This window comes from Nymphaea colorata, chromosome 14 (assembly GCF_008831285.2).
Source record: "Nymphaea colorata isolate Beijing-Zhang1983 chromosome 14, ASM883128v2, whole genome shotgun sequence".
In the NCBI taxonomy this organism is placed as follows: Eukaryota; Viridiplantae; Streptophyta; class Magnoliopsida; order Nymphaeales; family Nymphaeaceae; genus Nymphaea; species Nymphaea colorata.
Genome location: NC_045151.1, coordinates 11,186,457 through 11,247,404, shown reverse-complemented (window position 1 = coordinate 11,247,404; position 60,948 = coordinate 11,186,457). Strand labels below are relative to the sequence as shown.

General features: G+C 38.8%; 3 protein-coding genes across 5 annotated transcripts; 2 read left to right on the top strand and 1 right to left on the bottom strand.

Moving 5' to 3' along the window:
• The first annotated feature begins 415 nt into the window (after nucleotides 1-415).
• Nucleotides 416-4,232, top strand: LOC116267420 (APO protein 4, mitochondrial). Its single transcript, XM_031649123.2, has 2 exons — nucleotides 416-950; nucleotides 3,215-4,232. The coding sequence occupies exons 1-2, from the start codon at nucleotides 748-750 to the stop codon at nucleotides 3,915-3,917; spliced, it is 906 nt and encodes a 301-aa protein (XP_031504983.1). The 5' UTR covers nucleotides 416-747; the 3' UTR covers nucleotides 3,918-4,232.
• Nucleotides 4,233-7,551: 3,319 nt separating this feature from the next.
• On the top strand, nucleotides 7,552-33,572 carry LOC116267516 (rDNA transcriptional regulator pol5-like). The gene is made up of 8 exons (XM_031649275.2): nucleotides 7,552-8,266; nucleotides 9,568-9,693; nucleotides 11,008-11,205; nucleotides 19,327-19,554; nucleotides 19,967-21,082; nucleotides 22,292-22,561; nucleotides 23,055-23,508; nucleotides 32,483-33,572. The coding sequence occupies exons 1-8, from the start codon at nucleotides 7,706-7,708 to the stop codon at nucleotides 33,316-33,318; spliced, it is 3,789 nt and encodes a 1,262-aa protein (XP_031505135.1). The 5' UTR covers nucleotides 7,552-7,705; the 3' UTR covers nucleotides 33,319-33,572.
• A 2,010-nt stretch (nucleotides 33,573-35,582) lies between these two features.
• On the bottom strand, nucleotides 35,583-54,461 carry LOC116267730 (protein REBELOTE). Of its 3 annotated transcripts, none has more exons than XM_031649600.2 (13): nucleotides 54,269-54,461; nucleotides 52,281-52,419; nucleotides 49,968-50,025; nucleotides 43,362-43,482; nucleotides 43,226-43,274; nucleotides 42,808-42,902; nucleotides 42,210-42,278; nucleotides 40,306-40,779; nucleotides 39,501-39,803; nucleotides 38,114-38,440; nucleotides 37,803-38,009; nucleotides 36,263-36,352; nucleotides 35,583-36,173 (listed from the first exon to the last, which is right to left on the bottom strand). In XM_031649600.2, exons 2-13 carry the CDS (start codon nucleotides 52,414-52,416, stop codon nucleotides 36,102-36,104), a joined length of 2,001 nt encoding a protein of 666 aa, XP_031505460.1. In that variant the 5' UTR covers nucleotides 52,417-52,419; nucleotides 54,269-54,461; the 3' UTR covers nucleotides 35,583-36,101. The 3 variants fall into 3 exon arrangements, with proteins under 3 accessions (XP_031505460.1, XP_031505462.1, XP_031505461.1); XM_031649602.2 differs by having other exon boundaries at nucleotides 52,299-52,419; XM_031649601.2 differs by lacking the exon at nucleotides 54,269-54,461 and adding an exon at nucleotides 53,816-54,009.
• Nucleotides 54,462-60,948: the final 6,487 nt, after the last annotated feature.

The window sequence follows — 60,948 nt, the reverse complement described above, 5'->3', positions numbered from 1 at the left end:
TTGCATCCAAATATGAAAGGAACTACCAAAGATGTACAACACTACCTGACGATATGGTATGGTGTCTCGCTCGAATACAATAGCATAAGGGCTTTGGGCTCGGGTTACTCGAGCTCGTGCCCATGTTTCGAGCTCGGCTTGATTTAATTAAAAGACATTGAAAATATATAAATTTAATATATAAACACATGTCTAGATAAAAAAATATAATAAATAAATAAATAAATATATATATATATATATATATATATATATATATATATATATAATTGGCCCTGCACAACCCAAAAAGTTGTCGAGCCAACTCGAGGTTCGTCGACCCGACCCAATTACTGAAAGCCTGTCGGGTATCCGGCCGGACGCCCTCTTATTTGTAGGCAGTGGCCATTTTCCTTTGCGAATTGTTTATATTTTAGGAGGGGACCTTGTTCGGGAAGTCGGAAGCCTATGTTCAGGCGACAAGAACCTGATTTTCCGACGTACTCCGTCGATGGTCAGCGTTTGTATTATTTTTTCGGAATCGACAGGAACGGAAAGCAGTTTTTCGGTCATAGGCTTTGGAGAGGAGGGTTACTGTTTGGAAAGGCAGAAGCCTTGGATGTATCCCGTTGACATGGGCAGCCCCTGCTCCGCAAGATTTTTCAAAGATAATCGGAAAACGGCTTTTCATCGATAGGTCCTGTGGAGAAGGAGGACGCCATACAGAGAGGCAGAAGTTTTTTGGGTAGTAATTCATCTTTAGTTTGAATGGATTCCTTCCGCAGGACGTGGGGAGCCAGGGTGGACTGGAAGAAGCTTAGGCCCATGATCCTCAAGAGAATACGCGCCAGGAGCCGAGATTACCCAGTAAGGAGCATGGTCCCCGTCGCAGCCGATGTCCTTAAATCGAGGCTTCTTCTGATCGAAGGCGTCTCCTCTCTTCTCCACTTTGTTCCCATCAAGTCCTGCAGGTATGCTCCCTCATGAAGCAACTTTTCCATCGCCTATTCCTTTCTGTGGGTCAATATATATCCAATTAAGGATCGGACAGGAATGTACGGAACGTCCTTTTTGGCCGGGTGAGGTGCAAAAGAAATCTGCAACCTTTCCTTCTTATTCGAAGGCTTAGAATGTTTTGCTTGAGCATAGACCGCTCAAATTTCTTTTGGTTGCTCCTAGAACCATGAGTTCTTGTGAATAGGTCTTGAGTTGAAATCATGGATTGCTCTGGTTCTTTATGATAACATCCATCCTACATTGTTGTGCTTCTTACACGCTGAACCATGCTCCAATTTGAGGGCATCATGCTGCAGTTCAAATTTATGTATTAATCTAGATACCACTGTTGGATACTTAACTACCTCTCCTCGAAAAAAATAGTTACTGTTGATGGTTATATCTGCTGGTCTTAACCTTCCTGCTGGCCTCCACATTTTAGCCTTCCTATTCCATTTTGGTTAACCAACTGGAATTCCATGAGAGCATGGTCTCAATCGTGCTGTGTACTTGTAGTTTTTGAAGTCAAGGTTATTACTGAAGGATAGGGTCTTTGTGAAGCTGAAACCGAAGAAAAGGGACTTCAAAAGATCTAATCGCATAGAACATGGTCTCAATCAAGCTGTGTATCTGTAGTTTTTGAAGCCAATGGTCATTACTGAAGGATAGGGTCTTTGTGAAGCTGAAACTGAAGAAAAAGGGACTTCAAATGATCTAATCTCATTGGTGATGGTTATATCTGCTGGTCTTAACCTTCCTGCCAAATTTTTACTGGTCAAACTATAGTTTTGGAGAATTAAGATGAAATCTTCTTTGCTTCTCTAATTAACTAAATTATCCATGTAAAGCGTTAAAGTTCAAAGGCAGCAAAAAGACCAGGACAAAATCTGATTCAAAAAACTTTGAGAGGATGTAAAGGTGTTGTGTAACGCCTTAACAAGCTGTTTCATGTCTCTTTCATAGGCAGTAGGCAAACACAAAAACCACTTCCAAGTGAGCAGTAGACATCTTTCTATTTCTTTCTGATAGCTGGCGAGCTACAGTTACGGTGCTCTCTGGATATTGGTTCTATCTTTCTAGGAATTCAGAATCTTAAGATACTTCAATGAATCCTAGATTATATTTAAGCAAGAATATCATGTGGACAACAGGTTACAACTATAAATAAGCTCTGCAAAGGATCTTAAACCTTTTTCTACTTATTTTCTGCAAGTTTTCTTGTCATTTAAATTAACTGCTTCCTGGACCCTTTTATTATCAGTAACAAATTGAGGACCTTAGGATTGGCATCAAAAAGTTATGCAAAAGGTTTTTTGGAGCTTGATAAGTTCTGTAATGTTGTTATTTTTACTGTAAATCCAATTACTTGCATCTTAGTGAATTAATGATTGACCAAAGGGAGATCAAAGAAATGCTCTTGTGAACCAAAGAGAAGGGAAAGCTGAGTGAACCTGTAATCCACAGCAGATATGTAAGGGAAATTTAAAACTGTGTAAAAGGAAGGAATATGATGGTGAAGACTGAACGTAAAAGATGTGATACAGTTCAACAACGTATAATGATATTATACTGAACTGAAATCAGTGGAAAGAGGGTATAGATTTGGAATGGGTCAGAATATAGATTAGATATAAAGGTAATAATCTGAACAGAAACTAGATACCAACTTCTGGTCAGAAAGTATTACCTGACATGAATCAATTTCTGATCAGAAAAGGGAAATGCATCTGAAGAAAAAGGATCATTACTTTGTGCCCAAAATGAATCCATATGCATCCGACGGACAAACTAAATATGGCCAGGTTGAAGACTGGAGCATGATTTCCCAGCCTCTAAACCTTGGCATGGTGATTGCTATTAAAATTACATGTTTCATGGTGCTTGTTTTCATAATCAGTACTAAAAGAGTCACAAGCAATTCTTTTTGTTTGTAATCACCTATTTGTTTTCTCTAATTTCCACAAGAATTACTAGAAACGGAGGGCTAAGCAATTGCAAGCTTTTCTTTGTTGTTTCGCCTTTTTAAAGTTACTCACCTAGACAGCCAACATTCTGATCGTGTTAAAAGTTAGCCATGTAAAATGCTCCTCCATTTTAAGGCAGTTGTATTTTATTTTTGTGACCGTTGCTTGCCGTATCTTAGGTGACAAGAGATGCATGTGGTTGTGCTTTTCCTGCTTTTGATTACATAATAGTAATTTATTTTTGCCCTTTGATACCCCTTTTTTTTCAAATTCAGATTCTGTCCTGAAGTTTCTATTAGTCAATCTGGTCACCTAATCAAAAGCTGCCAAGGATACCGGCGCAGCGCAAAGGACCAACTCCACCAATGGATAGATGGTCAAGCGAGCGACATTCTTATTCCTGTTGAAACCTTTCACCTCCACAATATGTTCCAGGATGTCATAAGACATGACCAAAGATTTGATTTTGAACGGGTCCCTGCAATTGTTGAGCTTTGCACTCAAGCTGGAGTGGACACTTCTGGTGAAGGTAATGGCTTTTCTAACGATAGTCATGACAAACTTCCAAGTGATGTCCTGCCTGGAGAGCTGCGTTCCATAGCTCAGAGGACACTGGAGGCATGGGAAAACATGAGAATGGGAGTGAAGAGGTTGATGATGGTGTATCCTGTGAAGGTCTGTCAGTACTGTAAAGAAGTTCATGTTGGTCCGAGTGGCCACAAAGCAAGGATGTGTGGGCCCTTCAAATACGAAGGTTGGAGAGGTATGCATTTTTGGAAGGCGGCTAGTGTAGACGATCTGGTACCACCCAAACTGGTGTGGCACAAAAGGCCCCAGGATCCTGCTGTGCTTACAGAAGCTGGTAGAGGTTTTTATGGGCATGCACCAGCCGTGGTTGAACTGTGTGCTCAAGCAGGGGCAGCAGTCCCAAAAAAATACTTGTGCATGATGAAAGCAAATGGTTTGACTCGAACATAGATCAATTATTTATTAATGTTATGATCTTTAAAAAATCTGTGTGGATGTATATGCATTACTGGTTTCTGAGGGTGTTGGCACAACGGACGGGCAGGGGTTGGTGGACGGCCAGTTTCCATTTTGTGGTGGCACTTCAAAGCACCGAAAACAGGCTCTGTGCTCTAGGTCTCGCTGCTCACCCGAGTGTACATGCATTAATGAAATGGTTTCTTCATCCCTGACTAGCTGAATCACTTGATTAGTTCATTCATGTTTATTTGTGATTGATCAAAATTTTCGCTGTGCTCTTTTGACAAATCCTTCATTTTGTAACCTTACCTATGGTTTGCAGTTTAGCATGGTTAAGCAGCCAGCAAAGTGGGTTTATGCTTGAAATGCCATTTCACTTCCGTCACCCTTTCCTCTCCCTTTTGAATTTGATTAGAAAGAAAAAACTGCCTCTGCAGCAACTTTATCCTGGAGGAATAATCTGGAGTGGTTGGTGAGAAGTAGCTGTGGTTATGTCATTGGCTGTAAGGACAGGATGGATTATGTAAAGAGCATGTAACATAGGGACAAAGATTTTATACCCTTGCAAAATCTTAGTTCTCAAAGTCCGTACTTCTGCAAAGTGGGGATTCATCATCCCTGTTTTCCAGCGACAAATTTTTTCACTCGTTTCGTTTGCTTGCTGACAAGTTTTAGAGAATTCCCCCGCAACTAGTCAGGCTGGCCCGGCTACCTTTTTCCCGGGCCTAGGCCGGGTACCCGGCGGCCTGGCCCGGTGCCCAGCCTCACCCTTAACCCCGGCCCCCCTTTTCTTTTTTTGCTTAAGGTCCATCTGATTCAAGGCAAAAGGTTTTTCGAGGGAAATTTTTTCTTAGACAAACTTTTGAAATGTGAAAGTTTTACCATGCTAATGATCAGAAAAAAGAACAAGCAAAGCTGTTTTCTATCATAACAATGACACACACGAAACAAAAGAATGAGGTGGTTATATGTAACATTGGTTCGGTTATAACTTTGCTCCTCCTTCAGTAAGGGAAAAAGGGACTTCATTGGAAATGTGTTGCCTTAAGGGAAGAGAGCGAGACTCGCCACTTCCAGCAAAACTCTTGCCAAAAACAAGTCTTCTCTGTCAATCAAACAGGCTAAGAAAAGGAAGAGGACTAAAGTGAACTCAACAAGGCTGATTGTTCTGTACTTGTAGAGAATTGTGGTGCCAAGCTTTTGGGCAGGGTAAGGCAAGTTAATGGTGTATACAGTATCTGTTGTCAGTAAAGGCTCACTCCAGCTATTGTGGTTCAATCTTCATGGACATTTCCAATGGAAGGGGGCTGCTGGGAGTTAGGTTTCCTGCCTTTATTCACAAAGATAACTATTTAGATGAAATACACAGGATGCACCATTAGCCACAACCACAAAAACCAGAAAAGCTTTGGTCAAAGACAATTGTTAGGGAGGTGAATCCTACCCACGCACACATCGGTCTCGGTCCGCAGAATTAGCCCGTGTCCAGCCTTCCATCCATGTCCCCATATTTACTCGGCAGTTGTGCCTGCTTCTGGGTGGGAGCAGCATCCTGAGCCTATTCTTCAACAGAAGCATCTATACCCATCTTCTTTCCTGCCCTCGGGACAGCTAGAAAGTCTTCTCTTCCATCCTTTGTTATTGGAGACAGAGAAGCAGCCAATGATCCTGCTGTTCTGATTAGGCCCACTTAAGAAGGAGCTACATCTTCGCTGGCTTGACCTTGTGTGGCCTTCAAAATTTCATGGCTGATAGAGTTGGAAAGCTTGTCCTCCCACACCTTCCCTACAAAATGCTCTCATCTCACTTTCAAACTTACCAACCTATGCTTCTTCATATCTCAACTAGGCAGTTTAACTCATCTTTTAAGGGATGCGTACAAAGGAATGAACACTAGTGTTCCATTCTGAGTTATGAATTTGGGAATGATCAGCTCCTTTTCATCTGTCATGGGCTACCATGTTTCTCTAGTTCCACAGCTTTCAAAAAAAGACAATAGCAGCCGATGTAGCCAACTTGGTTTAATCATGGCCACAAATATTGTTTTTACTTTTTAGACGGTGAAGTTTTTCTCCGGTATAGTACAATGAGATTGAAAAAAATGATAAAAATATAAGGAAAAATATAATAAATTTTTATGAACTTTAAAAATTCTCAAATGTTAGGGGCAAATAAAATATGAGAAACTAAGAAGACAACATAAAAAATAAAAATGAGTAGATAAACAACAAATAAGTTATAATATGAGAAGCTTATGATATGAATCGACGGCTTAGCTAAGCAGTTAAGCCTGGCTTGTGGTCTTCCAGAAAAATAAACACGCCAAAGAGTTAGCGGAGGGTAAGCCGAATGAGTGAAGCTTGAAAGAAATCGGTTCTTTTTAAACGCAAAATTTAAGACAAACTTTTGGTTGATGTTGCCCGATAGTTTAAATAATTAAAATATGTTGCTAAAAATATCATAAATCACAGCTACACCATAACTTGTCGCTAAGTTCCTGTGGCTAAAGATTTTTATTTACGGGTTAGAGCTATTTAGCCATCTGTTAATATCTCGACAACTAGTTGATTTCATTATATATATATAACCCGGCTATTTCTTGTGTTCAATGTTTTTCATTTGATGTCGTTAAAAACTGTTCACAAGTTACATTGGCGACGCTGGTAGCTTGACCATCATTTTTATTGACAAAAAGCACATTTTACTAACAATATAAAATAAAAAAACCATCCCCACGTAAATAGTGTACGTAAATAGTGTCTCAACAGATTGGACTGTTTCTGTCTAGTCTATGTCTAGTCTAGCACACCATCATGACTTTTCTCTCTCTCTTTTACAACAAATAAATAAATATATATATATATATATATATATATATAATATGTGCAGCATTTTTAGAACTTTAATAGTGTTTTTATAATAACCAAAAAAAATATAACAATCTACATTTTTCATAAAAATAATTTGAATGAAAGCATGTCATCTATCAAAATTTGTTTTTTATATCAATTACTTATATATATACTCCTTTTCTCGTCTCAGACGTGCAATCATACAAGCCTAAGGTGACTAGCGACAAGCATGTTTTTTTTTTTTTCTTTTTCATTGCATTTTTTTTCCCCTTTTCTCCGTTTGCTCTCCTTTTTCATTTTCATTCACCAAGGATTTCAAATCACTATGATCTTAGATTTATAGATTTAAAATCGGACCTTCAATGCAACCTTCAATCTATAGTTTTTACATCTCCACCTCGGATCACTAAGATCTTAAATCCACAAAGTTAAGATCGGACTTCTAATTCAGCCTTACATATACATTTTTTTTTTTTATATGTAGGGTGTATTTATTTGACAAACACATCTTAAATCACTAGGATCTTTGATTCATAAATTTAAGATCGAACCTCATAAACTTATAGTTCTTTTAAGTGTAAGTAGATTTAAGATCCGTGTTAGTGTGATCATCAATTTGTTTTCGATCACACCTTTTAATACAGTCTCAGATCTTAAAATCCAAAATTATCAAACACTACATGTTTGATGCTTAGGAAAAATACTGTTCTAACTTGAAAAAATTTTCATGTTTTTTCCGCTGTGCAACAAACGCGGATACCGCGCAAAAAATCTTGAAAACGGGAAAAGATTTCTCGATTTTTTTTTTCTCCCGTTAGGGCTGGCTCTCGTCTCCCGCGTCCCCTCTCGCTTCTGGATTTAGCACCAGCATATCTTATAGTCTAGGTCTACCTCTGCCAGGGCGAGGAAGGGAGGAATTTTAGTGTGATGGGAAGCAGAGAGGAGAGTAATTCAAGCTCAGTTGAAGCAATGGAGGGAAAGAAAAACGTGTCTGAAGGCAAGAAACATTTGAAGAAACGGAGAAGGGAGGATGCAGAAGTGCTCGGAAGAGACAACGATGGGAAGGAAGGTGGTGACGGTATTGCTGTCGCTCAGAAAACGGATATGGAGAAGAAGAAGAAAAGAAAACAGATGGATAAGGAACGACATCGTATTAAGTCTGCTGAGACGAAGGAACTGGTGCCTAAGAAGGTAACTGGTCCATCCGATCAAGTGCCTACGTTGCTGCCATCAAAGAGTTTGCAGGGATTCCATATCGATATTTTCAGGGATCTTTCTTCGGTTGAAGTGTCGGCTAGAGAAGCTGCAGTGGAAGCATTGGTCAAGGAATTGCAGAAAGTACAGAAAGCTTATGAAAAATCAGGTGGGACGGTGTATGAGAGAAATTCCCAACTCGAAGCAGAAAAGGACGAAGGTCTGAAAAATTGTGCACCATCTTTGAGATATGCTCTTCGACGTCTTATTCGTGGAGTTTCATCTTCAAGGGAGGTAGATTTCGGTTTCTCAGAGTAGCTTCAGTTTCCTATTAAATTCTTGCAATTTTATCGGTGGTTGTTTGTATTTTTCACAACCGTAAGCTTCGCGGCCTTCTGTTTTCTTAAGTGTAGAACTAGTTATTTGAAACCGGGAGCCTAGGGATGAAGTTGGTTTCTGCTTTCTTAGTGTAGAATTAGTCATTTGAACCAGGTAGCTCAGCTGTGCTTTTTGCATGTTACGTGTGACAGAAGCATGCGTGTACAAGGATGTTTTACTTGCTCTTCTCATCTTGTTTTTCGTTATGCTGACGTTTGATTATCTTTATGTCGTGTATGAAAAATACTCGGCTTTTGAAACTTGCAACTGAATGGATTTTTAGAGAAAATACTGTTACTATTGGAAACTTGGATATTTTCATCTATTTATCGTTAATATTTTTTTTTTGAAATGCTAAAATTTAATTGAAAGAGGTTCGTTTTTTGCCCATGAATCACGGTTCGGGGGTCATACCCATTACAGCCTTGTGCTTCATTTTTCATTAGTTATATTAATGTGTATATCAATGAAATAGGGCTGACTAGGTTATTCACAAGTTGGAGATTGTAATTGAAGCTGCCACAACAAAAGAATCTATAAAGTTTATCTTGGGGCAAGATAATCAAGCTGATCAACCATCTGTCTAACTTTATGGAATTAATGAATGTCTTCTGATGCCATTTACTGAATTATCTGAAATTATCTACGAAATGGAAATTGGTATGCTCATGAGTTAATTTCTTAACCCTTTGTTGTCAGATATGACATTGATGAAGTTTTGTAAACGTCAAGGCTTTCACTAGTTCCTGATTTCCTTAATGTGGGCCCCACTGACAACTATCAAATGGGGCCTTGAGTTATACTATGTTATTTTGGAACACATGAAAACTTATACTTTCCAACATTGTCCTTTTGGGCAGCAAATGTGCTCCACTTTGCATAAAAGAAAGGACATCATGTCATTTGTTCAGCATAGCTGAGAGTGACGTGATGGGTCAATGGTAATGGTAGGCCCTTATTTGAGAGTTATCAACAAAATGGGATCCTTCTTAGGGAAATTAGAATCAGAAATACGAGGATTGTTCTTGAGATTATTGCAAGTAGGCCCACAAATGGACTTTCCCTTTCTTTTGCTTCAATATCTCTTCCTTCAAGATGTTATGGTTTTGGTTGAGCTTTTCATGGATTTAGATTATATCATTTGGTTAGTGTAACAAAGTAAAAATAGAGGCGATTGGTTGCTATCAGCACGATAATGTCTAGTGGTTCTTGTTCAGTGTGCTAGGCAAGGATTTGCACTAGGTTTGACAACTGTTTTGGGAACTATTCAAAGCATCAGCATTGATTCAACACTGGAGCTGGTAGACAATCTATTGGAGGTTTCTTCTTCAATGAAGGGACAGGTAGTTGATGGTTTCATATTTCTACGTTGCTAATGTATAGATAATCCTCTCCTTAATGAATGTTGTCTGTGTGTGTGAGCAAATGTATGGATAAATAGTTATATTCTGTGAATCAGTGAATGTTGTTTTCTGTTGCAAAATCTAATATGCTATGGAGAAATTTTAAATCTTATGCATTCTTAATTAAATTGATTTTTTTTCTTTGATCATTTCTTTCAATATACAATTGATATATGCTCATCTTGCTGTATTTATGATTTTGGCTGCCAAAGATGATGTCCATTAGGGAGTGCTATGCCAAGTTTGCTTTTGTCGTTTATCACTTTTCCTTGATTATATGATCTCATGGAAGGTTCCTTTCCATTTCCTTTGTATCTTCTCAAAAAACTCAAGAATTTTCTCTACATGAATCAACATGTCCTGCAGAGGTGTTGTCTGGTGCTACTTAAGTTCACTGGAAACATTAGTCCGACACTGGAAGCTGCAGATAAATGATTTCCTGAAACATGAATGCAACATTTCTGAGAGCACTATTTAAACACGAGGAACCAGTTACCAGTATGCACTTCTCACCAAATAGTAGTTTGTTTCTTGTTCACATTAAAAGGAAATGTGTTTCCAATTGTATTGATGCCTTAGGCTGCAAGCTTTGAAAAAAGTTCTAGTTCTCTGTACTTGTACTTGAGCAGCATAGACATTCCTGTCTGATAGCAATCAGTGTGTGAAATCAAATATTTTTTTATGAATGTTTGTGAATATTTTGGAGAACATTTTGCTTACATGGACATGATTGTCTAAGCTTGCAGTTGCATGTGCATATTATTCATATGCAATTTATATATACTTATGAAGATTTACTACCCCCTTCCCCTATCCAACACCTACATCCTCTCCAAAAGAACGTAAAAAGTCTGTTTAGCTTCGTAAAATTTTCTAGTGTTTCCAATACTTCCTATTCTGACTTTCCACTTCCTCTTTCGATTGCTTAGTGTACTAGCCCTTTAATTCCAAAAGTCAAGAATATCAAATTGGCACATGTGATCAAAACTCAAAAGTGCTAGGTGGGCCCAGGTGGTGGACCTTCAAAAAGGACTGGGTGGCGTATGTGATCAAAATTGGCATATGTGATCAAAAGTGCTGATGATTGCATCTTTTCATCTCCAAATGTTCATGCTTTGAGTATATTGCATGAACGTACTGCTCTACATGATTTTTTTCCTGTCTTACTTTCTGATGCTAAAGATCTTTGTATAGTGTTTGTGCTGTCATATATCTTCTGTTGCGCGTAAATCTCTTTTCTTTGTGTTAGTGCAGGAAGCTCGAGATTGTTTTTTGGGACTTTTATTCGCTTATGGAGCCCTTGCTAGATCAGGTCGGGTGGCTCACGAGTGGAGTTTGAATAACAAAACATTAATGATAAAAGAGTTTATTAGGGTTGTTGTTTCACTTGCTGATAAGAAAAGTTACTTACGCGAACCTGCTGTTTCAATTATTCTGGAGTTGGCAGATACGGTGGGTATCAGCTCAACTTAACATATATAGTTGTATTTTATTTTGATTGATTAATATACTTTCCATTGAAACATTGGACTGGAGCAACAGTTTGAATTTGTATGAATTTTAATCTCCTTATATTCCTTTAAGTTCAATGTTTTTCTATGGTCGATCAACTTACAGATACATGTTTCCATCCCATAAAGTGTTCTCTTCTACGTAGTTAAAAGTGCTAGATGGGGGATCTCGGCAGTGCACCGAGTCAGATGCAGTTGCCAAAACAGTGACCTCACCTAAGTCAACACAACTTGGTTGCCAGTTTGATGTGACAAGCGGCATTTTTTCCCCTTGAACTATTAATGCAATGATAGCCTGTTAGTTGTTAATTCTATTGTTTGTGACAATCCTTTCTGATATGTGTGTGTGTGTGTGTATATGTTATCATTGGCATTAATATTGTATCTTTTCATAAAAGACCCAACATTTACATTAGAAATTCGTGGTTAGATGTTAGAATCTAAGTTGTCAAAATTGAAAGGTAGATAAAGTGGTAAAGGTAATAAAAATATAAATGATAATCATAAGCCACATGTAACATTTCATGCTATAAGCTGTAACCTTCTGGGTATCTAATGATGCTTATATACATGCTATATATGTATTTGTCTATGTCTGTGTGTGGACTAAATAAATATAAATGACTATGTCTACTAATTATCTGTTGGCTGATCAACTTGATTGATTGTCCAAAGACAAATTATTAATTATCATACATGGTATGTTGTCAAGGCATCAAGGTGCTGCCTTGGTACGAGGCAGCATCTAGAGCCTAGGCGCGCTTAGGAGGGCCTAGGCAAAAAAGGTGACCAATTTTTTTTATTTTATTTTTAGTTATGTTAATATGTCAAGTTACATATTACAGTATAATATGTATTGCATATTATATAGAAGTACATAATAGTATACATATGATGATATGACAGTACATAAGAGTAACAATACATACTAACATATACATATAACAGGTATCACAATACTGAATAACAGGGTAACAGTATATACATATAACAGGTTAATGCAATACTATATAGTGGTATAGCAGACTGTACATAACAGGAATAACAACTTGTGTTACAATACATATAACAGGTATAACATCAGGTATTATATATAACAAAACAGAATAACAGTACATGACAGGTATAATAGCAGGTATTATAACTGTCACGGGCCGACTCCTTCAGACCGTGCGGCGCGGCAAACTCTCGCCAGTAAGCCGCAAGCTTTCTCCTCGTTCAAGTGGGCGCAGATCACTTGAACGCTTTTTGAAAACGCAGGACACAAAATGCACAAAGAATGTGGAAAAAAAACTCGCAATATATTCACGTAAACAGTTGAGTACATCACGAGGGAAAACAAGTAAACTTTTACACTTTACTTACAAAGGATGGCCGAAGCCGCTTACAGAATTCTCATGCTGACCATCCAAAACAAGAAATCCCAATCTTACACTTGGGGCCGTTTTGGGAGGGTGCTCCGACACAGGTTAACATTCGAGCTTACACCAAGACTCAACATAAACAAAGCAAATACAACAAAAGCAAATGACGACTATACAGACACGACACAAGGGAATAGGCTCCCCCATTCAAATCAAGCGTCGTCCTCGGCGCTAGCAGCTTCATGGTAGACCCTGACTTCTTCTGGATGACTTCGCTTCAAACGAAAGACATACTCCCATGTTGGCTGGTCTTCGTCTACCCACCTAACCAAGTATGGCTTTGGTTCACCAAGATTGTTGACTTTGTGTCGAAGGATATGGTCTAACTGTCGATCAGTGGCCCTCCGGGTCGAAGGAGCTCGTTGCAAGATTGGTTCTCGCCGCGGCTGGCTTCTCTCTGGATCTTCAGCGTCGGCATAGAAGGGCTTGAGGTTGCAGACGTGAAACACTGAATGCACCTTGAAGTCTGGCGGCATATCTAACATGTATGCCAGCTTTGCAATTCTCTTGACCACAGTAAATGGCCCTTCATACTTTCGGATCAGCGCTCGGTGTCGTCCACGGAAGATACCCGAGCGGTTTGGATAACGTTTGATGAGAACTTGGTCTCCCACTTGAAACTCGGCAGGTCTCCGATTCTTGTCAGCCCATTTCTTCATCTTCTTGGCGGCTTTGTGCAAGAACACCTTAGCTATCTCCGTTTGTTCTTGCCAGTCTTTGACGAACTAGTAGGCGAACTGGGTCTTCCATTCTCTTGGGCCTCAACAGTGTGAGGCATCAACGGCTGCTGCCCGGTGGCTACTTCGAAGGGGCTGTGGCCTGAAGACTCGCTCTTTTGCACGTTGTAACAGAATTGGGCCACATCGAGCAGTTTTACCCAGTTTTTTTGGTTGGCGCTGACAAAGTGACGCAGGTACTGTTCCAACAAGGCATTGATGCGTTTGGTCTGGCTATCAGTCTATAGGTGGAAACTTGTGGAAAACAAGTCTGAGCCAAGCAACCGAAACACTTCACGCCAAAACTTGCCCGTGAAGCGAGCATCGCGATCAGTCACAATACTCTTCGGCACGCCCCAGTACTTCACAATGTTTTTCACAAACATCTCCGTCGTTTTCTCTGCTGGGCTCTCCTTCGTAGTTGGGATGAACGTGACATACTTAGAAAACCTGTCCACAACAACAAAGATAGAGCTGTAGTCATCAACTCTGGGTAGACTCACAATGAAGTCCATGGAGATGCTCTCCCACGGATGCTCCGGAATAGGAAGAGGCTCAAGCAGGCCGGCAGGCTTCTGATTACTCCCTTTGTCCTGCTGGCAGATGAGACAAGTCTTTACATACGCCTCCACGTCGTCGCGCATCTGGGGCCAGTAGTACCCACGCTCGAGAAGGGCCAGAGTCCGCTCCTGGCCTGGATGGACAACCCAAAGCGTATCATGGCACTCCCTTGTTAGCTCCCGCCGGAGATTGCCCCACTTCGGCACGAAAACACGTCCGCCCTTGGTGAGGAGCAATCCATCTCGTAGCCAGAATCTTCGAGTCTTCCCCGCTTCAGCCAAGACAACCAAGTGTTGGGCCGCTGAGTCATGCTGCATTCCTTCATGAACCCGCTCGAGGAGTGCACCCTCCAATTGGGGTCCGGAGGTCCCCACTCGAGAGGCTGCAAGTTCTGCCTTTCTACTCAACGCATCCGCTACCACGTTGGTCTTACCAACCTTGTACTCCAAAGCGAAATCGAACTCCGCCAACAATTCCTACCACCGAGCCTGCTTCGGAGTTAACTTCTTCTGTGTCTTGAAGTAACTTGTGGCCACATTATCCGTCTTGACAACGAACTCTGCCCCCAGTAGGTAGTGCCTCCATATGCGCAAGCAATGTACAATGACGGTCATCTCCTGTTCATGCACTGTGTATCGCTTCATAGGGCCCTTCAACTTCCGGCTCTCATAGGCGATCGGATGACCGTCCTACATTAGTACCCCACCAATGGCAAAATCTGAGGCGTCTGTGTGTACTTCGAAGGGCTTTGAATGATCTGGCAATCTGAGAACGGGCTCTTGTACAAGGGCACGTTTGAGGCCTTCAAAGGCATCTTGGGCAGATTGAGTCCAAATCCAGAATCTATTCTTTTTGAGCAAGTCAGTGAGGGGCACCGCTATCAACGAATACCCCGTGATGAACCGCCGATAGTAATTAGCCAACCCACGAAAGGACAGCAATTCAGGCACATTTTATGGCGGCTTTCAATCTTGAACAACCTTCACTTTCTCCGGATCCATTCGCAGCTAGCCATCCCCTACAATATGGCCGAGGAAACTGATCTCTCTTTGTCCAAAGAGACACTTCTCTTTCTTCACATAGAGATCGTTTTCTTTGAGTACCTGGAACACCGTCCTCAAGTGACTGACGTGCTCCTCTAGGTCGCTGCCGAAGATCACAATGTCATCAAGGTAAACTACCACAAACTTGTCAAGGTAGTGGTAGAATATCTTGTTCATGAGAGTCGACAAAGTCGCAGGGGCGTTCGTCAACCCGAATGACATGACTAAGAACTCATACGCTCCATAGCGGGTGATGCAAGTGGTCTTTGGTTCATCACCTTCTACGATCCTGACCTGCCAGTAGCCGGAACTAATGTCCAACTTCGAAAAGATCCTCGCCTTGCCCAACTGGTCGAACAAGCAATCAAAGGCTGTGGATACCTGTTCTTCATCGTCACCTTGTTCAAAGCGCGGTAATTCACACAGAGTCTCTTGGAGCCATCATGCTTCGTTTGGAACAATACAGGGGCTCCGAATGGTGCCTTAGAGGGACGAATGATCCCTGACTCCAGCATGTCATCAAGCTGCTTCTGCAGCTCCTTCAGTTCAGCCGGTCTCATTCTGTAGGGGACCATTGCTGGTGGTTTGGCTCCGGAAACCAAGTCTATCTCATGATCAGCTTCACGTCTGGGAGGTAGGTGTTTGGGCAGCTTGGGGGGCATCACCCCCTCGAACCCCTTCAGGACAGGGGCTAGCCGTGGGGGAATGGCTCTCGGCTGAGGGCCATCTTCTTGTAGACGTACAACCATGAGGAATGTTTGTTCTCCATGACGCACGCGCCCTTATTCAATTGCATTGCCGACAACGTCAGCTGGGACTTGTTTCTGGCGGAGTGGCAGTGCACTGTATGAGACTGGTCCGCACCCATCAACGTCAATGTGTTGAATTTCGACAACATCATTGCATTTTGACCTCTAAGGAACTCCATCCCCAAAATCACCTTGAAGTCGTCCATTGGTACTACAGAGAAGTTGGTGACTCCCGTCCAGCCTTCAATTTGAACCGTTACACCATTCGCTTCTCATAGGATGGGCTTGACTTCAGAGTTCACCGTTTAGGGTCCTCTGCTGCGGCACAAGCTTCAATCCCACTCGCTCCGCCTCCTCTCTTGAGACGAAGTTATGCGTTGCCCCGGAGTCTACCATTGCAACAGTAGACGTTCCATTCAGAGTGACGTCTAGGTACATCAGCTCCTTGTTTACCATACCGCTAGACACTGCGCGACTTTGGACCGCATTGATCGTCTGGGCGGCACCCATCCGTGTTTGCCCTTCTTCGGTCTCGCCTTCGGTGGCCCTTGCGGCATTGGCCTGCCCGGTAGGTCTCACACGTTTCGGGCAGACACGCGCCTGATGCTTTCCTCCGCAAACTCAACAAGTCACTTCTCTTGGTGGCCCAGTGTAGTCCTTGCGAAAGAAGAGTTTTCTCTCGATTGGCTTCTGGTACGACGATTCATTTTTTGGTGTCTCGCCGTTCCTCCCTCTTATCATCGTGGTCGGACTTCTTTGTAGACTTGAAGGTATCGGTGTCGCTTTTGCGTTGGGTATCGGCCAAGCGCTCAACTGCCACATATGCTTGCTCCAAGGTCTCTAGATTCGATCTCTCCACGTCGGCTTGGGCCCAAGATTGGAGCCGTATGATGAACCAGTGAAGTTTGTCTTTTTCTGGCATCATAGGCACGTTCAACATGACCTTTTGGTATGCCTTGATGTAATCTCTCAAGGCACTTGTTTGCTTCAGATTCGCAACTAACCGATAAGCATGCCTTTCAGCATCCACAGACATGAAGTATCCCTTCAACTGTTTGCGGAAGTCGTTGAAGGTACGAATCGTGCAGTCCCCGTTCTCAATGTCTAACATTTTCCGCCTCCACCAAGCCACAGCATCTCCTTCTAACAACATCGCTGCGGTCTTGATCTTCAAGTCCTCCTCTACTACGTTCTGCAAGTCCAGGTAGTAGTCAACTTGGAACAAAAAGTTGTCGATCGCCCTCGCTTCCCGGCTACTACTGTACTTCGCCGGACGTTGAACGTCGATTCTACTGGTCCTCTCTTGACTACTACTGGCAGAATTAGTACGTAGCAGTCTCTGGTTTGAAGCCCGGAGTCCAGCAACTTCGTCCTATAGGGTCTTCACCAAGTCAGAAAGTGATCAGTTCATGGCCACTGACTCGGCCTTCTGTTCTCGCATCAACTTCATCTCCTCCTTGAATCCCTCAAAGGTCTCGGCATCAAAGCCGAGGGCTTCCTCATGGGTGGCCACATCTGCGACCAACCGGTTCACCGTCTCTTCCAGGTCTACCTGGTCATGGGCCGGGCCGGCTCATTGCCTTTGGCACATCGCAGATTGTATTGTGATGCCATGGCGTCCTCCTCAACAGCAGCAAGTCGGCGTGACGCTCTACACCGACTCTCCGATCGCTTCCCCAGATTGAGCAGAATCTGGGCTCTGATACCAGTTGTCACGGGCCGACTCCTTCGGACCGTACGGCGCGGCAAACTCTCGCCAGTAAGCTGCAAGCCTTCGCCTCGTTCAAGTGGGCGTAGATCACTTGAACGCTTTTTGAAAACACAGGACACAAAATGCACAAAAAGTGTGGAAAGAAAACTCGCAATATATTCACTTAAACAGTTGAGTACATCACGAGAGAAAGCAAGTAAGCTTTTACACTTTACGTACAAAGGATGGCCAAAGCCGCTTACAGAATTCCCATACCGACCATCCAAAATAAGGAATCTCAATCTTACACTTGGGGCCGTTTTGGGAGGGTGCTCCGACACAGGTGAACATTCGAGCTTACACCAAGACTCAACATAAACAAAGCAAATACAACAAAAGCAAAGGATGACTATACAGACACGACACAAAGGAACAATAACAGTATTATGCAAAAATCAACAATACATATATAAGGTATTACAATACATGTAACAGGTGGTATAACAACAGGTAATATAACATGGACTAGGCTTGCTGGTGCCTAGCCAGCCTAGCCACCAGCATGTATTCCATCGCCTAAGTGGTGGACTTAGGGGATGTGTGTGGACTCAGGCTTTGTCTTCGCCTAGACATTGCCTAAGCGATGCCTTGACAACATAGCATCCATGTTTTCAGAAAGGTAACTTTACACATGGAACCTTGTGAATTATCGATGAAGTTGATTAGACAACTGTCTGCCACTTTTTTTTGGTGTTTCTGTGTTTGTGCATGTAAAATTCTGAGTTTTAGACTTTTAGTTGATGTTTTCTATTGTTCATGCGGTTTGCCTATGGAGTCTCCAAATTTTGTGAATGAAGGACCTAACTGACTTTAATTTTTTTTTAACCTACAGTTTTATTTAACTATTGACTGTGTTATATGCACTGATGTGTTTGACATGAACATAATATCATTTATCTATTTTCTTAGATCGCTTTAAGCTTAATGATGTATATGCTCTCATGAGTCATGATGGCTTATATACTGCAAGTCTGCAACTGCACTCGTACTTGCACCTGCATCTAAACTCTCCATCATAGTCACAAATATCATTTACGGGTTTTTAAACGGCGAGATTTTTCTTGGGTATAATATGGGAAAGTTGTTTTTCTTGAGAAAATCTCGGCAACATTTTAAAAAATTAAAAAGAAAAATCCTAAAAAAATGAAAAATGCAGTAATAGAAAATATGAAAAAAGCAAAAAAAAAAAAGGAACACATTTTTTCACGTTTTGTTTTGGAGTTTGTTTTTTGTTTTTGTCATTTTTTCAAAAAAAAAAACGATGGGTCTTTTTGCAGTTTTATATGGCTGACCCATTTTTGACATATAAAACGGGTTTGTTTTTGAAAGAAATGTGCTTTCTGTGACTATGCAGTTTGCATCCATGTGGCATAGAATAAAGTATGCCAATCATCCGGTTATGACTTTCAATTTTTGTCTTGAGTTGCAAGTGTATCCAACTCCTGCTTTCTTCTAGTTTCATTTCTTATAACTTCAGGAGACATTGACCTGAACTAGGTTGGATTCTCTCTACTTGATCATGTTTTGATAAATTGGCTGTTCGTGAAGTACCTTGTTGGTGCTTTGTTGGCTGTTTATATGCGAGACCTCCTGTTCGCCTTTTATTTTAATTCTTTTTATTCCAAAATGAACATGTTAGCTGAAGTAGTCTTCTATTTGTCTTTAGACTCTTTACTCTTTAAAAATTCTGTTATTTATTCAGGTTTCATTTGCTTAAAGGCTCTTTTGGTTGGTCAATTACAATGTAGAAGTTAGGCACTTGCCTAACTGTTCACACTTCCACATGTGTTGGTTGAAGCTGAAGTTCTTAGTCTTGCAGTTACCTATAGATGCTGTTGCAGCCCATGTTCTAGAAGCTCCAGCACTGGCAGATTGGTTTGATAAAGCAATCAGTAATGAAAATCCAGATGCACTATATCTGGCCTTAAAATTAAGAGAGAAAGCATCTGCAGATAGCAAGATATTTTGCAAATTGTTGCCTTCACCCTTCACTCCTAGTAACTTGTTTACTCCAGATTGCTTATCTTCTCTAGTTCCATGCTTAAAGGTAATTCCTTCATTGAGTACTCCTTTTTCATAATTTTTTTTTATACCAGAAAACGTGTGGTAGCATCAATTATCCTGATTTTTTATGAGGTTTAGGCTAAGTCCATTTCTCTCTCCTTCTGGTTTTGTGTGGCCATCGTGGGCTTTAAGAGAGAAATTCTCCTTTTCCCCTACATACTTTGAGTCTCAGTCTCTTCAGTTATGTGTGCAGCTTCTTGTTCAGTCCGTCTGTTCTGAGTGTTTCACTTCAGTGAAAAATGGGAAGAAAGTACCATGTGCCTGTTGATAGTAAAAATCTTGTCTTCTACACTTTTTTTAACTTTTTTATTTCTTTTCTCCTTATAGGTGTATAATGTTATGAGGTCTTAAGGCATTTCCTGTTATGGCGTTTTACCATTTTTCTTGAATTGCAGGAAACAACCTTTTGTCAGCCTCGAATGCATAGTGTATGGCCTGTATTGGTGAACGTCCTTTTCTCGGACGTTTCTTTACAGAAAGATGGCGCTGCATTTAGTGATTCCACTCAGGCGCTTAAGAAATGTAGAAAACTTAGTTCCACAGAGAAAAACCTTGCCAAGCGTCTCAATTGTTTCTGTAGCCTTATAATTGATGGATCTCTTTTAATGTCATCTCATGATCGTAAGCATCTGGCATTTGACATTTTGCTCCTGCTGCTCCCAAGATTGCCAGCATCATGTAGCAAGGCTATCCTTTCATACAAGCTAGTTCAATGTTTGATGGATATATTATCCACCAAAGACTCCTGGCTTTATAAGGCAGCCCAATATTTTCTGCAGGAGCTGTCTAAGTGGGCTGAAAGAGATGTGGATCACCTTGTTGCTGTCATCATAGCCTTACAGCAACATAGCTTTGGGAGATTCGATTCCATCACACATACTCACGTGGTTAAGGACTTGGTTTCTAAGTTTAACTCTGCTTCAGGTTGTATGTTGTTTGTCCAAAGCTTGATGAGCTTATTTATTGATGACAATGGGTCACTGGATAAAGGATCAGCACAGGCGACTATTGAGTCTTCTGAAATGATTTCTTTGGATGGTAGCAGCTACACGGATTCCTCAGGCAATCCTGATATTCTGAGAAGTTGGATTGTGGACAGCCTTCCTCGTGTTTTCAAGTACTTGAAGCTGAAACTGGAAGAAAAATTGCATATACAAAGGGAGATATTGAAATTTTTAACCGTTGAAGGACTCTTTACCGCTTCTTTAGGCAGGGAGGTGACATCCTTTGAGTTGCAAGAGAAGCTGAAATGGCCAAAGACAGCTAGCTCTAGCAATGTACGCAAGATTTGTATTCAGCAGCTACAACTTTTACTAGCAGATGCAGAAAAAAGCATGGGGACAAAGAATGAGTCTGATATGTTCATTACAGATGATCTGGGGTCTTATTTTATGCATTTTCTGGACACTTTGTGCAACATTCCTTCAGTTTCACTCTTTCGGCCATTGAGCAAAGAGGATGAAGAGGCATTCAAGAAAATGCAGTCAATGGAAAGCCGATTCTTAAAGATGGTATTCTATTCAAACCCTAGACCTTCTGCACTACTCTGCCTGGGCCTCAATAGTTGTATATGGTATTCAACTTTAGATTGTGTCGCAAGCCATCTCCCTATCCATTTGTACATTGTAAAAGCAAAATTTCAGTCACTTTTAGGATTTTCGAAATGGAAAATCACACAAATGTTTCTAATTTTCTGTACAAGTTGTTGTTTGTGAATTATTTATCTTGCACTTCACGGGCCTTTGTTTTGTTATTCATTTTTTTTAACAAGTTATTTTCTGTATTATTCAGTATGCAGTCTATTTTCTACACGTTGTTTTGTATATGTATGCATCTTTGTCCGTGATTTCCCCATGTGCTACTAGTGAAAATATTTTCGTAATAATGGGGAAGTAAGTGTAACTGTCAACAATGTAGGAATTGCTGGGTTAGGGTTATGAACACCTTTTTTTTCAAGTTTTTTAATTGCTAATTGTTATGTATAACCCTTCTTTTTTTGCTTTAATATTTTCTACCTAGTTGTACCCCGTACCTATAATTTTATTTTTTTACAAGGGGCTTTATTTACCTTTAGTACTTGCACTGGCAATGTGACATAGGTTGCAAGCTGTAATGAGTATTCCATGGACATGTGCTGTGCAGCAAAGCTTTTAAAATGTGCTCATGAATGTCTTTTTAATGTGGATGATGTGCCATCTCATGACTGAAACATTTTCTGATAAATACACTGTTGAACACGATGGAGAAAGAGAGAGAGAGAGGGAAGGGGGGGGGGGGAGAGAGGCAATGTGACATAGGTTGCAAGCTGTAATGAGTATTCCATGGACATGTGCTGTGCAGCAAAGCTTTTAAAATGTGCTCATGAATGTCTTTTTAATGTGGATGATGTGCCATCTCATGACTGAAACATTTTGTGATAAATACACTGTTGAACACGATGGAGAAAGAGAGAGAGAGAGAGGGGGGGGAGAGAGAGAGAGGGAAGAAAAATTTCATGTCACATTAGTTAAGCCTAATCTCTAATTTAAGAGAGATTAAGGGTCGGCAGATCTCCTTACATACGAGAGACACACAATTATATGAAATGACCAAAGAAGACTAATTTTTTAAAAACTAGAAAGCTACCAAACTTGAACATAAACTTTCTAATTTCAACACACATACGTGCAGAACGTTATTGTTTTTCTCCAATTTACTTGCTCTTTATTGAAATTATACAGGAGGAACGGGAGATTGAGGTATATCCAATGCGTTTCTTGCTTGTCCAGTTGCTTTTGCAAGTTCTCCTAAAGCCAGGGGAATTCAGTGAGACTGCTTCTGAGCTTGTAATATGTTACAAGAAAGCTTTTGTCACTCTTACTGATCTTGATTCAACTGATGAAGAGCATGATGATGATACTGGGAGCCCTGCCTTCATGGATGTTCTTGTAGATACTTTGCTCTCGTTGCTGCCTCAGTCATCTGCTCCTTTGTTCTTCTCCATTGAGCAGGTACTTTCTTGATTATGATAGGAGGATGATTTGATGACATGTTATAGTTAAGGTGCTTTAGGTTGAAATCTATGCTAATGGGGAATATGTAGCCTGATGTCTGTAGTCCAGATTATGACCATTTTAGGCAAATATGATGTATTTGGACAGCTAGCTGCATGAGAGGAGAGGAACGTTGTTGCAGAGTGTTGGTTATATTAACTTTTATGACTTTCTAATTTCTTGATTGCTCATTTGGCCTTTTGTCATGCCTTTTCATTAGCGCATCATTACGATTCTGTGGGAAACGGTTGGATTTTTCTTATTCTATAAGACTATGTCTACATATAGGAGCACAAATAAGTCATTTGCGTTTGTTGAAGATTTTATTTAATTTGACCCAAGTGTAACATGTTTGCTCCTTATCTGGATAACTGAAATCATTGGACAGCTGTAATTATTTGCAACTTGGTGGGAACTAGCTTTCAAGTCTTTGTCCTTTTGAATGATGCAGGTTTTCAAGTTCTTTTCTGACCAGATCACAGAATCTGCGCTCATCAGTATGTTGCGTGTAGTAAAAAAAGATCTGAAGCCTTCTCGTCACCAGTCTGTGATTGATGAAGAGGAAGATGATGCTGAAGATGATTTCCTGGAAATTGAAGAATCTGAAGATGTGGATGAAGCAGGGGATTCAGATGGTGGTCAAAGTGATCACAGTTCTGAAGATGAAGATGCAGAAGGGTCAGCTGACCTAGAAGTTGCTGCCAATGTAAACGCCGCACCTTTGGGATCTGATGATTCTGACGGTGGGATGAGCGATGAGGAAATGTTCAGGATGGACTCATATCTTGCACAGATTTTCAAGGACCGGAAAAATGCTGCTGGTAGTGATACTGCCCAGTCTCAGCTCATGTTTTTCAAGCTGCGTGTTCTCTCACTCTTGGAGATTTTCCTACATAAGAATGCAGGCAAGCATGAAAGTCAAGTTCTTGATTATGCTACCTTTTTCTTTTGGTTTGAATCTTTAGATACTACCTGCTAGCTATGTCACACGGATACGGGTACGGGTACGGGGACACGGCATTTTCAAAATTTTAGGATACGCGGATACGGCGAATATTATATTCAAAAAAATTAAAAATGATAATAAAGGTCTCAAACAAAACATTGTTCATCACCAATCTCAAAAGTGATAACTGCTAAGACATAAGCAAGAAAGTCTCAAACAAAGTTACAAAACATTGTTCATCAATCATCACAAAACATTGTTCATCATCATTCTAGTCATCATCAATGTCCAAATCATCGTTCTCTTGAATCTCCTCTTCTTCCACAATAGAAGATGTTGATGGAATACAAGGTTCTTCTAATCTTGAATTAACAACTTCAAGTTCATTCTCTTGTTCTAAGTTAAAGTCCTCAACATTCACATCCCAATCTTTAGTTTCCCCTTCCCTACAAAACAAAAAAATTGTAATTATTATGATATTATTATCGAATAAGAAGAGAAACATCTAAATCAATAAATCATATACTTACTTTAGCTATATTCTGCTTTGTTCCTTGATAGAAGTCGAAGGTTAGAATGCACATAAACCAGATTTTCTGCACGTTTGCTTGTGAGATTATTTCGTTTTATAGTGTGGATTTGTGAATATGTATTTCAATTTCTTTCACAGCATGAAGATGTAGCAGGTTGAGCTAGCAATCTGAAAGCAAGGTATTGAAGAGTAGGATAAGCACATCCATGTTTAAACCACCAAGACATTGATGGCAAATCATCTTTGTCTGCAGTTGCACCTATATCTTCTCTAATTCCAGTACAAAACCTTTCAAACTCATCATTAGCTTGGCGATTTTGATGTGCATCAATGAAAATCCTATTAATACATGCCAATCTGTTTGTTGACAATTCTGGATCCAGATGTGGTGGGGTTCTTCCAAGACCCCCTGCAAGCCACTTTTTTCCATAATATTTAGGACTTAATGTATGTGCCATGCATTGAAGAGGATTGCTACTTTTATCCCATCTTGCAATCAATATTCTATGCACATGATCAAAAAATGCTGAATCTTCAAGTGCAATATTTTTTTTCTCATGCTTAAAAATAACCTCTTGGACTTTTTCAATCATAGTGTCCCACATCTCATACACATAGTGCAACGTTGAATTATCACAATCAAGAACTCTCAACATCTCCCAGATCGGCTCTTTGAATGCAAGAAAATAGAAGATTTGATCCCACCACTTGTCTTCAAGAATCAATCTTTTGATTGCTTGAGCTTTGTCATCATCATCAACAAGGTAGAAACTCCAATCATCATCCGTCAGCATACTGATCAATGCACTTTTCACCCTTTTTATCCTTTTGACCATAACAATTAGAGATGCAAAACGTGTCTCTGCAACTCTTAATAATTTTAGGTCAGAATGCTTGTTATAAATGGAGAGTGCATGTTGATGATTTACTATGAAATTTCTGATGTTCCTCACATCCTTTTCCAAGTCTTCAATCCACGAACATAATTCATAAGCATGAGGATCTTGCTCTTTACTTGGTGGATTGCATATACTCTTTAGAGCCAAATTTAAGCTATGAACTGCACAAGGAGTCCAAAAGATATGAGGGTACTCCTTTTCTATCGCAATACCAGCTGTTCTGCATACAGGTGCATTGTCTGTAATTAGTTCAACAACATTTTCTTTCCCCACTTCTTCAATTGTTTCCATAAACAATCCTTTCAAATACTCAGCACTTTTGTATTCACCAGATGCATCTATTGCTTTCAAGAAAATTGGTCCATTTGCTGAAGTTGCAATGAAATTAATAAGAGGGCGTCGTTGCAAATCTGTCCAGCCATCAGAAACAATAGACAATCCGTGTCGATCCCAAGTGAACTTTTGATACTCTAACAATTTGTTCGCTCAAGTCATCTGTTGTTCTAGTAGTACAGTGCGAAGCCTTTCAGAACTAGGGGGAACATACCCAGCCAAGTTAGAATTTGCAATAGATGTAACTAAGTCTCTCCAATATGGACTTCTAGCTACATTAAATGGTATGCAATTAGCATAAAAAAATGTCGTCACTTTTAGATCTTGTAGAAACACGCAATGGAAGAAGAAACGAAGAAGCAACACAAGATATACGTGGAAAACCTCAAGAAGAGGAAAAAAACCACGGAGAAGCTCTAACCTAGGGGCAAAACCGCAACCCTAGGAGAGAAAGTCTATTGTCACTTAATCAACTGATTACAATACTTGATCAGAAAATAAGAGGGAGAGGAAACCCGCCTAGGGCACCGAGCCATCCTCGGTTCCCACGCCCATGGGTGCCGGGTCCATATCCGGACCCGGTTCCCTATTACGTGATATTCTAACACTCCCCCTCAAGCTTGGCATACATGTCAAACATGCCAAGCTTGCTAACATTCTTTTCAAATTGTGATGTACATAAGGCTTTAGTTAGCACATCTGCAATTTGATCTTCAGACTTCATATAAGGAAGAATCAACTCCTTTGAATCTATACGCTCCCGTATGAAGTGACGATCTATCTCCACATATTTGGTTCTGTCATGCAGGACAAGATTATTTGCTAGGTTAATTGCAGACTTATTGTCACAATACATCTTCATCTTCTCTTTCATTTCAATTCCAATATCTACAAGAAGAATCTTCAGCCATAACATTTCTGTAACCCCCATAGCAACAGCCCTGTATTCAGGCTCAACACTGGACCTAGAGCAGACTTCCTCCCTTTTACTTCTCCATACCACCAGGTTTCCTCTCAGAAAGATGCAGTACCCTGTGGTAGACCTTCTAGTATCTGTGCACCCTGCCCAATCGGCGTCAGAGTATCCTTCAATATTAAGTTTGTCATGCTGTGTATAAAGAAGTCCTTTACCTGGGTCATTCTTCAGGTACCCCAACACTCTTTCTGCACTCTTCCAGTGACAATCAGTAGGAGCATGCATAAATTGATTCAACACATTTACAACATAAGTAATATCAGAGCGAGTAAGAGTAAGATAAATAAGCTTACCAACCAGCCTCTGATATCGTCCTTTTCCTTCCTCATCCAGGATGTTACCAGTTTTGATACTTATCTTTGTACCAGACTCCATTGGAGTTAGAAAGGGCCTGCATCCCAGTTTACTTGTTTCTTTTAGAAGATCCAGAGTATACTTTCTTTGGCTCATAACAAGCCCTGTCTCTGATCTAGCAATCTCTATTCCCAGAAAGTACCTTAATTTTTCCAGATCTTTAAGATCAAATTCAGCAGCTAATCTCTCCTTCATATTCCTTTTCTCTTCTTCGTCGTTACCTGTGACAATCATATCATCAACATATACAAGAAGAATGCTCACCAGGCCATTTCTCTGCTTAATGAATAGGGTATGATCACCATTTCCCTGTTTGTACCCATCAGTCTTCATTATCACCCTCAGTCTTTCAAACCATGCTCTGGGGGACTGCTTCAGTCCATACAGGGCCTTCTTGAGATGACAACATTTTCCGCTTTGAGCATATCCAGGAGGCATGCTCATATAGACCTCTTCCTCTAGATGGCCGTTCAAGAAGGCGTTCTTGACATCAAGCTGGTTCATGCCCCACTTCTTTTGCACTGCAAGTGCTAAGATGACCCTCACAATCTTCAGTTTTGCAACAGGAGCAAATGTTTCAAGATAATCAATTCCATATTTTTGGCTGAACCCCTTTGCAACCAGACGAGCTTTATACCGTTTCACAGTACCATCAGGTTTATACTTCACATTAAACACCCACTTGGAACCGACTAAGTGAGTCTCCTTGGGAATATCAACCACTTCCCACGTGTTGTTCTTTGCTAAGGCATCCATCTCCTTTGTCATGGCCTGTAGCCATTTAGGATCCTCTCTAGCATCTTCCACACACCTGGGAATCACAGACATAGACAAAGAAGTAATAAAGCATTTGTAATCTTTACTGAGTTTCGCATATGAGACAAATCTCTGAATAGGGTGAGAAGTACATGACCTGGTCCCCTTGCGCAAGGCTATGGGAAGCTCTTCATTCATTGGACTTGGTTCATTCGGGGAACTCACAGGATTGAGATTGGTTACATCAACATCCTCAACCACATCTTTCTTCTTTCTGGTGTACACCTAGCCAAATAAATGATCACGAGCTGTGGGCTGATCATCCACAGGGCCCCCTTCCACATGACTGTCTCTATCATCTCTGACTGTATCTTCCACATTGTAACTAGCCTTGTAATCCAAGAAGTCCATAAACTGAATAAGCTGATTTGAAGAATACTCTTCCACACTGTTCCCTATACTCTCCCCCTGAAGAGGATTCACAGGAAAATACACCTCATGTTCATGGAAGGTAACATCCCGGGAGACATAGATTTTGGAAGTAGTAGGATCAAGACATTTATATCCCTTTTGAGTTGAGGAATACCCCAAGAAGACAGCTTTGACAGACCGAGGGTCAAGTTTCTTGATGGTTGGACTATGGTTATGAACAAAGCAAATACACCCAAACACCCGAGGAGTAAGAGGCCAGGGGTTATGAGTGGGCCTGAGCACAGAGTAAGGAGTACGACCATTCAACACACGAGTAGGCATACAGTTAATAAGGTGGGCACTGGTGAGAAGAGCATCACCCCAGTAGCGCTTAGGAACGTGCCTGTGGAACATAATAGCATGGATGACATCTAATAAATGGTGATTTTTTCGTTCGGCCACGCCATTCTGTGGAGGAGTGTAGCTACAGGACGTCTCATGAACAATACCCTTGCTCCTCAAGAAGTCATCCAGGGATTGGGAGACATACTCTCTAGCATTATCAGTGCGGAAAGTCTGAACATACGTCTGAAATTGATTCTCAACAAATGCAACAAAATTTTTGACAATGACTGGGACTTCACTACGTTCATTCAACAGGTACACGAACGTACATTGGGAGTAGTCATCAATAAGAGTCATAAAGTAATGAAAACCACGACAGGTGGGTACTCCCGAAGGACCCCAAACATCAGAGTGAACCAAAGCAAAAGGACGTGTGGTTTTATTGATAGAAATAGGGTACGAAGCCCTAACATGCTTAGCCAACTGACACACTTCACAAGTGAAGAAATCCATGGAAACAGAAGTAAACAAAGTAGGGAACAACTTCTTAATCAACTGGAATGGGAGATGTTCAAGACGGTCGTGCCATCGCATAATGGTAGACCTGTCCTCCACGCCCGACAACTGTCCACTAGTGGCTGAAATGAGAGCAGAAGCAACCTGCACGGGCAGTCTGTAGAGACCATCAATAACCGAACCAATCCCAATCTTCTTCCCCGTCACCAAGTCCTGCAGGGAACAATGATCAGCATAAAAGATTAGATTGCAATTGAGTTCTTTTGTAATATTGCTGACAGATAACAAATTCACAGGGATATTGGGAACATGAAGAGCAATATGAAGACGATATTTATTTAACAAGGACAAACTCTCTTTTCCAGCCACAGATATGGAAGACCTATCAGCCATAGACACGCGTTGCTGCCCTGAAGACAATTTGTACTCTTCAAACATCTTAGGGTCCCCTGTCATATGATGCGTAGCTCCACTGTCAACAATCCAATCACCAAGTGAGGGATTACCTTGATCGCTTGTGGCAACAAGAGCTTGGGCTAACTGAGCACCCTCAGACGTGGAGGCGTCCTCCTGAGTAGTAGAAAGCCGGCTGATATAAGCTTGCAGTTCCTTGATTTGGTCAGAGGAAAGCTTTGATTTTTCAACACTAGAAGAGCTACCATGACTAGAGTCGGACACAGGAGGACCTCACCGACCAGAAGGGGGACGACCACGGGTGAGCCTCACGCGTTGCTGCCCTGAAGACAATTTGTACTCTTCAAACATCTTAGGGTCCCCTGTCATATGATGCGTAGCTCCACTGTCAACAATCCAATCACCAAGTGAGGGATTACCTTGATCGCTTGTGGCAACAAGAGCTTGGGCTAACTGAGCACCCTCAGACGTGGAGGCGTCCTCCTGAGTAGTAGAAAGCCGGCTGATATAAGCTTGCAGTTCCTTGATTTGGTCAGAGGAAAGCTTTGATTTTTCAACACTAGAAGAGCTACCATGACTAGAGTCGGGCACAGGAGGACCTCACCGACCAGAAGGGGGACGACCACGGGTGAGCCTCTTCTCAGGATGAATATCCCACCAGAAATCAACAGAATGCCCCAACTTGTTACAATGACTACAACGTCGAACAGGACGCTGCCCAGTCCCTGGAGCACGGCTAACAAAGGCTGAGGGTGAACTCCCATGACTAGAGTCGATATGCATCACCTAACGGCGTTGTTCCTCAGATTCCACCCGAGCATACACCTCCTCAATCCCAGGAGTCTCGCCACAGTTGAGAATTTGACTCCTAATGGATTCAAATTCATCACGCAGACCTCCCAGAAAAATAAACGTCCGGTCCATCCACTCCTTCTGCCAGTACAGGGCATGATCAGAACCACAATTCCAGTCATCATTTACATGATAATCCAGTTCCTCCCATTTAGTCTTCAGGGCTGCATAAAAGGATGCCACAGACAAGTCACCCTGTTTAAGGGAATAGATGCTGCGTTTGATCTGGTACGTACGCATGACTCTCTTTTTACGGCCATACATCCTCGCAAGCACAGTCCACATGCATATGAGGTTGACTTTCGCAAAATAAGGGGCTGAATATCAGCAGAAACAGAACTAATAATCCACACCTTAACTTGACTATCCTCCAACGCCCAAGTCGCCCAGCTAGGATCGGTTTTACTAGGCGCGGGTTTCTCCCCAGTGATGTAGGGCAGACGACCGCGACTCGTGATTCCAATTTCCAGCGCAGCAGACCAAGAGAGATAGTTGTCTTTGTTCAGCCGAATAGAGGTGACTTGAACAGGCACATTCTCGCTATTGGTATTGCTGCCCGTGTCAAAGGCAACATCCATCTTGGGAGTCATCTCTGCGGCCATCACGAGCACCAAAGACAAACAATATCCAACACCAGAAAACACGAGAGGGAGTACTGCGTAAGAGAGGCAGTGACGGCTCAAGAGCAGCGGTGACGGCGCAAGAGGCGACGGTGCACAAGAGACGGTGGCGGCGTAAGGAAAAGACAACACCGGCGGTGGCGGCGGAAACGACGACAGCGGCACAAGAACGGCGAAAACTCCACGATCACAGACTGAACCCCACACGCGCTGGCTCTGATACCATGTAGAAACACGCAACAGAAGAAGAAACGAAGAAGCAACACAAGATATACGTGGAAAACCTCAGGAAGAGGAAAAAAACCACGGAGAAGCTCTAACCTAGGGGCAAAACCGCAACCCTAGGAGAGAGAGTCTATTATCACTTAATCAACTGATTACAATACTTAATCAGAAAATAAGAGGGAGAGGAAACCTGCCTAGGGCACCGAGCCATCCTTGGTTCCCGCGCCCATAGGTGCCGGGTCCATATCCGGACCCGGTTCCCTATTACGTGATATTCTAACAGATCTAATTCTCGCCGTCCTTGTAAACTAAATGAATTCATAATTGATTTCTGATGCACATCAACAATTCTTTTTTTGGGAGGATTCTGAATATCATCATGTAAAATTGAAGCAATGTCAATGTAACCAGATCCAGATGATGTGCTTTTCTTATTCTCAGAGGCTTTTTGTTCTTTCTTCAACTGAGCCAAAGTCTCGTTACTGACATCTTTACATGGCTGAATTCCTTTTTGACTGATTTTTAACTGATGTGCTTTCACTCTTGTATATGATCCATTGAACTCTCCCTCACAAAACCTACACTTAAAAAAAACATTTCCACCACCTCCCGGAGGTTTCCCCATTATTGTCACGTATGACCATAATGGTGGCTGTGCAATAGACGCAGCTGATCCAGAACCTCCAGAACCACAACTTGTAGGTTGAGACTGGGACACTGTTTTTCCTTTCCTCGCCATACTACACTAAACATATAATGAACATAAACATGCAGTCACAAAACATATAATGAACATAAAACGTCTGAAATAAAACAGCCGAGGAAATATGCATGCTATCATGTTATAAACTTCTAAAATTAACATTTTATATGTTAATGCCATCTAGATTGCATGCTAGAAGCCAATAGAATCATTAATTTCCCAGCAACAGCCGAGTTCATCTATAATATCTAGCTGCGATCGACTATGTAGCTGAACCTGCTACATATCTAGCATCATCAACAACAACGAAGGCTACAACATATCTAGCATCATCAACAACAACGAAGGCAAAATCCCCAAATCGGCAAAATCCCCAAATCCCAAAATCAAACAAAAAAAATAAAATATCGCACATAGCAGTGAAGAATAGGATCCTTATCCGTCCAATCTTCCAACCAAAACATCCCAAAATCGGCAAGAAATACCCAATCTAAAAAATCCCCAAATGAAAGTTGAAACCCTAACTTCTAATGTCGAAAATAATAGTTAAAACACTTACCTGTCTGTTGCCGGCTGCCGCCGGACGCCACCGGATGTCGCCGTCGATCGCCGGAGGTCGTCACCGTCGCCGTCGATCGCCGGAGGTTGTCGCCGTCGCCGTCGATCGCCGGAGGTCGTCGCCGTCGCCGTCGCCCGCCATTGCCGAACTGTGCTGTCGCTGAAGTCGTTGAGGTAAGGAAGGTCGACTGTCGGAGGGTAAAGTCGCTAAAGAGAAAACGAAGGTTTAAAAGAAAATTGGGTTGGTTTGGATCGGGTCTAACCCAAACCCGATCCAAAACGTATCCTGCGGTGTCCCCGTGTCGGGATCCCCGTGTCGGCGTGTCGACGCCGGTACTTGACCTTCCCAGCCGTATCCGTGTGACATAGCCTGCTAGCCTTTTTGTATTTTAGGAGTTGACTTCTGATTGTATTTGAACATAACATTGTTACATCTCAGGCAATCCGCTCGTCCTGGTGGCATATCCTTACTTGGTTAAGGCATTTGTTAATGCATATGCTACTGAGGGTAGTGAGCAGCTTGGGCCGAGAATTGCAGGAATTCTACAGAAGAAACTGTTCAAAAGCAAGGATTATCCAAAAGGTGATAGTGTTCAGTCATCCCTGCTGGAAACCCAGCTGGAGAAGAGTTTAAGATTGTCATCCAGATCCCGGCAGAAAGTAGTTGCTACACTTGCTCAGAATTCAACGTTCTGGATACTGAAAGTTCTTCATGGAAATTTCTCTCAGAACGAGTTATCTAGAGTACCACATATGCTGCAGCCCTTGTTGGAAGACTACTTCAATAACAAGAAGTCTCGGTTGAAGTCTGGTTTTATAAAAGAGATCTTCAGGCGCTACCCATGGACTGGACACCGGCTTTTTGGCTTTCTGCTGGAGAAATGCACAAGCACCAAATCAGAATATCGGTCGACTGAAGCACTGGCACTCATTGAAGTGGTACTGAAGACCTGGGTTTCCGGAAAGGCGCATGCAGATGAGGATGCCCCTGGTGGATTGCAGGAGAACCTGTTGCCATTGTGTAATTTGATGCAGCAGCTGTTGAGTAAGCCCATGTCAAAGGGTTCAAGGAGGTCAGATGTGCGACGTTTTTTTGTATTGGCATTACAAGCGATTGCTCGTTCAAAGCTTAGTGAAGCATTTTGCAAGGCATTGAGACCTGATGCATATGCAGCCTGCGAGTCATACTTGGGGGACAAATTTCGTCCATTACTGAAGTTTGATGATGGAGTTTCAGGAAAGAACATCAATAGAGAAGAGAAAAAGAGCTGCTGAAGGGGAAGAGGAGGTGGTTTTCCATCCGGTCTTGGTTAACTGTAAAATAGGCAATTTTGCGTGAAATTTAATTTATTTTATGACCGTCTACTTTCTTTCTGGACATGTAGCTTACGAATTTTGCTTACCTTAATGGCAGAGGCTGGAAGCATTTAGTAATTAGTTTTGTAGGTTAAGCCTCTCGGCCTATGAAAAAGGACAAGGCCCCTCTCCTTTGTATCAGTTTTGACATAAATGATATCAATTTATCAGCCCGCAGCTTCCAAAAGGGTGTATCCGTCTCGGTCTTGGAGATATTTTGTTGCACCCGACTCGTATCTCTCATATCAGCCATCACGTGAACACAGCAGATCTTTCCTTGGAACAACAGTCGCATACTTTTTTAATGTGGGGAAAACATCTTCGTTCTTATTTGGCCCCCCTGCATGACATCGTGCATGCAGATGATGAAGTCAATGGCCTATGCTGCACTAGAATGCCAAAAGTAAGAGGAAGAAGAAAAAATGGCAGTGGCCCAAGTTTGGCCTTAGAGAATTTTGCCATACCTTTCACCTGTAGCGATGGAAATTGAAAAACTAATAGAATCGATCAGGCCACAAACTCTGAATCAAAATAACTTGACAAATGAAATTCGAATGATAGTTAAATTTTGTAAGTTTTTCTCCTAAATTATCACCATGAGGCCTCAATGCTTGACAACAATACCATAAAATCCTCCCCGAACCCTTCTGGATCGCAAGCCCATCACACAGCTCTTCAGGCCAACCTGTGGTGGATTCCCGTGGGCAAGGTCAAAGCGCTTGATCCCCATCTCTTTGATGGTCTGCTGATCAAGCAGCGGTGCAGCTTGTGATAGCCTTCTTAGCTGGTCGGTTCGCTCCTTAACTCTTTGAGGGTTAGCTCTGGAACTAGAGATAGAATAGTTTACAACCCTAAACAATCTACCTTTTAAGCAATTAATACTGGTATACTCACCATGAGGGAGGAAAAAAAAAAAACTACTGAAAACGGAGGGATTAGGGGATCCATGCCTCCTCTCTTGTTCTCCACGGTTTCCTCCATTGAATCTACTTCCCTGATGTATTGGCACCATGGTTTGTCTAATGACTGAATAAAAGCGAAGCAAAGGAATCAACGAAGAAAAGGAGGCGTTCTGTTTGAAGTTCAGAGAACAAGCTCAGCAGATTTTCCTTTTCTACCACATAAAACGTGAGAGAGAGAGAGAGACTATATATATATATATATGAACTGGTATATCTGTGACCGCTTGGGTGAGGGACCCTTAAAATTGATTATCAAGCTATTTTTTCTACAATCCAACTTCATAGATATAGTTTCAAGAATGATTTAATCGGGAAACATATATTAATTTGGTTTTTGAAATTGCATGCCTTTTTTTTTTCATAATAACATCTCTTATAACATTAAAACTTTGGTAGTGGAAAAGTCAATATTTTTTCACACAAACAACCTGAACTAAAGCATATTTTCTATCGAATTAGTGCTCACGAACATATGGGGAAGTTCATATTTTATTTCAAATATTTTCTTTAAAAAATTAAGATCCTTTTAACTTAAGTAGCCTTTTCTCAAATATGAAGACCAAATAAAAATATAAGGTCCATGTGTACTAATTATGAACCATCTAAAATGTTGATCAGCAATAAGTGCGGTGAGTAAGCAATGTCCAAATTGCGTTCTTTTGGTTTATTCACTCAAGAAAATTGGGTCAAATTCTAATTGATTTCGGACAGGTACATCATGTAAGTAACTAGTTCCAAGTTTCCAACATGTGAAAGCCAGATCTTGATTCTTACTCCGTCAGCGCCAGATCCAATTTCAAAAATCTAAATACAAGTTTCATCCAGCTCCAAATCTGATTAAAGAAAGCCCAAATGGGTTAGAGTCGATCAAGACTGGGTCGAGCCATTTAGATCCCTAACGACGGCATCACAATCGTTTCCCACACTTGGAGGTGCAACGACAAGCTGGCTTGCTTGTTGTCTAGACCGATTGGCTTGATTTGGCCTGGCTAAAGAAAAATGTCGATCAACTCAAGGCCCAGTTGTTGAACCTGCACCAAAACGTGGCAAATAAAGCGCTGGCGCCTGTCCTTGTTCCTCTTTATAATGATCATACGGAGAGCCGCCTTTTAATTAGACATTATAAGAAGGTATGCATAGCTAAAATACCAAACTTTTTTCTTTTTCCGGCAATTTGAGATATTCAACACAGGCATTTCCTGAAATGCAAGTCACTGTAGATTGGTTGAATTGATATAAAGCATGCATTAGTTCCCTAGAAGAGGGATGGGGGCCAGTAATCAAGGTTTGCTTATCAGAATTGTTTCATGGCATAAGGCCCCGATATCTGGAGCACAGAACAAATTCAAATATAACTAATCCACTCGTTGTCATTGGATATAATGTAACACAATAATTCAGGAAAACTGTGCAATCAAGAAATATATATGAGATTTGCACTTCTCTTCGTCCTTGCTCCTGTAGTTCCATTCTCCTGTCCAGACATTTTCTCTTGTAACTTCAACCTGGATCTTCTACAATGCTGGAAAACCATCTTGAGGACGAACAGGAAGAAAAAAGCATACCAGTTGGCAAGCATAGAAGCCAATTACATTTTATCTTGAGAACGTACCAGTTGGCAAGCAGAGAAGCCAATTACGTTTTATCTTAAGAACGTACCAGTTTGCCACGTAGAGAAGCCAATTACAGGAGCAGTTTAAATTTAAGCCAGTCCACTGCTTTCGTTCCTTCTATGCTATATTAGAGAAGTGATTTCCCAACTATACTGGCATAATACTTCTGGAAAGAACCATTCCCTTTTCTTTTTTCATCCTAGAGGTTGTCAATATACTAGTCAAGGTTTCTTTTAAACTAAAATACTGGAAAAAGGAAAAAAAAAAGAAAAAAGGAAGAAGTCAGACCTGGAGAAAAGATTCAATAGATGCTTGATCATTTGGAGAAAAAGCAATTTCATCCCTCTTCCTCTGAACGAAGTCTATGTTTCTCTCCACCTAAATCAGATAAAGAAAAAGGTGAATGAAGCTAAAGGGATTGTGTGTCATGAATGGCAATAGAAGCTACTCTATTGTCTTTATTCTAGAAAGTGTCTTGGCATACGTTAACATCTTGTAATGAGTATCATGATGGACTTAGAGAAAGGCAACATCTCTTCGTAATCAACAATTAGGTCAGAGTACAACAGCCAGACACATAAAGGAACATGCAGGTAAAGATTGCCAAAGGAGACGAAAGATCCATTATGAGATCCTTGATTCTAGACATCATAGGCTCTAGATGCCTTGTTTCAGATCACAAGGCTTGATAAAAAAAAATAAAAAAAATGCATGAAGGAGATGATAGTCCACCATGAGATCCACCACCCTAAAGTCCAAACACCATTGCTTTCTTGCAAGACGCATGAAAATTGACAAAATTGTCCATTGTGCACATGATATTCCTACAATTAATATCATTAGCATAGTAGTGCATCTAGCTTGCAATTGTTTCTCTTACACACTATATACCATGAAATGAGAAAGTGGCAGAAACTCCTTAAGCATCTTATACTGGTTATAAAATTTTATTCAATTGGCAAAACACTGGAAAAGGAAACAAGATAGGCCTTGAAACACTGCTGTTGGTTATCGAACCATTTTCTTCTCATCTTCCTGGCTCACTGGCTCCAGAATTTCAACCACAGTTATTTCACTAGATAACGACATTAAGGACTGCAAAGTCTAAATCTAAAACTAGTTCAACCTGCCCTTCCTAGAGCTTAATTGATCAGTTTAACTCTGTACAAGATGGATGGCATGGTTAGCGTTTGTTCCATAAAATCAAATACTAGTTACAAGCCACTACTTCCATGCCCCTAAATTATGGCTAGGACCAGTGCCATAGACACATAAGGCCATTAACCTATATGTGAATTTGTAAACTAACGACAACAACAATGGCAACAACAACAACAACAATAACAATAACAATTTCTCAAGAAATCATCAATACATTGACGACAAACAACATATCACAGACTCGTAATTAAAAGGTTTAAAACAAGGATGATAATATGATATCATTCACCAAATAGAAAGAACATTAAAAAAAGAAAAGACAAGATTGGACTCGGTTAAATTTGATCGAAACAAAATTGAACAAAAAGGGTATGGGGTGAGATTGTGAGTTGACCAGCCCATATACAGGCTTTGACTGTGTTTGCATTGGGTCCAAGGCTACACATGCTTCCTAAGTGTCAGTACAGTGCGGCTGCATTTGGAAATGTCCCTATGACAGCCGGCAGTCCAATTTTGAAATTTACACACTACATGCTTAAATTTCAGACTGCATGCAGCAAAAGAAAATTGTCACACAATTCTGCAACAGATGACTAGTTTAAATTTCAAGAACATTAATTTGCTGATTGGAAACATAACTGAGACAGAAAGCTTATACAACATCTACCTGGTCCACAAAGGGCTTTACAAGATGCCTGAGGTTCTCACTATTCCTCATTTGCAAAAACTTCCTGAAGCTCATAAGGGGAAACAAAGCTAACTCTGGGAAGGATATATGGTAGCTCCATTGAAAAAAGTGCTCTGCTAGTGTTGTAACTGCAGAACGCACACACTCCTCCCGATACTTGCTCAGTTTCAATAGTTGCTTTGGCACCTGATAGATAGATAAACACCTAATAGTGACAGCTACTAAACAAGAATCTAAAGCAGTAAAAATCCATATAACGGACAAGACAATGTTTCTTAACTTGAACCAACCTTTAAGAATCTTGAAAAATTAAAATCTTTTGGAGCTCTATCATCAGCTTTACCGTCTTCCCCAAATTCTAATAAGCTTAGAGATAAATAACCCACAGGAATGAAGACACCACTGGCATCTGAAAGCTTATTCAGCAAACAAATGCACTTAAGCCTCAAAGGCAAGAAACGAGGCCCAGGAAACAAATGCGCTACTCCAGTTACAATCTGAATTGCCAAGTATAGCAACCCCTGAAGATCATATTCCTTGATGTTAGCAGATACAAACTTAACCCAAAGTTCGAGGCAGTTCACATACTGCCAATCATGTATTAGCCTTAGTCCCTCCTGAAAAATGCAGAAAGCATTAGAAAGAAATAAAAAAATTGGATATCATGCAATTAAATCATAACCATGATTATAAAAGTCTAACAAGAAAATATTGTAGAATACGCAGAATCCTAGCATATTTGGATAACACCATCATCAACATCACAATGAATTTTTTCAACACTGACATTTTAAAGATCCTTTCTAGATTCAATACCTTGATTCCATAAAAATATCAATAAAATTAGAGGAGAGACAACAAGTTGACCTTCCAATGAAGTCAACCTTCCAATTATATCAACCCAATATCACAATTCCAATGTTCAACTCATTGTGAATGTTATAACCGATCGACATCAAATAAAGAAGCATCTGTAAATACATAGTAATTAGTAACAGAACATGTTAATTCGCCTCATAAAAGTTTAGGCAATCTTAGGTAGAATTTGCTTTCTTTGTCCTATCAAATTTCTGTTGATACTTAAACAAGATACAAATTATTGTCCATATGCTGGGTCTCACCAACAACAGTAGCTTCCACAGTGCACTATTAGACTTACATTTGAAAATCATTGTGTACATGTCCAAAAAAAAATCATGACAAAAATTTGATTGTCAGGGTTTTATCGGCGAGGCTTTTCTCATGTATTTTTTAGTCAAGTTGTTACTTTTGAAAAAAGTCTTGGGAAAATCTTGTTAATTTTTGAAAAAATAAAAGATTCAAAAAAGTGATGTTTACATTTGCAAGATTTAGATCAGCCTACTAAATTATATGTGTGCTTCAGGGTAGAATATACTAGCAACCACAAGCTGCACAATTTGGAAAACGAGCTCAGCCTGTTTCTTAATTTATATTTTTTCTTATAATATCAGAAACTACATAAGGACAGTGCATCAAAGTGTGCGGACAGTTGCTGATGCTTTTTAAAATACACACATATACAAAAGATCTTGCCCTGATAAAGATATTTCCTTGTCATAGTAAATTGAAGGCAATAATATATTAAGAGTGATTCAGAATCTCAGATTGCTGAGAAAAGACTTCCAAAACTGGAGCATATATGATCAGAAAGACTACCTTATTTTTTCTTTTGAAAGCAGGCCGCAAAACCCTGGAAAGATGTTGCATAAGGATGGATGCCTTATGATATGATTTAGCAACATCCAGTGAGTATAATTCCACAACTGAATCAGCAAGAAATTGGATATGTTTTTCATTTTCAGGTTCACCAAATTTGCAGTGAGCCATAAATGTTCGATATGTATCAATTAGAAAGGAATCATAGACCTCTGTCTTTAAATAAACAGCCATGTCCAGAATAAGTAAAAGTGCCATTGAAGAGACACTTCCTCCTCCAGTTGCCCATAGGTTAATGGCAATCTGCAATCATTTTAAATAAGACATTCATCAAGGAAAAATACCAAATTTGGTATACTATCAGATATTCATAATTTGACTTGTACCAATGCACTTGCGATGGCAAAGTTTGAAAGCAATGACATCTCAATTTGAGGCAAATACAGAAAAATCTTTCTCTAAGGAAAAGACCCTAAATGCTCCTTCCTTCACTCATCAAGAAATCATTAAGGAAACAAATGTATTCTTCCTGATGAAACACTAGGTTTGTGGAAAACACCCTGAACTGAAAGTGTCACTGCATTCACATTTTCAGGATTTTGCCATGGAAATGGCCTAGCAAAATTGATAGAAATTAATGCTGTCTACACAAGCCTGTCTAGAAGACACAGAAATGGCCATGTAAACATAAATGCACATGCATCTACAGAGACAGCATGCAGGACATGAATCCGATCATGCTTGTAGATATCCACACACACACACACAATATATTTCTAATACTTTCTGTCAATTCAACACTTACCTTGCTAAGTCTTCTCTGTAATTCTGGAAATGGAACCAAAAAGCTAACTGAATCTCTGAGTCGAGAAAGGATAAAGGCAATTATTTGTGTATCTGTAACCTGAGTCAAAAGGTAAAATGTACTTTTAAAATAAGACTTAACCAACGGCTTCATAGAGGTCCACTTTGAAGTACATTGCAGTTCCAATATAGTGCTCTTCTTGCAACCAGAATTTGACATCCCCATCAATCTTCTGAAGATGCTGTCAGATTGATGAAGCACAAAAAATTGAATTTTGCAGAAGGCCACTTTTGTTTGAAACTTGTATACCGTTGCATCAGGGCTTCCACTTCCATAATGACATGCAGCCCTAAATCCATTTAACAGATTAGGAAGCACAGAGATGTCCTCCTGATTCATGATCTGTTGGCACCATGAAGCAATGGTGGAACTTGTAAGGACTTTGCCATTTGGCCCACCTTCTTCATCTGATAGCTACCATACAAAGGCCAATTAGTAAAGCCAATTAGTAAACCATAGAGGAAAACGAAAATTCACAAATGATTGAAAATCATGGCATTAGAAAAATTATTTTAGAAGAAACAAGCATCGCTAAACAAATCGCCTCAGCAGCATAAACTAACAAATAAAAAAGAGATGGATGTAAAGGCAACTCCTGGACAAAGTACTTAAGGAAAATAGAGCAGCCTGCATCGCTTTACTGCTTGCTTATGATATTTTTGGTAAGAATAAATTTCTGAAGCATGTTCCATCTTGGCCCTCATAGGAATATTTGTCCTCAAGAGTTTATTCACTTTTAATCTTGCTTGTTATGATTTATCCAACCATTATTGTGTCAGAGATTGCTAGTAGATGGCCTTCAAAGGTCTATCCCAATACAATGCTGCTTCAATGAATCAAACCAAGGTTCAAATGAAGCCAGATAACAAAACATATAGATAGCCAATGATTTAATCAAGCCATACCTTAATTTCAAAGAATATTGGGGCACAAATCATATTAACAATTAAAGATGAAAAGCAAAGGTAATAAAACCTAAAAATTTCCACCAGATTGTACAAACCGTTCCGCATGAACATGCAAACATTTTGGAAAAAATGAATGCAATCTGTTGTAAATTTCTTTCCCAAATTCAAGGAAATTTATCAGGTATAAATAAAAACCGCAATAAAGGAACCTAACCCAGTGATGAGGTCCAAACAACTACATACAATGGAAATAGTGATCCTAATAGGCAAATACCACTACAGGATCAAGCTGTTCCAGACTAACAATATGATGATATAAGTTGCAAAATGTAAATGTTAATAAAACCCTTCTTTGGATGGTTTGGTTGGAAGGATGGCTCCTCCAGCCTAAGCTTGCCCATTTGATGTAGAGATCTTTCCTCACAATCTGAAGCTGTTGGTAGAAAATCATTGAGTGCAGTGGAGGGAATGAAGAGAATTTTGACTGGAGTTAGGAAGATGAATGAAAGAAAGATGTCGTCTAGAATTTAATTCAACTATAGAACCCTAATTCTTTTAAACTCTGGTCGATAAAGCTTAACAAAGACAAGAATTTTAATCAAAGACAAGACAAACCCAAATGTATCACCCTATACAGGCAATGTCATAAATGCCCTTGGGAAGTTGTAAGTTTATGAGAAGTTATTTTAAAATTAGTAGCTTAATCAAACAAATGGACAAAGCAGACAACAGAGGAGTGAGGAAAGGTCTGATAACAATTACTGACATGACGTACAACTCAAGATTTAATATAGCTGAAAATAGTAGAAATTTAAAGTAGCCAATGTCATCACTTGAAGATGGTGAACATTTTCAAATCAATAACATTAACATAAGCATAACAGAATGATAGAAGCAGTAGAATTACTGCCATATAGAAACTGATCAATATCTTACCAACTCTTCATCGCTTGCATGTTGAAGCTGTGAACTATGATTTTCCAGGAATTCACGAAATTTTGGATCCTGTGGAGAAATTGAAGCAAGTGTAAACTTGGTACATTCCATCAGCCAGAAGTGGTACCATCATGAAGCGCACCACTATTACTTGTAAGAGTGGTCATGGACTAATAGTCTAATACCACTTGAGGGACAATATGTAAAAATTGTTCAAGCCTTGCCATTCTTTTGTTTGTATATTACACACAAGCATTTGAACTATCAATGTTTCCATGCTCGAAAAGGGTAAAGTTTAAGAAGATTCATTAATTTATACTGGTTACAAGTACAAACCCTATCAGGTGATGCTCGAGGAGAGAAGATCTCTCCCCCACTTACCCTTGCCCCTAAGATCGAAGGGCTGCTCTTGTGCAGGTGTGAGCCTGAGCCCAATGCACATCAGCTAGTGCAGTGTTCCCACATCATAGAACAGAGGCATAGTGCCCACAGCAATAGAACAAACGATGGGAGTTTCACGTGACCACCTACCCAATCAGCAACGCTATGCAAATACATCTAAAGACATGAGAACTTTATAAGGACAGGAAAATCTTACCTTTTTCTTCAATCTATCTAGTTTTCTCTTTTGCTTCATAAGCTCCATCTGAATTGCCTTGTTCTGCTCAGAGAGAGTAGTATCATAACCTTCCCCTGCAACAACAGTTAACAGACATCCTTGTGGTTTTACCAAAATTTGAAAAGGGATTTGTCCAGAGGGAAAAGTACTTGTATGCCATTTGATTTAACTTGTTCTATTTTCTCTTTTTTCAGGTACTTCTGTCAGCCATTAGTTTTATGGACAAATTTAGCCCCGAAGGATTACTATGTAATGCTTAAAAAGGATAGGGATAGATTTGTAATAACTATAAGGTAGGGATGAATATATCACAGGACCATAAAATAGACACTAGAATTGGGGAAAGAAGCTAGAGAGGATGTTTGAAGCACAAAGTTCAGAGTTTGCTTTTATTAACCTGAACTGCCATCACTTCTCTCTGTGAAAAGATATGGAGCAGCAGAATCCTGAAAAGAATATCAGAACCATCTATAACAAAGAATTAAAAGTTAAAGCAAATAAGCCCATCTGTCTGAGAAAATGGAGGATCTTACCTCAGGGAGAAGACCATCACTCTCGGAATCAGAATGCGCAGTTGGATCATTGTAAATATCATTACCAAAAGTATCTGCAAAAATGTCATCCAGCGTCTGGTTTACAATATCTTCAGGATATCTGCCAATATTGATGACCATAACCATATGTGATTGCAGTAAAACCAGGAAAAAATCCACTATTTCAAGTTCATTGTCAATTCATTCTCTCACCTACATAAAACAGAAAAAAATTGGTAATATATGCTTACAGGGTTTTCTTTAATAAGCCGAAGGATATTATGCCATAAATCTCATCAGGAAAAAATTAGCTTTTTTCAGAAAGCTGAAAAAACATCTCTCCTGAATACTCTTGCCATCCAATCTCAGAATGTATGAACATAAGTTTCTTACTTGAAAATATTCAAATTCTATTCTACAACTGATCAATAAAATTAACAAAAAGCATATATTGTATCAAATATGCAAAATGGAAACCAGATGAAAGTACAATCTTTCATAAGAACACAAAATGATAAACTATCTTAGTTGTTAAGGTGACGCCTAGGCGCCCGGTGACCTCCATCGCCTAAGTACATCACTTAGGCGAAGGAATATGGGTTGGCACCTAGAAGCTTGTGCTAGGCACTCACCAATGGAAACCGTAAAGTCATTTACCTTTTGTGGTAAAATTGACATATTTAACAGATAATTACTAATAAATATAGTTACGGAAACTGTTAAAAGGATAAAATTCTGACGGTGGAAACGGAAAAGGAAGTTTCCACAATCAAATGTTGCCTGCTGCCGATCTGCTGCTGCTACTGCTGTACCAAGGTGCAGCTGCTACCTGCTGCTGTAACAAGGTGTTGCCTGCTGATGTTCCAATGTATGATGTATATAGCTATTATGTATATATCCTGTATATATACAGTCTTTATATGGTTCAATGGATAGTATTATTATATATACTTTAAAGTTTAATAGATATTACTGCGTGACATACATTCTGTTATGTGATGAAGTTTAAACTTAAAAGGTTATATGATATAGTACAATATATATATATATATATATATATATATATATATATATATATAACAACATATGGTTCGTTGTTTGTGTTAGTTTTCCATGTTATGCAGGTTTATCTATGTTTTGTCAAAATATTTAATTGACTGATGTGTCCACAGCTGTTTCAATTCTGTTATAAATACATATATTCACTGCTGCTGCCGCCTGGCTTCTTTGGAAAACTAGTGTATATGTGATGAATATCCATAACAGAAAATATATGTATATCTATGTACTGTTACGTATGTATATGTAATTTCTGTTACACTATACAGAATGTGTATTTTCTTCTATATGTTACTCTTCTATATGTGTATACTGCATGTGTATAGAGTCTAGACTATTAGTCTATTACTATATTATTCTATATATATGTTGTTACATATTACTTATATGCCTGTTATATTTTCTGTATTTACTAAAAATCTACAAGCAGATGGATCACGGAAGTTCAAACAATGCACATGCATATCCAAGTGAATGTGAAAATCAAGTTCACGAACAGCTGCAGCCTGAGAATGTCTGCATTCCAAAATCAGTTGACCCTACATGACGGTGGGCCTATTGCACAAACAAGAGTAACATGAACGCAATTACCTGTGCGAGATGTAGGAGGGTTTTGAATGGTGCAATTCACTGAATTAAGCAACATCTACTTGGCATTGGAAAAAATGCTACTACTCGTGACAATTTTACCATCAAAATTAGGAAAGTATTGCACGAATTCATGGAGGAACAAAAGGCAAAGAAGTCTGACAGCATGAACAAACAAACTCGATCATCTACATGCACATGTATAGATGAAAATCTATGTAACATGGATACTGCTTTGAAGGAGCAGTACCCGCACCATACCGGTACGCACTAGGGTATGTCCAGGGTACTGCGTTGACCATACCGGGTACGGTCAACATATCCAAGTACACATCGATCCATTTTCAGACTCGGTCAAAGTTGATGAGTCCAAAAAAATCCACAGTTAGGGTTTACGTTTTTTTTTTAACGTTAAAATAAAACAATAAAGAGAAAACATAAAGCCGTCGATCGTTTCTGCGTTTTCACCTACAGCGACCGACATCAGCAAGCTCCACTCCAGCGAACGGCGACTTCTCCGATGACCGACGACTTCTCCGGTGAAGGGCGACGCCTTTTTTAACGTCAAAGAGAAGCGAAACGCAGCAGCGCCCTCAACGGTTTCTGCGTTTCACCCACAATGATTGATGGCAGCAAGCTCCACTCCGGCAAGTGATGGCATCTCCAGCGATTCTCCAAGAACACCAACGACTTCACTAGCGAAGGGCAACGCCTTTTTTAACGTTAAAGAGAAGCAAAACACAGTAGAACCCTCGACGGTTTCTACGTTTCACCAACAGCGACCGACGACATCAAGCTCCACTCCGGCGAATGATGACTTCTCTAGTGAACGGCAACTTCTTCAATGACCGACGACTTCTCCGGCGAAGAGCAACACCTTTTTTAATGTTAAAGAGAAGCAAAATGCAGCAGAGCCCCCAACCACAACGACCAAAATCTGGTTCTCCATTGCCTAATTTGGGCATTTTTTCTGTGACCAATATTTAAGCATTTTATTTCTCCGATAGCCTCACCCGTTGTTCGACAGCCTCTCCCATCTACTGGTGGTAGGTATTTTCATCCTCTCCCTTCTGTCCAACATTCATGCATTTTTCTAGACTAATGTAGATAATCTTATTTTTGTGATTTTCTAATCGCCTGATTTGAGCATGACACTTATGTGATGTAGCTCCAACGGCTACACTGTTTTCATGTGGCAGCCGCAGACCAGCAAAGCCACATCAATTTTTTTTCTTACGAGCTAGAATTGTTGATATATACTTTCAGTTATTGGTTCTAGATTTTTGCTTTTCAGACATAAGTTGTAATGATTGATAAAGGAAAAGGAACGATGCTTACAAGTGAAAGTAGAAATATGGCAAGCAATAGTAATATTGTTAATATCGCTGCAGTAGAAATGGATTCATCTAAGCCTCTTTGGTGCTATGTGACTAAACTAGGAAAAACTAGTGATGGTGGTGAGAATATGAATTTTGCCTGCAATTTTTGTAATAAACATTTTACTGGCTCTTATACGCGTGTCAAGGTACATTTATTGCATATCAAAGGCCACGAAATTAGAGGTTGTGAAAAAATTAGCAAAAAATCGATCAAGGAATTGAAAAAAGAACAAGATGCAACCGAGATGAAAAAATCTTCAGCCAAGTCAAGTGAACTATATGTTCCTCTTTATGCTATTGATGGAGGTAAAGATGCTTCAAAGAAAAGAAAAATGAACATGTGGATGGAGCCTACCAAAACAATAGCACAAACATTCAAAAATATGAGAATGGCAGAGATGGATAGAAGGTTCTTTTTTGCAAGTTCAATTCCTTTTAATGTAGCTAGAAGTCCTTATTGGAAAGATGTTGTCACAAGTTTGGCTAATAGTAGTTTGGTTGGTTATGTACCCCTGAGTTTAGAGAAGTTGAGAACCGTAATTCTTAGAGAAGAGAAAGCAAACATCAAAAAACTATTAAAGAAAAAAAAAATTTCATGAACAGAATATGGAGTATCCATTGTTTCTGATGGGTGGACTGATATACAAAGGCGATCACTGATAAATTTTATTACTCATTCGCTTAATGGACCAATGTTTTTGAAGTGTGTCGACTGATGCATCTGGGGAGTATAAAGATGTTGAGTATTTAAAAATACTATTTATAGAAGTCATCAAAGAAGTGGGTGAAGACAAAGTTGTGCAAATTATTACTGATAATGCTCCAGTTTGCCAATGAGCAGGGATGAATTTGGCAAGTGATCCCAAGTATAGTCACATATTCTAGACTCCTTGTGTGGCACACAGTATAAATCTAGCACTTAAAAGTGTTTGCAACCCATCAAAAAAAGATGCGAACACTGTTAAATTGTGTTTATGGATTGAAGAGCTTGAGCATGATGTCAGAAACATCAGAAATTTTGTTGTAAACCACCACAATGCTCTTGCTATATTTAATAAGCATTCAGATTTGAAATTGTTGAAGGTAGCAGGGACTCGTTTTGCATCTGTTATTGTAATGATGAAAAGAATAAAGCAGGTGAAACATGTATTAACACTTATGGTGACTGACAATGATTGAGAGTTTTATCGGAGTGATGACATTGTGAAGGCTCAAGAAATTAAAAAAAGTAATTTAGATGATAAATGGTGGGATAAGATTTCATATTTTCCGCAGTTTACAGAGCCTATTTGGCATATGCTAAGAGAAGTTGATAAAGAAGGGCCATGTCCATAGAGTTTATGATATGTAGGATAACATAATTGAAAAGAATTTAAAACATCATTTTTACACATGAGAAGAAGAATGTTGCACTTGATGATTCTGAGTTTTTTGATCATGTGCATAAAATTTTAGTAAGAAGATGGAATAGAAACAATGACCCTTTGCATTATATGGCTCACTCCTTAAATCCCAAATCTTATGGACAAACATGGTTGGCAGGAGGTACTGGTTGTGTTTCTCCTAATCGAGATCTAGAAATATCAAACAATAGGAAAATATGTTTGGAAAGAGTATTTTCTCATTCTCATAGGTTGAAGATAATAAATAATGAGTTTGCAAGCTTCTCTGGTGGAAGAAGTGATTCATTGCAAGCTGCAATGGCAAGAGATGAAGAAAATCCTGTTAATTGGTAGTTATGTTTTGGAGCATCGACACCAAATCTCCAACAGCTTGCGTTGAAGTTATTATCTCAACCTGCAACCTCTTCATGTTGTGAAAGAAACTGAAGCATTTATTCTCAAATTCACAACATCAAGAGAAATAAGCTAACTAGTAAGCGAGCAGAAGATTTAGTTTATGCCAACTCCAACCTACGCTTACTTTCACGTACTTCAGATGATTATAGGTATTGCTTTCTTTTTTTTTATCTTTGATATGTATACATCTGTACATTATATTAGTTGTTTGAAGTTAATATTAACTTAAATCATATTGTGGTTGTGTTGCAACTTGCAGTTCAGGATCATCCAAGTATTGGGATGTTAATCCATAGGACATTGACATGGAACTTGAAGGAGAACATGTGCTCTTAATATGAACCTTACAGAACCCGTTGTTCCTTCTAATCTTGATGATGCGATTGAGGAGAATCAACAAAGCTGATATATTTTGTATGTTAATTGCTTTCATACTTTGTTTAGTAGTATCTATAAATTTTGGATCATGATTTATGAATATGCTATTCTGTTTGTAATTTTCGATATATATATATGTGTGTGTGTGTGTGTGTGTGTGTGGCTGTACCCCGACACCCAAATTTCTTGAAAATTGTGACATAGATGAAGATGTAGAGATTCAAATGTAAACGTCAAGAGATGAATTTGGATCACGATCAGCATGTCAGAAAGGTCCTATGGATATATTTTTGCAACAAGGCACTAGCAAAAAAAACAGACAACTTTGGAAAATCGATATAAGAAGGAAGAAAAACAAATCATATGTCAAACCATTAGTAGATGGTTTTACTAGGCAGAGATTCCATTTACGTTGTCAATCTACCTTTGTTCTAAGCCATGAACGAAGCTATAGGACAATTTGGTCCAAGCATGAAGGGTTCGTTGTACCATTAAATGCAAGAAGCTTTGTTGGCATTAGAGGTTGCATGCAAAGATGAGTTGCTCAAAGTACATAAAACACACTGGAAGAAGCATGAGTGCTCTATAATGTCAGGTGCATGGACATACACTAGGGGCATATCTTTGATCAATTTTTTGGTCCACTGCCTTATAGGAACAATGTTTTTGAAATCAGTTGATGCATCTGACAAAGCTAAAGATGTATACTTGTTTAAACTATTAAGAAATGTCAACAAAGAGGTGGTGAAGAGAATGTAGTCCAGATTGTGACTGATAATGCTTCCAACTATGTGAAGGTAGGTAAGATGTTGATGAATGAACCAAATTTGGAACACCTATTTTGGACGCCATGTGCAGCACATTCCTTAGATTTGATGTTAGAAGACATTGGAAAAATTCCAGATTTCAAAAATACATTTATTAAGGCAAGACAGTTGGTGGTATTCATTTATGCACATGGCAAGACTCTAAACATGATGCGGTCTCATACACAAAGAGACCTTTATAAGCCAGTTGTAACCCGATTTGCAACAAGATTTTTAACTTTGGAAGTTTACAAAATGCAAAAAAAGGGTCTAAGGATCATGTTCACATCTAATGAATGGTCGAAAAGTAAGTTAGCTAAGACTACAAATGGAAAAACGACAGTTAGCTAAGACTCAAATAAACAAATGTACTATATAGTAAGCATGAGTAGCTGCAGTTATTGATTATTAGCTGCAAATCATAAGTGATGTGCTAAACAGTTTACAGTGTTTTCATAACCAAAACAAGGAAGTTGTAAAGAGGCAGGAAAATTAAGTACAGAGCAATATTAAGGTGCAAGTAAAATGAGAAGCATATTATTGTCTTTAACAATTTAAACCAATAGAAAAGAAGATAATGCAAGACAACCTGCTTACCCCTCTACAGTCTTTGTATCTGCAGAAGTTGGATGATCCAAATTTTCAACTTTAGCTCCTGCAATGACAACTAGAGTGCTTAGAAAAAGTCATTGATAATCATGACAATCATTGATAATCATGTAAAGTCATTTTTGTACGAACTACCTTGGGTGCATAAATGAATTATTCGCCCCATAGTTATTTTGATATGTGTAGCTTCATTTTTTTTTGGGTACATATCTGTAGCTTCATTTTGAATGATAAATGGTTAAACTGCTCACAAGTAGCTCAGACTTGAGGAGTTAAATGTTTCAGCATACAGGGTTCAATTAACCAATGTCAACCATTTTGAAGCTTCACGCCCACCCCCATTCGAAACATCAGTGTTATCCGCAGCGTACGATATGTATCATATAGGTCGGCAAAACCTAGACAATATGCCTACGATACACGTTTTTCATGTGTATAGGCCGTATCTTACAATCTGTGCAATTTTTAAAAAAATCCCAAACTATCTCTTCCCCTCCATTTCTAACACTTCTAACATATCCAAAAAGGGGAATTTTTTACTGGTTTTGGAGAAAAAATACCAGATAAAGAATCAATTTGAGGAAGAAAACACCAATTTGAAGGCAGATTTGCTGTGAGAAACCCATTCATGAGTTAAAAAGGAGAGATTTTGTGTATCTTCTTCTACAAAAAGTATTCAATCTCTCAATTTCAAGTTTTAATGTTTTGTAAAGTTTATCATATCTTTCCATTTATTTTATGAAGTTATTTGCTTTATTTTTTAATGTGTTGTCAAAATATTATGGCTCATGAATGATGAATCATGAATATTCATTATGTGTATGATAAATTTTTTATATATGACATATTTTTCATTATTTTTCTGAATTTTATCTTTTTTTTAAAAATTTTATGATTAAAAATAATTTTACGATGTGTTTATTACGATACATTACGATACGTTACGATACCACGTATAAGTCGGCCTGACCGATAAGCCTAAGTGTTACGATATGCCTTTTACAACATTGAGAAACATAAAGGAAGCTTTTCAACTCATATGGCTCGAGCATAGTAAACAATCACTATGCAACCTAGAGTACAACAGCTTAATAATATCAGTCCTAAAAACAGTTTGTACAAGATTCTAAAATGACTAATCAAGACTAATCGAGATCATTAGATTGATTAAAAAAAAATAAACAGAAATAAATACACGAGGACACATATATATTTTTATAGGTCAGGGGTTAGTCAGCTGACCAATGAGTAGGCTGAGTCGCTGACTAATTGACTAGTTAGACCACCTAGTCGCTGGTTTGAAACACAGGTCAGTCAAAGACTGACTCAACCAACTAGTCAGAAAAATCACCAGCTAGTTGGGATTTTGACAAGAAAGTGTGGTCTAATACAAATCCACCCATTTCCCAGCCAGCTACCACCTGGAATGCTGGCAAAAATAAATGTGATTGGAATTTCCTTTTTCAAATTTTCAGGCAGAAAATGGGTGTTTGAGGTCCTATGACATGGTTGGCCTTAGCCACACCATTTTCCAGCTGGTGGGCACGTAGCCTATATCTATATATATATGTATGTATGCATTATATGTGTGTGCGTGTGTGTAATCTTTAATTTTTTTTTTTTTAACAAACATTGCATTGCATCTAACAAGGTTAAAACCAGGTGGTTGCCAAACCTCATCTGCAAAAACTGGTTTTGGAAAAAATGAGCCTGAGGCTTTATTGAACTTAAATGGCTAAAGGCCATCCATTTGCAATCCAAACATCAACAGCATTATTCCCTAACCATAATTTTAGTCTAACGACCATTACAAAGTCACACCTCTTATGAACACTTCCACTAACACTTGATCTTCTTGCAATGTTATTACTACATCCCAATTTCATGTTTTATTTGAAAAACATGTTACACACAAATATAACAATGAACATTCATCAATTTAACATGCATAAGTCACATAAAGTCATAACTAATCAAACAATAGGCTTAGGGTCTTATGAGTCACGAAATACACTAATTCAAGTTACACCTCATTTCTTGAGTTGGTCGAGGAACAAATGCAGGGGAAGTACTAGATACTGAATGGAAGATGAGAAAAGCATTCACATTTGGAAAGAAACATTATATTTTGAATGTCTGATTCATTAATCAGAGTTGTTTTATATGAACTTCCAGAAATCCCAAGACATCATCAGCCAAAACACTCCTATCAATAAGAAATACCAGAAAGCATCTTGAGAAAAAAATGAAAAAGCACACCATACAACATGGAATAATTGAAGAACTAAAACAAAAGGAAACCTGGATTATAAGACCTACTAGAAGCCCTTTTTTTCCCGAGGGAACCCCTGAAAGCATTCTGCTTTCGCTTTCTCTTTTGAACAGACTGAAGATTCTTACGAGCAAACTTACGAGCCTTCTTCCCAAGTTTCCCCATTTCCTTCAAATTTAACAGAAGCTACAGATCAGTAAATCATAGAATGCAAAAGAAATCTGAAGGTGAAAGTAAAACAAATGAACCAACAACTGAAATACTGTAATGTTAATGCACACTTTATATAACATGAGAAGGATAAAAGAATTTGGCAACATGACATGTCTGAAATTCTGTACTGAACTAACATCATGTCCCAAATCAAACATAATAAGAGTTACTCTTAAATATAATTACAGGAAAACCGTAAAACTGTTCAGTCTTACAATGTTTTCACTCATGCTCTATAGAATTCCAGATACAAGATGAAAGTCTTCAGAATCAGGAATAAACAAGTGTATAAAAATTAAGACAATGTAAGTCAGTCTTGATGATATAGTTATTACAAACAAGAAAGAAAACAAGAACAAATCGGAAACACCATTTCAAAAAGTAGCCAATTGATCAACATAACAAAATTAGAAAAGGATAAACATCAGACAACAAATTCAGCAATCAATTCTTTCACATTATTAGGCAATGTTGTCATACTTGATGAGCCAAAGCGAAACATTGATCTTGTGAAGCGAGACAAAGTGAGGACAAGTAAATCAAAGGTGAAGCAAACCGAAGTGTAAGCTTCATGAATAAAATTGTGAAAGAAATAATATCCACAAAATAATGTTTAAAATGAAAAAATAATTAAAATGACTAGAAAGACCTAACCATCTTAAAGAGTGAAGTCCTACAATTTGGCAATTTAGTTCCAAATATTAACATCTAACAAATAAGATTGATAAGAATCAAGCTGACTTTTAGTCAAGAGGTGGCATCTCCTGGAAGAACGTACCAGCCCTTTTTGAAACTCAAATTTACCTTAAATTTAAAATAAAAGAATGCAACGAATTAATCCTATGCTAATATGATCATGCAATGTTCCACCTAAATGGAATGCATGACCATAAACTGTCGATTCTAGTCATCGTTTTACATTTATGACGGATCATCTGGTCACCAAACTTACCCGCTTGCTTGCAGTAACTCGAACAACAAATGAAGAATTTGCTGGTTTTCTTTGATAATGTACGAAAGTTCTAGCGCAGAGATAATAGCTGCTTTCAGTCCCTAAACTAAATAAACATTTGTTGAGATATTTTTCTATGAAAACATCTCAAAACAAAGCATTCAGGATTCGAGGTTTGTATAATGGCAAGGTCACCACTTCTTTCGCAAAAAACCGCAACTAAATGACCACTTTCTCGTTTCAAAGTCAATATTTTAGTTGAACCAACGTAAAATCCGAATCCACAAGTGAATACATAAAAAATCAAAGGAAACAAAAGCTTCGGGAGACTGAAATCACCCATTCTGGGAACACCACCCAGAAAACTAAACAAAAACAAGCACCCCACAGGAAAATTACCTCAGTACACGAACCAAACTTCCAACTCACTGAAAATTACCACCATTCTGAACATCAGAAAAAACCATGGAGAGTCACATACAACGGAGAATGCATCGGGTTCTCCACTGAGATAAGCACGGGCACCCGACGGTGCCTGTGTTTTTCACCACCAAAGACGATGGTCTGAGCCTCCACCGCGAAGGCAGACCGACCAATTAAGGCCACCATAGAGGCTGGCCGTATTGCGCAGGCGAGGGCTGCTGCCAGCCGGCGGCCCTTATTGGAGCACAGAGAAAAGGAGGAAGGACTGCCTGCTGGCGGCCGTCATTTAGAAATTAAAACAGAGAGGGAGAGAGAGAGATACTGAAAAGAAAATGGCTGCCGGCCAGTCAGACATTGTGGGCCGACAGCCGTCAACCGAGAGAGAGAGAGAGAGAGAGAGAGAGAGAGAGAGAGAGAGAAATGACTCACCGGAGCTCGCCGGAGTGACGGCCTTCACCGTAAAGAGATAGAGGGTCGCCGGCGTTCGTCGGAGAGAGAGCGACCGGCGTCCGTCGTAAAGAGAGAGTCGAAGGGCTCTATTTTTTGCGCTCGTTGGAAGCAGGAAACGGACGAGACCGAACCCGCAAGGTTTTTCGGGAGACCGAACCCGCAAGGGTTTTCGAAACAGAAAATCCCTCTTCTTAACGGGGTGAAAGGTTTTAGAAAAATGTATATTTTAAAGTTTTTAAATAAGGGGAAAAACTTATCCCTGAAACGTGCGCTTCAAGCTTCAGATGCGTGCGCTTCAACCCTTTGCATCGAGGCGTTCGGTAAAGTGATGCGCTCGGAGGCGCACGCTTCACGCCCCAGATCGCACACGCTTAATGACACTAATCCAAACCGACGAAATGCTCCCCTTTTGAAATGAAAATGTTGAGTTTAATTTTCCGGTTTTAGGTGACTGATCTTAATTTGGAGGACCATCAATTAAGAAAAAGGGCGGTACAATAATAAATCAGTGAATTACTTAACGTACAATTTTTGAATTTAAAATCAAAAGATTTTTCTATTGAATCAATATGTAAAATATTTACAAATACACTATCCAGCATGATGGATTCATGTATAAATGAAAAAAAAAGAGAGATATCTAATAGTAAGGGGCAGCCTCAAACTCAAATATGAAAATGAGATTTGAATTTGTAGTTATTTTTTTGCTGGATTTCTTTATGATCAAGCAGCTAGATTGATTACAGGTTTCATGTGCATTCCAGGCATGAATTAGTTAAATTAACTAGAATCTCCTGTTCGTTACCACTGGCTCCTTAGCCACCTCCTCATTGATGTTTCTGCAACCTAACTAGAGTTCTAAAGAAATGTTCTACCTGGATCCATCCTTACATTTTATTTTTCTTTCTTGCTTATGTCTATGCATAATGTCTGTTTGAGGATTTGCCAGTGTTTTGGATCTGGATTCGTTTTCCTTTCCAATTTCTAGTGTACTGGGCTCAATTCAGACCTGCCCTCTCATGCATTTCCTTATATTGGATCTAATATATTTACAACCATGTGTACATGTGTGCATTAACATCAAGTCTCATCATTCTAGAGAGTACCATGTTGTACCAACGAGCAGAGCCATAAATTTTTCATGAGAGGAGCCAAATTAAAGTTTTTAAATTTGACTAGGGCCCAAATATCATTTTTCAAAATTTTTATATTAACAAGTGAAAGTTTCTAAAATTTACATGTAATTTTTTTTTAAAAAAATTGAGGTGAGGCCGAGGCCCAAGTGGGCTCTACCTTGACTCCGCCCCTGGCTGTACCAAGCATATATTCATATAATGCAACATCTTTTTTCCCCACACTTGGCTATGTATAAATTAGGCCATATACTACAAAGAATTGGAGGCCCACGTAAACTCTGTACCACAATAACCAGAAAGTGAAATAAATGCAGCAAAATGTGAAGTAGCAGCAAGAGGAAACAAGTACTTGAAAATAATCAAATATCATATCAACCAGGCTGGTGGATCTAAGGAGGCGATACGAACAAGAACCAAAGTGGGATTAAGGAAATGCATTTTATAAGAAAAGAAAAGCAAGTCCATAGAAAGCTATGTAAGACATCTGCTTATTATATGCTAATTATTGTGTTATCACAAAAGTGATTGGTGACAACAGGAAAGTGCCAAGGAGGCCTAAGCCTTTGTGATTGAGTTGACAATTTATTGGTTTTGTCTTTTACATATTAACATGGTATGAGTTAGATTATAAAAGCTGACAATTTTTTTTGCGGTAGTTGTTTTGTTTTTTTGTTGTTATCATAAAATTGCATTGTAATACGATAATGTGAGCCATATATCACATTAATAAAAAATATCAGTTCACACACTCACATAGGATTGAGGAGCCAAGTTAAATCTATAAGAGGTTGCGATTAAAGAATAGTTATTGGTAAATGAGTCAAACAAAAGGTCTATTGGTATCAACTCAAATGCAAATGCAATGCCTACAACAAATAAAGATCACATGAAACCCTATTACAAATGCTTGGAACATAAAGAAGATTATGTACAACCTAGTTAAATTAAAATAAAAAACAAAAAAATATGAACTTTGCACTTTCATTTCTCCAGCACCAGTTGGCCTTTAATATCAATAAGCCTCTCATTCTCATTACTGTGTCCTCATATATCTCTTCTCCATGTGTCTTCATTCCAATCTTATCAGATATCTGCGAAGAGATGTCTTCGCATGCGTAAAAAAAAAAGAAGACAAACTAAAGGACTAAAAAAAGAAAAAAAAAGGGAAAACATTTAACTAGCTAACTTAAACATGGTGTGAGTTAAAAGTCTACAAGATCTAACTCGAACTCTAGATCAACCTAACCATTTTTTGAACACAAAAATCACATGAAGTAAAAAAACCTGAAGGTAGACCTAATCGAAACTAAGCGTAACATAAAATGAGGCAAACTAGACTTTAACTATTCTAAATAAGAATTGAAAACAAAAAAGGAACATAACCTATAGAATTTATTAGAAATAATCTATTAAACACCTACCTAAAAATTATTTTGGTATTCCAAAAAAATTGTAAATTTACAACAAATTGTCAGAAACAAACTTAAAAAATAGAGAAGGTAATAATCTAACTTATGAAATTAAGAATCAAATTCTAAAAAAGTTTATATTGAAATTAGATTTCTGTTAAGATAAAAACTACTTAACAAAAAATATTTTGTATTCAAAATATCTAAAGATCCAAAAATGATGAAATTTTAACAATGAGAACTACACAACCTAAGCTAACTATGCACCAAAGTTTACTTGGAAAATCTTTCTGTATTGGCTGTTAGAAGGAATAAAATAAGTTAAACTAATGAGTTTTAGCAAAAACTCTATTATAAGTATCAAAATAATGCTACCGATTCTTAGTAAACATTCTACATTAGCTAACCAAACTTTAAAGCATGTCAGAAACAAAAAGCACTAGGTATCCAACAGGATAAGAAATTTAGAATAATAACAACCACATCTATTATTTCCTAAAACTCAATTAGGAACCTTCTGTAACCTACATTACTATATTTAATCAAATAAAATCGAAGAGCAAAACTACATTAGCCCAAAGAATAGTATAAATAACAAAAAATCAACTGAATTGGTATGGATTCTAAATCTAGTGCACACCTCTCATTATTTGAATGTATCAATTAAATAATACGAACATAATTTTATATGCCAAAACAAGTTTGAACATGAAAAAAGTAAAACATGTCTACTTTATAAAAAGGATAACAAGAAGGTGAATTTTGACCACAACTGGGTACTATTGTTGCCTTCTATTATCACCCTAAATTTTTCAAAAAACGGGGCTATTAAAGTTTTGGGTCTATTATTTTTAATGAATTTTAAAACCAAGTTTAAATCCAAAATCCAAGTTTAGATCCAAAATCCAAGTTTAGATCCAAATCTAGCATTTCAAACTCAAAATCCAATTATCAAATTCAAATTAGATCCAAAATCCGACTTTTAGATGCAAATTAGAGCAAGACCTATTTGCCCCTCCTGTTGACAAAAAAACATCATTTTAAAGGGCGATTTTGGTCTTTTTGATGGGTAAGACCCATTTGCCTTTCCTCTTGACAAAAAACCTTTTTTTAGAGGGTGATTTTGGTCTTTTTGGTGGGTAAGACTCATTTTCTTTTCTTTTGATAAAAAACCTCATTTTAGAGGGCGATTTTGGTCTTTTTTGGTGGGCAAGACCTATTTGTCTCTCCTTTTGACAAAAAACCTCCTTTTAGAGGGTAATTTTGGTCTTTTTGGGTGGACAAAAACCCAACCTATTTAAAAAAAATATTTTTATAAGCCTAATGGCCAATCATACCTATTTTCAAACCATTTCTTTTTCAAAATAATTCAAAATTATGTGAAATTCGGATGAAAATTGGGTGAAATTCAAAAAAATTCAAATTTAGGGTTTTAGCTCCAAAATCCTCTTTAAATACCTCCCATTTCCCCTCTCTTGGGTAAGAGTGGTCCTTGAAAGAAACCCTAGAGTATTCTCACTTAAAGACTTAGGGTTTCTCTTGAGCTCTTTCTCTCTTCCTCTTTTCATTTCTCTTCTTCTCCAACTTGGAGCAAGTTACAACTCTCTTGAAGGCATCATCTTGGAGCTTCACTCAAGAGAATCTTAAAGATAAGGTGTTCATTTTCTCTAAACCTTTCTCATTTAGAGGTATGTAATCCAAACCTCACTCCATTCTTTATTTTCTTTCTTCTATTCTTCATCTCTCCATGGCCATATGAGATAGCTCTCACTCTCTATTTTAAAGTCAAGAGGCTATACTCGAGAGTACCGGGAGTATGACAAGATGAGAGAATCTTTTATTCTACGATTAAATCATGTTATTCATTTTCTCAAATATAATCTTGTTGTTGTTGCTCATTCTTTTTTTCAATAGACTTCTTTTGCTTTTTTCATTTTCTTCTCATCTTCCTCTCCCCATGCCCAAAGGAGATAACACTCAATCTGTTTTTTTAAAGATAAGAGGCTATGCTCAAGTGCACCGGGAGCATGAAAAGATGAGATGATCTTTCATTTCATAGTTACTTCATGTCCTCCCTCCTAGTTGAATCTTTCTCTTTCCATCTCTCTCTCTCTCTCTCTCTCTCTCTCTCTTTCCTTCCTTGAATATTGTCTATATATTAGACATGCATAGTTGTTTGGTTTTCTATTTATATGTGAATGTATGGTGGGAATAAGAGTGTGGTTTGAGAATTCTTTATCTTCATATTGATTTTTGAGGTTGGGGCTTGTCTAATCCGAAAAGAACCTTCACGAATTTGTACATGTTAAAGTGCATTTTCATATCATTTCGCATTAGTTTCCTTTTAATCAACCAATTAGGAACCCTAGTGAGCACCCTCTCGTGTGGTTTGAGTTTCTTTCATACCCAATGGTGGAAGAAACATATTCCCTTGTCTACTTAGCTTAGGCTCTTGTATGAGTCCAAGCACCCTTTCGACCTATATCAAACTTGAAGTAATATGATTTAACTTATCTTTAGATTCATGAAAGCATATATGCATATACATGTTATACACACATATGTGGACATGATGATTCTCTTTATCATTCTCTCTCTATGTTTACATATGTCTTTTACAATTTTTTGTATAAATATGAATGCATATATATATATATATATATATATATATATATATATATATATATATATATATATATATATATATATATATATATATATATATATATATATCTTTTCTCTTTTCAAGTCAAATTCCTTCATCTACAAATTTCTTATATATATATATATATATCATTCTCTATTTCTTTTCCTCTAAAATCTCTCTCTTCATTCAAATCAATGAAATTTTTACAATCTTCCATATATGTGTATATGTGATAGTATATACACATGTATGTGCATCTTTTCTATCGCCCTCTCTTTCTCTCTTTCTTTTAAAAGCTTCATTTTCCTTCTCTACTCAAATTTAAACCTCATTTTCACAAACTTACATATATGTATCTATACGTATAAAGATATACATATATATGCATATGTGTATATGTGTACGAATGCATATCTTTCTTTCTTTTAAATATTTGATTTTGTGATTTTCAAGATCTCTTTCTTATTCTCTAATTTTTCTTACAATCAAATATCTCATCTTTTGCATTCTTTTAGACATTTTTCTTCTCCAAGATCATTTTTATTTACCGACTTCATTACGACCACAACTCAAATAATGACTCAATATTGGATTCATGCTTGATGGTCTACAATCCCAATCCATTTTCAAAAACTTTTTTTTTCTTATATATGATAACTATAAATCTTAGATGTGTGTTATGGTATGAATGCCTTAGATGAATGTTGTGGTAGGAATGAGCCATTTTTCTTCCATTCATATTAGGATTGATGCATCCATGCATTCACTTCCACTGAATATCACAAATGAGCACAATCACATTTCTAAAAGAACTTAGGTAAGATGAGATGAAACTCTAACTAGGTAGTAACCGAATTAGAGCAAAATCTTAAGCCTACCTAAAGTCTTAAGAGAACACTAAAATGACTTCAAAGTGATTTCCCAAGTTTTCCAAGTGATATATACAAAGATTTCCAACTCTAGTTTTCCTCAAAATGTTTTACATTCTCAAGCAATTCTTCAAGAATCTTTTCAAAAGTTTGAAACATCAAACTTTCCATATTTTTCTACACCGTATATAGAATGAAAAAGATGTTTAAGCCAAAATGAAATGCATCAATAATAGACATAGCCCTTGGATTGATTACCCCCGGTAAAGGCACCGGGAATGGTCGATCCTCGTACAGACGGGCAAGTCTTTTTTTTTTCTATTTTCAAAACAAAACTTATTTTTCTGGAGCACTCCAAAACCAAATACCAAAAATTTTGGGGATGTGAACACCTTCTTAAAGGGTATATCATAGCCTACCAAATGAATCTTAGCCATATGAACACACTCTATACTACCTTCACCATGAAGAGAATGAGAGTTTGATATAGCTGATCCAAGCTGCCATCATTAATGTTGATGGAGTCCAGGATCTCAGAAGTAGGGGTAATGGGAGGGCCTTCAGGCCTCTTTTTTTGGATTGTTGGTTGTTAACCTCT

Excerpts from the sequence above, each read along its gene's own strand:
- LOC116267420 (XM_031649123.2), top strand. The coding sequence starts at position 748 with ATGGATTCCTTCCGCAGGACGTGGGGAGCCAGGGTGGACTGGAAGAAG. Across the intron at positions 951-3,214 it reads GTTCCCATCAAGTCCTGCAG|ATTCTGTCCTGAAGTTTCTA; the intron begins GTATGCTCCCTC and ends TTTCAAATTCAG.
- LOC116267516 (XM_031649275.2), top strand. The coding sequence starts at position 7,706 with ATGGGAAGCAGAGAGGAGAGTAATTCAAGCTCAGTTGAAGCAATGGAG. Across the intron at positions 11,206-19,326 it reads TTCTGGAGTTGGCAGATACG|TTACCTATAGATGCTGTTGC; the intron begins GTGGGTATCAGC and ends TTAGTCTTGCAG. Across the intron at positions 23,509-32,482 it reads TTTCCTACATAAGAATGCAG|GCAATCCGCTCGTCCTGGTG; the intron begins GCAAGCATGAAA and ends GTTACATCTCAG.
- LOC116267730 (XM_031649600.2), bottom strand. The coding sequence starts at position 52,416 with ATGGGGAAACTTGGGAAGAAGGCTCGTAAGTTTGCTCGTAAGAATCTT. Across the intron at positions 39,804-40,305 it reads TACAGAGAAGACTTAGCAAG|ATTGCCATTAACCTATGGGC; the intron begins GTAAGTGTTGAA and ends AAATGATTGCAG. Across the intron at positions 36,353-37,802 it reads TAAAGCCCTTTGTGGACCAG|GTGGAGAGAAACATAGACTT; the intron begins GTAGATGTTGTA and ends TATCTGATTTAG.